Here is a 72,089-nt window from a genome sequence, read left to right on the forward strand (position 1 = left end):
TTTGGAATTCATCAATATCACTTCAGTTTAACCACTTAAGACCCTCTCTATACTTAATACAACGGACCTGAGTTGCACTGTACCATAGACTGTAAAAATGAATGGACAAAGCGATGCCATTGGTTTCTACAGAACGTAAATGAAGCCGATTGTTCAGGAATTTCAAATCCGCCATCTTTCTATATAGCGTCATATCGCGTCATAGCTAATGCAACCGGAAATGAATGCTATCGGTTGGGTAGCTTGTCAATCAAGAGTGGGGGCGGGGAATGAATGCTATTGGTTGTGTGGCTTGTCATTCAAATCATCCAGTCCCCTCCTAGAGCATACCCTACTTTATCGTCAATTTTGAAATAAATGGGACCATAATTTACCAAAACGCATATCATGATGATTGAAAGAAGACTTTAAACTAGCGCCTGGAAGCATATAGTATTTATGACAATGTTTACTAAGGTAAGAAAATCAAGTCTAAAGCTCGTCAAAAAATCTGTAAAACATCGAAACTACAGGCCATTCATATGAACTGTCACTTCCTATATATACTCAATTTCAAAGGGTAATGCTGGGCCCTTGCACTGTACTTGATGCGCTCTTTTTCAATCTACACAAAATCTCTTTGCCAAAAATAGCAGATCTACAAATTCACAACGAGTTGTGAGCTTGTTGATAAGATATTTTGTGGCAAATGTTCCCCCCAGAATAGGGATGCTGGGGGGCAACAAGTTATGTTCAATCTGTCCTGATTAAAGCTGATATTATCTCAAGCTTTCCTCATGACATAATGTATTTTAGGGGGAAAGACTTTCGTTTTTATGTACCGTAAGTGGGCATAAATGTAAGGTGCTATATAAAGTAACAATGTAGTTCAGGGGTGCCGTGGATGAAAAAGTTATTCACAGGGGTGACTTGAGCCAACAAAGTTTGAGAACCACTGAGATATTTATCGCAATAGGACTTATTGCATTGGGCGAGAACATAAAAACGAGATCAACATGCTAGTCTTTGTGTCGTGGTGTCATGGGGCATCGCAGACGCCAAATCGCCAGTCTTATGACATGTCGCCCAACAAGAGGAAAAGACACACATTCGTCGTTCCCGATGTTCACAATCAATACCGCCCCCATCTGACGGAGTCAAGTTAGTAGTTAGTAGTGTGTAGGAATGGACGCTTAAAGGTGATATTGATAAGATTTTTATGTGAACAAAACAATGATACTACTACTACTATTAAAATTTTAAAATAATATTAAATACATCAACAGCACTGCTAGCCACCCCCCCCCCCCAACAGATAAATAATAATTAAATAAATAAAACAAAATAAAAATAAAATAGGATTATGAAAAAACAAATGTATGTGCTGGGTCCAAAATGAATGTTTTGTTTACATGTGTAAGCTGACAGGAAGCTCTGTTTACCTTTACATTATGTTTACATTGGGGGAGGTAGTTTTTTTCCCCTCCCCCTTTAGAGATGCTCGGAGGCAGCCGTCGCATTTCAACGATGCAAACTGCATGAGTACTGCCTTATAAATGTGACGCAGTGAAATTAAAACCTTATGCAGCAGAGGTGTTGTTATGTGGAGTGGAGTGGAGTGCGACGCCTAGTGGCTGAATGTTAGGTGTACATAGCACCTTTAATGTTAACCAATTGCTTGTGTGGTCAAACTGCCAGAGTGCCTCAGTGTCCCGTAGAAACCTCACAACTCCAGTTGGATATACAGCTCATCAAAATATTGATGAATTAATGGATGAAAAAAAAAATATATATATATATATATGTTATGGAATAACTTTGTTTTATGCAAAAATGTGAGTGCTTAGCTTTGTTTTCATATTATCCAATTAAACATAATATCTTTAAGTGATCATTTCATGGATTAGATAAATTGCATTTACCATTGCATTAACATTGCCATCATTTTATGGTTTAAATGTATCCAGATTAATCGAAACGTATAGTCGACCCATTCATCTATAAGAGATGGTCAAATTGGAGATGTGAGTTCTTCTTTTACAGGACACTGTTGGTTAAACTCAATTTATGCTCCACGTACGATGGTGTCGCTTGCCGAAAAGAACTGATCTTGTCGCCAAGCCACGCCATGATGCGATGGCGAATAAATGAAGCATTAATGTTCAGCGTGCTACATATTGTTTACATAACAATACGTTGTTTACATAACACTACATATTGTTTATATAACAATACATGTTGTTTACATAACAATACATGTTGTTTACATAACAATTGTTGTTTACATAACGACACGCACTGTTTACATATCGTTTACATAACAATATACAATGGTTACATAACAATACATGTTGTTTACACAACAATACATGATGTTTACATAACAATACATGATGTTTACACAACAATACATGTTGTGTACATAACAATACATGTTGTTACACATGTTGTTTACATAACAATACATGTTGTTACACATGTTGTTTACATAACAATACATGTTGTTTACATAACACTACACATGTTGTTTACATAACAATACACAGTGTTTACATAACAACATGTTTACATAGCACTCCATAGAGCATTTCAGTGCATTCTGTTGCATGTTGCTGCTGGATGTTCGTTCATGCTCGAACCCGATGCAACACACACACACACACACACACACACACACACACACACACACACACACACACACACACACACACACACACACACACACACACACACAGGGAACCAGGGAAGGTCACAGCCTTCAGGCTGTGCTTTTTTATTTTTGTCTCTCTGTCAACACACCTGTCTCACTCCTCTCACCTCCTCTCACACCTGTCTCACTCCTCTCACTCGTCTCACTTCCTCTCACACCTGTCTCACTTCCTCTCACTCCTCGTTTTTCCTCATCACTCGTTCCTTCTCCTCTTTCCTGCTGCTTGCATCACTTCCTGGTTTGACCTTACATCACTTCCTGGTTTGACCTCGTTACCTCTCCGCTCTGCATCCTCTCCTCCACCTTCTCCACCTTCCTTCCTTCCTTGCCTCCTTGCCTCCTTGCCTCCTTGCTTCCTTGCTTCCTTCGCTCTACCTGTCCTTCTCCTCCTCTCCTCTCTTCTTTGACAAACAACGGACAACTGCAACACTCTCTCTCTCTCTCTCTCTCTCTCTCTCTCTCTCTCTCTCTCTCTCTCTCTCTCTCTCTCTCTCTCTCTCTCTCTCTCCATATTTGTTGCATAATGTCTCTCCTCATTCTCTCCTTTCTGCTTTTTATGTACTCTACCTTATCTCTCTTCCTTATTCTCACCATCTTTCTATTCTACTCTTCTGTTTATCTCACTCTGTTGACTCGCAAAAACCTCTCTTCCTTGTATTTCTCCTCTCTCTCTCTCTCTCTCTCACTCTCTCGCCTCTCTCTCTCTCTCTCTTTGGTCATGGCTCCGCCCCCAGGCCGGTAGCCCCGCCCCCTCAGACCTTCCTTCGTGACAGCAGCTCCGCCCCTTCCCCCCTCGCCCCTCCCCCCTCCTGTCTAACCTCTGCTCTCTTCTGCATTCTGCTCTCTCATTGGCTATAGCGTCAGGTAAGTCAAACCCCGCCCCCCCCCCTCCACGCCCCCTCACCACGCCCCCCCCCCACCCAGACTTCCCCCCTCCTCATCTTCCTCATCTTCATCACATCCACACATATATCTATCTGCACACTACACAAAATAAAGTCACTGCTATTTTATATCAGTCTCTCCCTCTCTCTTTAAATTTGTGTTATTAGTTGCAGCTTTGTGTTACAGTCACTTGCAGCTGTTTATGACATAGCCTACTCAGACAGACAGACAGACAGACAGACAGACAGACAGACAGACAGACAGACAGACAGACAGACAGACAGACAGACAGACAGACAGACAGACACGCGCGCACACACACACACACACACACACACACACACACACACACACACACACACACACACACACACACACACACACACACACACACACACACACACACACACACAGGTGCTATATTGTTTCCCAAACAAAGGATCCGGACCCATTTTTGGGTCGCAGACCCATTTTTATGGGTTGAAAGTTAAAAAAAATATGCACTTATTTAGATTGCAGACAAAAAATAATCTGCACAGAATAGAAAATCGACAAGCGCACAATTCATTCCAAGCTTGTAGATCGGCTATTGTCACTATTGAATAGGGCTTAAGTAGTTAATTCATGATGTGTTTTTGTATGTTTGGGTCCCAGGGGAGACACCAAAATGTCTCTTGTGGATCTTGAGACAGATGCTATTTCGCACCTATCTTCCACCTATCGTTGTCAAATGGTGCTTTAAATGAGCACCTATATAGGTCCTCCTATGCACCACATGCTTGCATTATTCATAATGCAAGTAGCCAGACACAACATCCCATACTATCCCATAGCTCAGACCCAACATCCCATACAATCCCATAGCTCAGACACAACATCCCATGAAATCCCATAGCTCACAAGGGGCACAAACGTCACAACCAATAAACGAGGCCTTAAAGTAATCTAATTCGCTAGACAACACATCTAACACGCAACGGCAACAAGTAAACATACTGTAAATGGTGAATATGTCAAAAGGTTTTCTTCTGCTGAACAGAAAGCAACCAGTCTGCAACATCCAGTGAAGATATGGGGCTCATTTCACAAAACCTAGGTAGCAGAGGGGGACCCCAGGGGTCTGTGAGAGGATTCCATGGTGTCCCCAGGTAAATGAGTAAATATAACCTAAATATAACTTGGTTATTTGAAAATAGCTGATGGCGTTGTGAGCTTGTAGATGGGCCATTTTCAAAAAATAATGTTTTAACAATAAACATATTGTATTGGGGTCACTGGCACAAACCATTTTCAGATTGGGGTCTGCAACGGCCAAATACATTTACATCCTTGACACAAAAAAGTTTGTGAACCACTGAATTCTAACCAGATTAACTTAGTTATCCTGGATATGTTTATCCATGACCCAGTTTCCTGAAGGCAGTTACTATGGAGATCTATTCTGTGAAGAGCCAGGTTTAATTCATCCTGGTGCCTTTAGCATCAATCTGATCACAAACCAATAAGTTTTTCCACATTTATTCCATTCTTATGTGTTGTCTCATTTGTATTAGCCTGCATTAAAATAACACAGGTACCATTAAATGACCACTTAAAGCATCACTATGTAACTTTCCTCTTCTACCCCGGATTTGAACCCGGTTTCCTGCGCAAGTGCTGACATTTTTAGCATTGAGCTAATTGCCTGCTTGCTCGGTGCAAATTTGTGTCAGATCCTTTGTCTAAGTGATACATGACCTTTGCCACAATCTAAATGTTTAGAAGAGCGGGGAGACAAAATACAACCACCCATTTGTATATGTTATATAGTATTAACAGACTGCCTACAGATTGGACAAAATTCACTTTTATTAATTAAAAACAAGTTACATCGTGAGGCTTTAAGCCCTATGCTTGTATATATATAGAGACTATGTCAGAGCATATTTTGTCTCTCATGGGCGATCTATTTTGCTAGGCTTATTTGTGGAATATGTAACTAAATGCCACAATCACTCACCTGGGAGCCCTCTAGTGGCTTTGGCCCTGTGCTGCAACCCATGTAGCCCGCTGGGGTAACCACTTCAACCCTATATTTTTTCTGAAAATAGCCGATTGACAAGCTCACAACGAGATCTGCTATTTTCTGCGAAAGTCTTCCCCAGCGGTTATGTATTTCACCTCAAACACTCTGACAATCCACAAATAAAACCAATGTTTAGGGGTGTTGGTGCCAGAAGGGCAACAGTAACAACACACACACACACACACACGCGCACACGCACACGCACGCGCACGCACGCACGCACGCACGCACGCACGCACGCACGCACGCACGCACGCACGCACGCACGTACGCACGCACGCACACACACACACACACACACACACACACACACACACACACACACGTTGTTGCATGGCTTCATGTTGCCTGTCTGTCTGTCTGTCCAGTCATGTCTGTCCACAGACGACATGCTATGATCCAGGAAACACTCCATACTGCCCCCTTTCTGTTGACAGGGGAGCTGGCCATGCAAACACAAGCGTGCGCGCACACACACACACACACACACACACACACACATGCACACATGCACGCATGCACACACGCTCAACCACAAACACACACAATGACGTTCAATCCGGAAAATGTCTGCGGCATGTCCAGGATCGTGTGTGCGCCTATATAATCTACATTGTTTAAAAAACAAAAGTTTAACCAAACAAATGCCACACACACACACACACACACACACACACACACACACACACACACACACACACACACACACACACACACACACACACACACACACACACACACATGCGCGCACACACTCTCATCCCACTTTCATAGCCCCACTCCCTCCATCACCCCCTCCCACATACAAACACCCCCTCCCGCCCCCGCCCCGCTTCTCAGAGGCTCCTCCCTGTCTGCCCTGTCTGCACACCTGGCTCACTGGCTCCGCCCTGCTGGATGGAAGAGGCAATGAACAGGCTAAGATCTGTGATCTACCACCGCTTCACCTGAACGCACCCTGTGCTTACTTCCTGTCTGTGACCCTTGTGTTTCCTGTAGTTTACTTCCTGTCTGTGACCCTGTGTTTCCTGTAGTTTACTTCCTGTCTGTGACCCTGTGTTTCCTGTAGTTTACTTCCTGTCTGTGACCACTTCAACCCGCTGCCATTAGACACAAAACATTGACTGATATTCACCCAAATTTACACATTTCAAAAATATTGAAGCTAATACTTTAATATGCTGTACTTTGCACCTGTCCTGAGTGCTTTCTATAACAGTCATGTGATCTGTGATCTTGTACTTGATGGCTTTAAGTGGTTGATTTGTGACGTCTGTTTGTTTTCGTTTTGTTGGTCCCAGTAATGGCTGCTCCGCCCTTCACTCCACTCAAATAGTGCAGTGTTCCTGTGTGTGTTCCCGTGTGTGTGTGTGTGCATGTGTCTGTGTGTGTGTGTGTGTGTGTGTGTGTGTGTGTGTGTGTGTGTGTGTGTGTGTGTGTGTGTGTGTGTGTGTGTGTGTGTGTGTGTGTGTGTGTGTGTGTGTGTGTGTGTCTTCGTGCCTGTACATATGGGGGTGAATCGTATCATAATTTCATACAGGTGTGTTCCTGCCTAATTAACATAGTACATTTTTGTTGTGCGCTGTTGTGCATGAGTGACGCGCATACGCATCCTGTGATGTGGGTGCGTCATGAATACCAGTGCAGTGGAATGCATGCGCAACACCACGTGCGCATTGTGTGACCATTTAAACTTCAAGAGGAAATTACATGAAATGTCAAACGTCGGTTTTGTGCAGGCGACAAAGCATGCGCCATTAACATTCAATGCAACGCATTCTCACTCCCAAGACGGTAACCGGGTGACGGCTTGGGATAGATTTGAACATTTGACGTCTCGGGAGTACCCAAAAAGTCACATGTTGACTAGGGGAGGGAACTGCCCTGAGTCGGCTGATGCAGACCTCGCAACGTTCTGCTCGGCGCCTCGCTTCAGACGACGCACCTCTGTCGTTCAAACTGTTTTTGGGTTTGAGAATGGAACTTCCGCAGACCGGGGCAGCGCCAAATGGCGTGAAGGCGACCCCCCGGTCACATCAACCGTTTGCCTTTTGGTCAGATCTGTCCCACTAAGTCACTACAGTACGTTTTTGGAGTGAGAGCATGTTGTTCAATGCACTGTAGTGCAGGAATTTTGAGACTTCACCCCCCATAGTGTGTGTGTATGTGTGTGTGTGTGTGTGTGTGTGTGTGTGTGTGTGTGTGTGTGTGTGTATGTGTGTGTGTGTGTGTGTGTGTGTGTGTGTGTGTGTGTGTGTGTGTGTTACGTCTGGTCCTGTGACATTGTGGTGTGGTACTGTCATTGCAGACGTGTCGCTAGCCGTTAGCACCATTGACTTTCATGTTCCGCTGTGTAGATTAGCATGGTGATGCTATCGCTAGCTCCCATTCAGATTAGCATGGTGATGCTATCGCTAGCTAGCTCCCATTTCCCTGAGCAGTAGGAGGGTTCTACTCCAGTGTGTGTGTGTGTGTGTGTGTGTGTGTGTGTGTGTGTGTGTGTGTGTGTGTGTATTAGGGGTGCAAAGGTTCAATAATGAACCGTACGGTTCACTTGTAAATTGCAGCTTTTCAGTTTTGTAATTAATTACACACATTTCTTACTGCCGAAATTGACATTACTATGCATGCCACTGTAGAAACCCCCTCCCCGCGAACAAATCCAGCAATGTCACTCGCAAAAATGGCCGATCTACAAGCATCGCGACACATTGTTAGCTTGTAGATCGTCTATTTTCGGCAAGAAGAAAATGGCAACACTGCTCATTAATGCATGAGAATGATAAGCCTACTGCTTTGACGTGATTATCGTCCGAATGAAAAAACGTTATATATTTTTTTGCTAATAAGCAAAATAAGAGAGAATTTTTCAAATATTGTATTTTGTTTCTTCTTTTTCCTTTTAAAAAAAGAAAGAAAAAGAAAAAACTGAAACGAAACTGACCTGAAAACCGAGGTACAAACCGAATCCACGGGCTAACTGAACCGTCGCAACTCTAGTGTGTGTGTGTGTGTGTGTGGGTTTGTATGTGTGTGCACATGCATGGGTGAGAGTGTGTGCTTGGTAGCGTTTGGGTTTATACAGGGTTTTTCACATGTCACTAACCAGCGTTCCCCCTCCTCTCTCTGTCACACTGTGTGTTGTCGCCCCCTAGCACTCGTAAACAGAACTACATGATGAACTTTGCGCGGCAGAGCGGCCTGCGTCTGCACTACAACAGGAAGAGGAGGAGCCTGAGGCTGCAGGGCACCGCCTGAAACCAGCCGCCAATCAAAAAACACCTGCCAATCAACACATCCACTTCCCCCCCCTACGTCCTATAACCAAGCACCTCCCCCCCGAACTGGACCCCGGCACCACCGCCCCACCTTGTCCAATCAGATTCAACAACACTTTCCAGCCAACCAGCCAATCAGTGGGGAACGAGTGATGCTGATGATGATGATGGCGGCGGCAGCCATTTTGTCAACGTTCTATTTTTTATTTTTTTTTATGAACTTTAAGGATTCTGGTTGTTGTTTTTTTCTCTAATTGTTGGCGTGGTTTCTTCTATTCTGATCGTCCGTTCCCAGTTGACCCAGTTTACCCAGTTCCTCCTCAGTCTGCCCCCCCCACCGCCCCCCCCCCCCCTCCCCTCCCTCTAACACACTGTGAAAGTTGAGAGATAATCTTTAACCCTGCTGATCAGACCAGCTGTTTGCCTCCCACACATGCAGTTCCACTGAGCCACCACCAGGGGGGGGTGGGGGTGGGGCCCTCCTCAACCACTTAAACCCCAACGTCCTTATTGTGGAGAAAGCTTTCGCAGGAAATAGCAGATCGACGATCTCTGCGCTGCGACGCGTTGTGAGCTTGTTGAGCGGCTAATTTCCAATGAATGCTTTCCCCGCAATAACAGAAAACTAGTAGAGAGCCCTGAGGGACTCTGGTCAACCGTATAGGGTTTAAGTGGATACGGTTACATGCTACCACCATCCGACGTCTAACGTCAGAACATCCGAAAAAAAAGTTCTTATTGATGAGTCAACTTTCATACTCCATAACCTGCGGTAATTTATAACCTGAGTGCTGATCAGTAATCTGATGGAATTAATCACAGCTGTGTAGCTTGGTGACCGCGCTCATCATAACTTCTTATTGATGTAATTTTGTACTTATCACCTAACCCATAAGAACAAAGTTTGGACTTTGGATGGTAGCATGTAGCCCCCTTCACCCTCCCCCCTCCCCTCTGTGACCAGGGCTAACGCTGATGATGATGATGAGGATGATGATGTTGATGATATTGATGATGATGAAGCTACAAAGTGTATGTGTAACTTGTTGTTTATTGTGCGTTTGTGGGTTCTTTGATTGTGCTGTTCCGTTCCGTTCTCTCGTTTGTTGTTTTTTTATACTACCTATCTAATGAATTAATTGATTAATTAATTAATTAATCAACCACATGGGTCGTCAGCGCCCCCAATTATGGGGTGCGAATACTCTGCAGAAATTGCAGATCAAAGCGACGTGAAGCATTGTGAGCTTGTTGATCGACTGTTTTTTGGCGATGAGATGTGAAGTGGGGGTGGGGCGGGGGGGGGGGGGGGGGGGATGGGAGTAAACACCAATACATACTCCTTCCAGCGACGGTAAAATATTCCGGTTCGGAAAGGCGCTGGGAGAGTCAGGACATCTGGAAGTGCACGGCTTCCAAGGACAAGTTCTGAGACCGTCTTTCCGAAGCTCAAAATGACGTCCGTTCGTAGTTATATCAACCCCCTTTCCGAAGTAAAGTTCGGAGGGTTGGAACGTGTATGGACCGCGCTTAATGAACACTAGGGGACACTAGGTTTGTGGTTAATTAATTAATTAATTAATAATTGATTGATTAATTAATTCATGAGGTTCTTTGAGGAGGGTGTGTGTGTGTGTGTGTGTGCGCGTGGGGGGGTACTTCCTCGTCGGTCCTGAAGGAGGTGTGGCATTTGCAGCCCCGCCCACACGGCCACGCCTGCGAGGAGGGACAGAAATACGAAGAACAACGCGAGGAGAAGTAAAGAAAATTACATGAATAGGAAAAAAAAGACAAAGAAAGAAAGACTGAACAATGACTGTTTTTGTTTGGTTTTGTTTATTATTTTTTGACATAAATCCAGATATTTATGGTAAATGGTTCTCCATGTAACCTTATTGAAGATGCACTGTGCGTGAAAATCTGTCCGTTCTTTTCTAGTGTTAAGTTATTAGGCAGTAAGACTGCGTCATCTACCTGTCTCTCTATCTATCTGTCTCTTTCTCTCTCACTCTCATTCTCTCTCTCTCTCTCTCTGTATCTGTATTCCCTCCCTCTCTCTCTCTCTCTCTCTCTCTCTCTCTCTCTCTCTCTCCCTTCTTCCTGATTCTCTTGTGCTGCCCCCCCCCTCCCCTCTCCCCCCTCTCCTCTCTCTCTCTCTCTCTCTCTCTCCCTCTCTCTCTCTGCTGGTTTGTGCGCTGTCAAATTCTGAGTGTTGATTTAACCCTTTGTCACTCGGGGAGTTGGACAAAATGTCACCATTTGGGGTTTCATTTGGTACACTCCGGGAGTGCCAAAGGGGCACTGAGGATTTTAGGGCGTGGCCACCAGAAGGGTGAGGGGCCTATCAGTGTTGTTTCTTGATGTCTGTGTAATATGGACTCCACTCTGCCCCCTTCAGTGTAACTCCAGTATAGCAACCTCCTGTATATATATGTATATCCACTTCTATGGGGAGACCCCAGCAGCCTTATAAAAAGGGAAATAAAAAACTGTCCAAACCTCGTATTGCCTGATCGTCTGCTTGTTTAGAGGAGCATTTCACCTGTTTTCAAACCTCATCCTCATAGGGTTGGGATCCGGAACCGGAGGAACCGCATCCAACATTTGAGGAACCAGAATCGGTTCCATCACAATAGGCTCTATGCACAGCAGCCATATTGGAAAGAAATTGGGCCTCTTCTTACTTCCTTCACAGGTATTACCAATGATACTAATGAAGGCTCTGATCCATTCTGGTCAGGGTGCTGATATCGTGCATGTTGGCTCACTAGAAACACTCCATTTTTGTTCCCAAATGGCCCCTTATGGTGAGTGTGTAACTCTGAGAGTGTACAAATGGAACCAAATGGACCTGTTAGGGTCCATTTGGTTCCGTTTGTACACTCTCAGAGTTATGGGGGTCCTTGAAAATAAGACCTGTGAAGGAAGTAAGGAAGGGGCCCAATTCATTGCCAATATGGCTGCTGTGCATAGAGCCTATTGAAACCGTTTCCGGAACTGGTTTTATCACACTGTCAGAGCTGGTATGTGGACTTCACATCTGCTATACATTTACATTACCAGTGGTTCTCAAATGTTTTAATTTCAAGGACCACCATAACTCTCCATTTGAAATCCCCTATAGGAATTGTTAAACAGAACTATTAAAGGGATAGTTCACCCCCAAAATGACTTTTTCCCTATCGATTAGTCACCCCATGGAGACTTCAATTCATGGATATATTTTAGTTTTCGTCGCATTCCTAAGCCAATAATCTCCGGTAGGAGACTCAAAGTGTCAACTTTGAGTCTCCTAACGGATACATTAGCATCTTTCCACCAGTCATCAAATTATTGGCTTAGGAAAGTGAAAAAAAAAGAAAAGTCTCCATGAATTCAAGGCTTCATGGGGTGACTAATCGAACAAAGAAAAAAACAAAGTCATTTTGGGGGTGAACTATACCTTTAAGGAATCGGACCATTAAGAGGGAGTCATTAAGGAACCAGAATCGTTAAAATCCTAAAGGATCCCAACCCTAACATAATTCAAATAATTGGTCATTGTAAGATGACACCAGTCTACTCACTCTGTGCGTCATTGGTGGGCTGTGGACAGATCTAGGGATGAATGCAGCACTCCTTAAATTCTCTGGATTGCATCCTTCTAACAATTGATCAAAACAACGTTTTTGCTAGGCAAAAATACACCCTTTTCCATGCACTCATTGCCAATAGGCTCACATGTACTTTTTTTACTTGACTTTTTGTCATTCATATTTATTGATGTTATTCACATTTTTAACAATGTTTCCGCAATGTTTCCGCATTACATCTGCATGTTTTTATAGTGTGTGTGCGTTTTGCGCACATGCACGAAAATGCGTGTGCACGTGACTGCGCGTGCATGTACGCTCCCCCACGTCTAAAAGTAGCACTACAACACTGAACACACAAACTCTCACATTGGATACGTTATCCAATTCATTATTTTTTCTTTTGTGTATGTTGTTGTCTCCGCCAGGAGACATTGTTTTCACTTTCCGTCCCCCCCCTCGGCCAAGCTAACATTGGTCAAGCCTCACGTGACACGTGACAATATGGTGAAATAGTGTGATCTGATTGGCTAGTGACGTATAGCGGCCTATAAATACATGTGTCACTTTGAAAGAGTCTTAGCCTCTTTCAAAGTGAGGTAAGACAGGAATAATCACGAAATGACTGAGAAATGGCGGAGCAATACATTATGTAGACACACTGGTGTCATCACAATATGTAATATAAATAGCTTAGACAGGACGGATAGGACACTTACACAGACAGGACGGATAGGACACTTACACAGACAGGACGGATAGGACACTTACACAGACAGGACGGATAGGACACTTACACAGACAGGACGGATAGGACACTTATACAGACATTGTGTCATGTTACTATGACACAGTAACATGTTCTATTTTTTGTAAGAATTAGAACATTCCCAACATTCCCAACACAAGTCTGCTGGCGGAGACTTGTGCTCCGAGGAGCACTTTTTCTAGTTTTATTTTGTTACTCGATTCAGCACATAATAAATAAATACAATTGGGACTTGACTCAATGTGACGACCCTTAATGGGAGGTCTTCTCAGACCCCCCTGCCTTTTCTTTCAGGGGCATATAGTCATCTCCCTGCTCTTGAGTGACAGACTTGGCTACCCCAAAGTGGTATGTTTGTCTGTGTGTGGAACAGATGACTGTCTGGGACTCTCTGTTGTGTAAATTAAGTATTTCCTTGGTAAGATAATAAACAATGACCACTTAAATGCTTGAATATTTATTTTATACGACAGATATAAAGTATAATAAAGAAATGAACCTGAATTCAGAGGTTCAGTGTCCGGTTGCCTCGGAAGGTTTTGGGAGACTGACAAGAAGGAGTTCTAAGAGGATACAAATCTAACCCCATGGATACATATTTAACCAAATGGACCTGATACAGTGTTTAGGCTCTCTTACATTCCTCATTGCTATGAACACTACACAGGTGTACTTTCTATCAGCCTCTCTGTGTCTCTGCTACAACACCCATTCATATTCATAACAATGTGAGATTATAATGAACAAACTCTATACAGTCATGAGAATGAAGCTGAAAGTAAATGAATAATACAATGAATAGACCAATTATAGGTCTATAGACAGGCAATTACAGACAATCATAGAATGTATTGCTGCCACAGTCTTGGTCTTCAGTGGATACGTCCCTGGCAGTACTTGAAACGGAAGCGACGATCCCTGTCAATATAAAATACAGCATAGTAAATTGATTGACCAATGTATGGGCCTTTTGTACAATTTTGAACTTTCACTTAACAGAGTATTTCTACATTGCAGTATTGATACTTTTACTTAAGTAAAAACCCTACTTTTTCCACCACTGATTGGGCTTCAGTTCAAGTACAAGTCACAAACATTGTTTTGTTATCCGTGATATCGTAGAAGCAGAGTTGTCTGGATATCTTTGCCTGCTTTTCAGATGGCTAAACACACGTAGATATTTCTCTCCTCTCTCTGCCTGTGTGTGTGTGTGTGTGTGTGTGTGTGTGTGTGTGTGTGTGTGTGTGTGTGTGTGTGTGCGTGTGCGTGTGCGTGTGCGCGTGCACGTGTGTGTGTGTGTGTGTGTCACAAACTAGACCTGTTCTATACTGAAAGTGACCTTAAATGACTTATAATGTGATTTGGTGCTATATAAAATAAGGCCAATATAATGGTAGCCTAAAGCCTCCTAGTCTCACCAACACCTGCTGCAACATCTCACCTAACCTGGCCTGGCATTGGCCGGACTGATGGCGTGGATTCACTCACATGTCCATGTGTGAGTGGATCCGTGTCGTCGGTCTGGCTAGTGCCAGGCTAACCCTAACCCTCAATTAGTACTGTCTCTAACTACCCTCAATAGACAGTAGGGGGCAGTAGCATGCCACTTGGACACAGGCCGGGGTTTGATCAGCCTCGGTCAGGTCGCCTGGAGGAGGGTGTCTGTTGCAAGACGCAAAACACCCAGTGACTCCAGGAAACAACTCTGATGATGTGTCCCAGTTTGTGCATCGGTTGATGTTTTATTAACTGTAGGGGACACTACATAATAATAATGAATGATAAAGAACAACATTGCAGTTAGAGAGACAAAGAAAAAAACAACGTGGGGCTGTGACTGTACTTACTCGTGGCCATTATGATGGTAACTGTACACGCCTGTCAAGTAGTTTCCTCCAGGAACTCTCCAGGAGAAGTACTGGTCCCAGTTGTTCACCCAGTGTGTTCCTTGGCATCCATGTGTTTGCAGTCGAGGGGACTTACAGCACTTAAACTGCCATCTGAAATTATATTGTATTTATTTATGTTATTCATCCATCCATTCCATTTTTTTTCTCCCTTTGTTTTTTTAGATGACAAATATTATACCCCTTTTTTCTCTAGTCATTATGCCAATTAGCCCCCTCCCCACACATTTCTGCTCCGGGTGGATGTAGCGCCTCGCACGCACGCACGCACGCACGCACGCACACACACACACACACACACACACACACACACACACGCACACACACACACAGAGAGTAGCTGCTGATATTGCTAATTAAATAGTCCTTTCTATAACACCTAATGCTAATGCCTTATATTTCATGCCAGCTTTTCATGACATTAGGTTTGCATGCTGTTCTTACCGTCTGTCTTCGTAGCCATTGTGATGATAACTTTTCATCCCAGTGATGACAAAGCTGTCACGACAGTTGAAGTTCACAGGCTGATCAAAATTGTTGACGTAGCCTGACCAGGAACAGTCATTGAAGGTCACAGCTGCTGCCCTGCATCGGACGCTCCAGCGACGATCTTCATGATGGTTGTGGTGTTCGCTTGGAAACAAATGAAAGTGATGGAATGATTGAATTGTTTGTTGCGTGCGTGTGTGTTGCGTCCTCATTTATTTATTTATTTCTGTACCTTGCGATGTGGGAAACAGCTTGGCCCTGTGGACATTCACGATTCAAAGCTTGGTCCCAGTTGTTGTCCCATGCTGTCACTCTTACTCCAACTGTAAACATGTTTCAGAGACGATTGATTAAAAGTCTGTCTCATTAGGCGCTCGGGTGGCGCAGTGGTAAAGTCACTGCCCACCAACATGGAGGTTGTGGGTTCGAATCCACCGTGGTGCATATGGCTTTGTCGAGCGTCTACACGAGCACAATTGGCCCGTGTTATGGGGGAGGGAAGCCGGGTGGGGAGGGTGATATCTGTCATTGCACGTACTCCTACGGGCTGAGGCGGCACTTGTCAGCGGGGAGTGTTGGGCAGCAGGAGGAGTAGGACGAAGGCTCATACGACCTCCTGGTGGGGGCTCCTCACTGGCAGGTGAGTCAGTAGGATACGACAGCAGTGACAACACAGAAATGTGTGTGGGGAGGGATCAATTGGCATAATGACTAAATAAGGGAGAAAAAGAAGTAATAAACTAGAAAATGTGCTCCTCCGCCAGATCAGGTAGGTTATTGTGGCCTCATGGTGGCGCTATAATAAGGGTGCCATTCCTTCTTAGGCCTTGTTTTGCTAAATTAGACCTGCTGGTGGCACTATAACAGGCCAATGTTAAAAGGGTGGCATTTGTATCTCAACATAGTGTGAATGTGCGTGCAAAGTTTGACCGCAATCGGACGGTGCGTTCATGATTTGTGGAATTTTGTTCAAAACACGCCACTGCTGCAAACCTTAGATGTCAATCTTAGGCAATCAGGATGGAATATGAAAAATCAAACACATCCGTCATGATCACATGACTATAGAGAGCATGTGTACCGATTGGCGTGAAATTTGGATAAAATGGGAAGGAGGAATATAAAAAAAGTGTTTTACATAAGTCGGACTCCTGGTGGCGCTATAAAAGGCAGCTATGTGAAAAGTGCAGGGCAAAGGTTTTTCCTTGACCTCTAGGGAGTTTGCATACAACTGTTTTACACAGATCGGTGCAGTTATAGGTAAAAACACAAATCGGTCTGTTATTGCACCACCATGAGGCTGATTAGACATTTTTCAAGTGGCATTTCTTCCTCGGCATAGTGGAAACATGCGTGCAAAATTTCACGGAAATTGCATGCTTAAAAAAAGACGAGGCCCAGGCATAGCCCGTCCACCAATTGGTTGTGATATTGCCCTGACAACCAACAAAAACCAATAGAACCCATGACTGTCCCTTCGGGCTATAGAATCTATTCTCCTGGAGATCCTACTGACGGTCTCGTCCGCGTTTGATAGCCAGGAGTTTACTCAAGTACTTTACTTAAGTAAAATTTTGGGGTATTTTTACTTTACAGGAGTATTTCCAATTTCCTGTACTTTTACTTCTACTCCACTACATCTCAGAGGCAAATATTATACGTTTACTCCTCTACAATTATTGGAAAACTATATAGTTACTAGTTACTTTGTAGATTTAGATTAGTATTACAAAACATATATTACCCACTTCAGCCCTATATACATTTCGGCCATTTGAAAATAGCCGATCTACAAGCCCACTATGCGTCGCGATGCGATGCATTGTGAGCTTGTAGATCTGCTATTTTCTAAATATGTTTATACATTTGAAAATGTGTGAAGCAGGACATTCTGCATAGTACTTTTACTTTTGGTACTCTTTAAGTACATTTTGATACCATTACTGTTGTACTTTTACTCAAGTAAATTTTGAATTCCTGACCTTTACTTGTAACCGAGTATTTCTGCATTGCAGTATTGGTACTTTCACTTAAGTAAAAACATGTAGTACTTTTTCCACCACTGCTCATGGGAAGTAACGGAGTACAAGTACTTCGTTACTGTAGAACTCATACATACATTCGCGCGCTCTGGTCAGAGTGACACACACCTACTTCCTGTAAATAGACTAAAAGATAAAACTAGTGTTCACTAATCATATATTAGGCCTACAAGATGCTCTTATTTTGAAATAGATTTTCCTAGTTTTTAGAGGAAGTGCGTTGTGTTGATTCCGCTGTGCTCTGTACACTGACCTAACGTCACCAGCACCACGGACGGAGGAAATGTAAACAAGAATACATGGATTATAAACGTAAGACTTTGGCCAAAGTTCATATTTACGATATATGAAACCATGCTCCTTAACTTAAACCAGTGGTTCTCTAACTTGTTCGTGTCAAGGACCCCCAAAATGGAATTGTATTTGGCTGCGGACCCCCATCTCAAAACATTTTGTGCCAGGGATTTTTACAAACATAGCAGATCTACAAGCTCATAGCACGGCACAAAGTGACGCGCTATGAGCTTGTAGATCTGCTATTTTTTTAATAGCCAAGGTATAACATATATGGTTAAAGTGGTTAAAAGGATTGTGACGCTATATTAACTAATTTTGCTGGGTACCCCCTGATACACCCCCAAGGAAGGTAGTGTGTGTGTGTGTGTGTGTGTGTGTGTGTGTGTGTGTGTGTGTGTGTGTGTGTGTGTGTGTGTGTGTGTGTGTGTGTGTGTGTGTGTGTGTGTGTGTGTGTGTGTGTGTGTGTGTGTGCGTGCGTGCGTGCGTGTGTGTGTGTGTGTGTGTATTTGAAGTAGTATAGTATCTCACTTGCTGTTTGATTGAAGTTAATGTTCTCTTGGTGTGTTAATGTTATCTCTTGGTGTGTTATCTCTTGAAACCGTGCTGAATTATGTTAAAACTGCAATAATTTCATAAACCCGACTACTTTACAATAGGGTCAACTATGTTTTGTTCTTTTCTGTTTTGTTTTTACAGCTGTATTTTACCAGCATTTTACCTGGTGCCCCCCCCCCCCCCCCCCCACACACACCCATAGCCTATTATTTGATCATAAATAAGGCTATTTCACAAATACAAATAACTAGGACACCGTGAAAATTACAAAAGCCAATTTTGGCATTTAGCAGACGTGATTTACAGTAAGCAAGATAAACTCGAGGTAATACATCAAATGCATAGTGTAGTGCGTCAGTAATCTAGGATCATAGATAAACCAATAACCTATCCATCAGGCTAAACATTATAGTAATATCAAAAAATAAAGAAATGATGTACATTGAAACTATACACACACTTAGGATGCCACGTCAACAATGACCTGGCATCAGTCTAAATAAAATGCTATCCAATATTTGTTTTTAGGCATGAACATTTAAAACAAAACTATTATATATTAATAGTAATGAATTTGTGATGGCCGTTATCTGAGTAGATAGAAAGGTGTTTTATTATCTCCTGGCATGGAGAGAGAGAGAGAGAGAGAGAGAGAGAGAGAGAGAGAGAGAGAGAGAGAGAGAGAGAGATAAAAGACCTCTGAAAGTCTTATCAAAGAAATGTAACTTAACGTGCTGTACGGCACGTCGTTGCCATTCACGTGGCACGTGGCCGTTGCATGTGCATTATGCAAGCATGTTCGTGTCATGTTCTACTTTGCTCTACCATGAAACTAATAAACCGGTTTCTACACATACCTAGCGATTAATGCATCCTTCTAACAATACAGGTAGAGTTATTTGCATATTGAAACAGATTTGAAATGTCAAACATATCAAGCCTCTGACGTTTTTACATAGTTAATCATGCAACGCGTGTGTGTTCCGCCCTCAGATTCATCTTATGGAGGCCATCACCCCTGCCCGCACACACACGTTAAAGTCTATTTAAGTTCATGTAAATATATATTAATTTGTAAATAAAAACAGGTTTCACTCCCACTTTATGTTGCATCTCTTTTTCTCCTAGACGGGGACGTAACAATATCCATTCCAAGTTTTATTAGCCTTTGTTCGTGAGGTTAAACTGTAAACAAACTTCTTATTCTCTTCATTAAACGTGAGAGTCGGCTGTTTACTTTATAAACGTTTAATCGCGTGAGGGACTCACTTGCGCTGATCTACAATTTGTCATGCGGTGCGTCGCACCGCTTTGTCAGCTTGTAGATCTGTCCCTTTTGAAGAGTGGTGATGTATTCCGTCAGTTTCCAGTTGCCTTTTATGGTCTTAAATGGGACATGGAGCAATGCAAATGATTCTCCACGTGAACGCGCCTCTGACTGTCAGACAAAAATGAGGAAGACCGGTGACACAGACATATCAGAGATTTACACAGCGGTTGGCACGCACATCCATTTGTGCTTATCGAAAATACGAACCCCTTTAGTCACTTTATTTAGGCACTATTTACGAACAACTCAGTGAATCAGGCCCAAATATGTATATTTTTCTATTATAAAAAAAAATAAAAAGATCTTGGCTTGGTGGGCGCCCCCCCCCCCCCCCAGCCTAATGGGGGGCCCGATAAGTCTTATTCCTTATGACTAATGTTTATGTAGATGTACGGGGTTGTAATGGAGAAAACCAGGTTGAAAATGGCCACTGATCAGATTTAAATGCTTTTTATTGAAAAATACGGAAGATACGGGTACTTCTGAGGGCCTGTACATAATTGTAACATACGTGGCCATGAGGTAAGCACTTTATATTTGACATTTTAACGTTTATGTAGATGTACGGGTTGTAATGAACCCGTACATGTTATGTGCGCAGTTATGTGCGCAGTAGGCCTACCTTTTTTTCCTTATTTTTTTTTCTCCCGCCGTGGTGACATTACATTAAGATATTATAATGCTATAATTTTATTTGTTGTTGTTGGTGCAGAATTGTAACCTACTAGACGTTCGGGCCGCTACGCGGCCCTCCCGTCTAGAGGTGGGGACTTGGACTCGAGACTCGAGACTCGACTTGACTTGAAGTCCCGATTTTGATGACTTTAGACTTGCTTGACCAAATCAAAAATAGACTTGGACTTGCTTGGGACTTGAATGCCAAAGACTTGAGACTTGACTTGACTTGAACGCTAAAGACTTGAGACTTGACTTGACTTGAGCCCTCTTGACTTGAAAATTCAGTCACAATTCAAGTCACTTTCAAGTCACTTAAGCAAGCCAAAACTGTTTAAAAAGTGTGCATCAACTATAATGTTATTAGTCAGAAATCACGGCCGTCAGTGACACCTAGCGTAGTGTTGCCAAAGCTGCTTATTTACCCTAACTTTTGGACAAAGTTTTGCTTGTTTTTGGCTTGTTTTTGGAAGTCGGTTCGCTTGTTTCTCTCCCGATACTTGGCAACACTGGCCCACATGCTGCACGTTACCAAACAAACAACACACCGGCTTCACTCCTGCCGTCGCTGCTGGAACTGAAGCCAGGTGGAATAAAATGTCAACTCCAGCAGTTATAGCTTTCGGTTTTAAAGATTACGAGAAAAGACGAGAAAAAACCTAGCGCTAAGGTAAAAGTGCAATATATCAGCTACCTACTTCTACTCAACTATGAGAGGCAGATATTAGCCTACTTTTACTCCACTACAATTATTTGAAAACTTTAGGTACCTTGTAGATTTTGGTTATTAATACAAAACATACATTGACCACTTCAGCGCTATATACATTTCCTCATCTACCTCGGATTTGAACGCGGTTTCCAGTGCAAGTGCTGAAATTTCACCATAGTGATAATAGAGCCTGCCTGCTTGATCAGAGGATACACTGAATTTGTGTCAGATCCTGTGTCTAGGTGAGATATGGCCTTTGACATTATCTAATTGTCTCAATAGAAGAGCAGGGAGACACCCTGATTGTATAAGTTATATTGTAACTACTCTCTCTACCATACAGATTGTACAAAATTACATTATATTCATTAAAAAGGGCCCTTTTAAACCCTGTCCTCAAGGAGGAAATTAAAAGTACAGTATCTGCGTTCTGTTGGCCTGGAAGAACCCTTGTTTTAAAACAAATTCAAATTGTGAAAAATGCTCATGATTTATGTAAATCTTTACATATCTTGAATTAACATTTTGACTTGTTTGGGACTCGAAACAAAAGGTTAGGACTTGTTTGGGACTCGAAACAAAAGGTTAGGACTTGTTTGGGACTCGAAACAAAAGGTTAGGACTTGTGTGGGACTCGAACCAAAATGCTGAGGACTTGTGTGGGACTCGAAACAAAAAGCTGAGGACTTGGACTTGACTTGGGACTTGGCTGTGTTGACTTGGACTTGACTCGGGACTTGAGAGCAAAGACTTGAGACTCGACTTGGACTTGCAACATAGGGACTTTGTCCCACCTCTCCTGGCCCGCACATCGGAGTCAGAGACAGTAGAGCGTGTAGACGTTCATTACAATACCGGTGTTGTTTCAAGCACATGATTTGGCAACACCAGAGCCCATGATGGTCCGCTTGTTTTTCATTTATGTGGCAACACCCGGAGGCAAAAACGAAAGTGAAACTTAACTTGTGCTAAAGGGTTTCCCCTTCCGGTGTGGTGGCAAAATATTGTTGGACGCTAATAATTATGCTACATAGAGGCAAATGTATAGAGAGCAATGGAAAATGGACAAAACAATGCGTAAATGTAGTGCACACGTTGTGGCTAGTGTTGTAGTGACATGTGATATGTTGTTGTTGTGTTGATACTGAAACAATGAAATGGCTTCAGGGGGTGGCTTCAGCGGGGGACAGGAAGTGCTGACTTTTCTCAATTGTAATATAGGACACTTGTAGCCTTTTTCAAAGCACTTTCACTGTGTTTCACTTGCTATATACAGTGGTGTTGAAAAGAACATTTACTCCACTACAATTATTATTGTTGTTATTATTATCATTATTATTATTATTATTATTATTATTATTATTATTACTACAATTATTTGCAAACTTCCGTTGCTAGTTACTTAGATTAGATTTTGATTATTATTACAAGACTTACATTAACCACTTCACCCCTATATGCTTTTTCCACTGACTGTATGTCCATGTCCAACCACAAGGTTAGTGCCAGGGACCACCATGTAACACCATATAGTAACAATGTTTACAAAAACATTCCACGTTTTTCACATTTTGTCAAAATAGACAACATTGAAAATAGCAGATCTACAAGCCCACAACGCATCACACACTCTCACATTGGATAATTTGTTATCCAATTAATTCTTGTTTTCCCTTTTCCTCCTGCCATGGAGATGGCAAAATGATATGATTATAATGCTCAACATAATTTATTATATTTGTTGCTGTTGGTGAGATCTGTTTCCACAGTACAGTATGTGTTGCTTTTTTCTGTATAGTTATTGTTTTGAGAAGGTGTCCACTGAACTACTACAGTACTAGGCTAATGTTAACCTTGCTAGTTATAGTGTTATGTGCACACTACAGTTGGTCTATGTACATATGTGAAGGCCTGTTATGTGTAGGGTTGGGTACCGAAAGTCGGTTCCAAGCAGGAACCGAATAAGAAATGGTGGGTACCGGGTACCCATACAAATAATTCAATTTCGGTTCTGCATATCGGTTCCTAGACGCGCTATGTTTTTTCTTTTTTTGAGCGGTGTAGCCGCTCCTATAAGTGGGGTTGGGACACCTCATTAGTACACCCTTCGCTGTACTGTGATTGGCTCATAATAGCACACCCCTCTATACTGTGATTGGCAGACTCTATTGGCTGACTCTATTCAGCACTGTGATTGGCTAGCGAGACACATGATGAAATTAATAATATATAAATAGGACTACGCACTTTTTTTAAGTGAGCTTCCATCACTGTGATGACCACACCGCTCACTTCACACTGGGTGTGATTTTTCTCCTTTTTTTTTCTTCTTAGACACGCTAATAACCATTCAAACAAAGGCTATCTGTCAGGACCTGTCTAACTTGTGACACGTGACTACATGACGTATTTACACTGCACGCACGCACGCACGCACGCACGCACGCACGCACACACGCACGCACGCAGACAGACAGACAGACAGACAGACAGACACACACACACACCGGAGCGAGCAACAATATGGACAAATGCTTCTAACCCAGCTGGCACGCGACGTCCGTTGACGTTGATTTTTGGTTGGATTTAGGTCGTGACGTCAGCTAACCAAAATCCAACGTTGGACCAACGTCAACTTCCAACGTTGTATCAACGTATTCATTTGACGTCAATTGACGTTGATATTTGGTTGGTTTTAGGTTGTGTTGGTAACTGACCAATAACCAACGTCTATTCAACGTAATATCCCAACGTCATGTTGACGTCGAATACTGACATGCTGTTGTCGGATTCTTGACCAAACCTCAATGTCTGCCCAACGTTATTATGACAACGTCCACACAACGTTGCAGTCTAACATCATCAGACGTTGATATTTGGTTGGTTTTAGGTTGTGTTGGTAACTGACCAATAACCAACGTCTATTCAACGTAATATCCCAACGTCATGTTGACGTCGAATACTGACATGCTGTTGTCGGATTCTTGACCAAACCTCAATGTCTGCCCAACGTTATTATGACAACGTCCACACAACGTTGCAGTCTAACATCATCAGACGTTGATATTTGGTTGGTTTTAGGTTGTGTTGGTAACTGACCAATAACCAACGTCTATTCAACGTAATATCCCAACGTCATGTTGACGTCGAATACTGACATGCTGTTGTCGGATTCTTGACCAAACCTCAATGTCTGCCCAACGTTATTATGACAACGTCCACACAACGTTGCAGTCTAACATCATCAGACGTTGATATTTGGTTGGTTTTAGGTTGTGTTGGTAACTGACCAATAACCAACGTCTTTTCAACGTAATATCCCAACGTCATGTTGACGTCGAATACTGACATGCTGTTGTCGGATTCTTGACCAAACCTCAATGTCTGCCCAACGTTATTATGACAACGTCCACACAACGTTGCAGTCTAACATCATCAGACGTTGATATTTGGTTGGTTTTAGGTTGTGTTGGTAACTGACCAATAACCAACGTCTTTTCAACGTAATATCCCAACGTCATGTTGACGTCGAATACTGACATGCTGTTGTCGGATTCTTGACCAAACCTCAATGTCCGCCCAACGTTATTATGACAACGTCCACACAACGTTGCAGTCTAACATCATTAGACGTTGATATTTGGTTGGTTTTAGGCTGTGTTGGTAACTGACCAATAACCAACGTCTTTTCAACGTAATATCCCAACGTCATGTTGACGTCGAATACTGACATGCTGTTGTCGGATTCCTGACCAAACCTCAATGTCTGCCCAACGTTATTATGACAACGTCCACACAACGTTGCAGTCTAACATCATCAGACGTTGATATTTGGTTGGTTTTAGGTTGTGTTGGTAACTGACCAATAACCAACGTCTGTTCAACGTATTTTCCCAACGTCAGGTTGACGTCGAATACTGACATGCTGTTTTCAGATTTCTGACCAAACCTCAGTGTCTGCCCAACGTTATTATGACAACGTCCACACAACGTTGCAATCTAACATCATCAGACGTTGATATTTGGTTGGTTTTAGGTTGTGTTGGTAACTAACCAATAACCAACGTCTGTTCAACGTATTATCCCAACGTCAGGTTGACGTCGAATACTGACATGCTGTTTTCGGAATCTTGACCAAACCTCAATGTCTGCCCAACGTTACTATGACAACGTCCACACAACGTTGCAGTCTAACATCATTAGACGTAGATATTTGGTTGGTTTTAGGTTGTGTTGGTAACTAACCATTAACTAACGTCTGTTCAACGTATTATCCCAACCCAGGTTGACGTTGAATACTGACATGCTGTTGTCGGATTTCTGACTAAACCTCAGTGTCTGCCCAACGTTATTTTACTAACGTCCACATAACGTTGAAGTCTAACATCATCAGACGTTGATATTTGGTTGGTTTTAGGTTGTGTTGGTAACTGACCAATAACCAACGTCTGTTCAACGTAATATCCCAACGTCATGTTGACGTCGAATGTTGACGTCGAATACTACATGCTGTTGTCGGATTTTGGACCAAACCTCAATGTCTGCCCAACGTCATTATGACAACGTCCACACAACGTTGAAGTCTAACATCATCAGATGTTGATATTTGGTTGGTTTTAGGTTGTGTTGGTAACCAACCAATAACCAACGTCTGTTCAACGCATTATCCCAACGTCAGGTTGACGTCGAATACTGACATGCTGTTTTCGGATTTCTGACCAAACCTCAGTGTCTGCCCAACGTTATTATGACAACGTCCACACAACGTTGCAGTCTAACATCATTAGACGCTTCTAACATTACATGTACGTGTTTAGATTTTGTTGGGTTTATATTGCCGTGTAGAAAATCCAAAAAAATCTGAATGTGGAATACTAGAAGGACCACCCTGTAATGCAAACCCCAGTGTCATAAGACCTTTTTTACCCGGCCAAGCGTGTAGTCGGTGACCGGGCCTACTCGGGAACAGTGTAAGTATGGAATGAACGCCCCACCCTGTAGTGCAAGACCTTTTTTAACCATGTTATGGCTGAGTCACATGACCATACGCTATATAACGTGATCGTGCTCATATATGGATGCAGACAATATATGTAGATGACTGTATTGGGAACTCCTAATTATGGTTATGGATGAGTCACGGTGACATGAGCAGACACACGAAACTGCCCTTTATAGAGACTCCTAATGTTATGGCTGAGTCACATGACCATCTATCTATATATACAATTTGAATCCTGCGCCATGTCGGTTGTCAGTATGTACGTTGTAACGTTGTATGTAGCCAGTGTGACGTCATATGACATCACGGTCGTGACATCACGATGAGACACGCCAGTGTGGCGTAATCTCACGACAGCATGACATCACATCCTACCTATAAATAGGTAGGATGCACCAGTTCGACGGCTTCCATCCTCAACACAACCCACGCCGACGACCCTTTACACAAATAAACTGCTAACTTCATCTCCTGCGATTTCAACTATCTTTTCACATTGTACACCACTGCACACTCCCCACAGGTCTGCCATACCAGGTCTGAGTAATCACAAAGTGGGTTTTGGTCATTGGAGAGGTGATGCACGTCACCTCTTTCTGAAGTGGGTACTTTCAAAGCCTGCCGTGGATTTAGGAGAGCACAAAACTCTCTCTCACACTGTGAGGTGCCTGTAAGGTGGCAATGCAAAGTGAACGACGCGTCACGCTAGACGTTCGGGCCGCGTAGCGGCCCGAACTTCTAGTATATATACAATTTGAATCCTGTGCCATGTCGGTTGTCAGTATGTACGTTGTAACGTTGTATGTAGCCAGTGTGACGTCATATGACATCACGGTCGTGACATCACGATGAGACACGCCAGTGTGACGTAATCTCACGACAGCATGACATCACATCCTACCTATAAATAGGTAGGATGCACCAGTTCGACGGCTTCCATCCTCAACACAACCCACGCCGACGACCCTTTACACAAATAAACCGCTAACTTCATCTCCTGCGATTTCAACTATCTTTTCACATTGTACACCACTGCACACTCCCCACAGGTCTGCCATACCAGGTCTGAGTAATCACAAAGTGGGTTTTGGTCATTGGAGAGGTGATGCACGTCACCTCTTTCTGAAGTGGGTACTTTCAAAGCCTGCCGTGGATTTAGGAGAGCACAAAACTCTCTCTCACACTGTGAGGTGCCTGTAAGGTGGCACTGCAAAGTGAACGACGCGTCACGCTAGACGTTCGGGCCGCATAGCGGCCCGAACGTACTGTACATACCGAACTAGTACTGTACATACATACTAGTTGACTGTTTCATGATCATCAATGGTACAGCTCTAGCAGAGCTACGCGACCACCTCATGGCCCTGAATAGTAGTGTGGTTGTACAACCCTCTGCCTTTTCCAGAGAAATGAATTTTACTTGAGACACAATTTTCTTCGCCCAAGCCACGAGCAACCTTTCGGCTCTCGGAACACACATATTGTCAGTGCATTTTATACACCAAGAGCACACATGACATTGCAATACATCAATGGCAGAGACAAATTCCTTTGAAGGTGGAACACTTCTGTCATCCTTTGATCAAATGTATAGGTGTTTGTAGTCAGAATAAGACAGGAGCTATGCAAATTATAATGATTGATTAACACCTTAGGACAGACTAAAGGTCCACCTGGAGATCAATAGCCACACCACTGTGAGAGGTGCCACGATGACCCACTGAGAGTCATGCATAAGTGAACACAGTATCAGAATAGAATAATACTGGTATATGAATTATGGAAAGTAGACTACACAGGCTTGAACAAATGCCATAGGAAAACACTGAGGCCTTAAAGTTGAGGCCGAAGTTGATCAGTAAATTGTTTGTATTGCCTGTGGCACACGCACGCACGCACGAGGAGCAGAAAGCTTCAAGATAGGATTTCAGGCTAGGGTTCATATGCCACAACCAGGTGGCTGGGACACCAAACCCACAAGGCTTTTCTCTAAACAACACCCATCATAGCTACATCAGCAACAAGGCCCAGAAAGGGAATTCTCTGGACAACAAAGCCAATCCTCAAACGATATATTCTATTGCACCACCGTCTACCATGGATTGAGTATCATGGGCCCTGATTTAAACAAGTTGCATAACTTATTCAAGTGTTGTGTTACCATTTAGTGATCAATTGTAAGGAACTTGTACTGTGCCGTGTAAACTGTGCTTGTGCTGTATCATATAATGTGTTTTTTTCCTGTCAATCTACTAATAAAAGTTCCAATCAATCAATCAATCAATCAATCAATCAATCAATCAAAGAAGTTATGTCAGGATAAGACACTTTTTGCCCCTTTAGTGCCCTGCAACATATTGTTAAGCTTGTAGACCAGCTCTTTTCGGCATAGAGTTCTGCTGTAAGGGAAAAAAGAGCAGACCAAGAGCCAAAGGTCAACACAGTACTACACAGTACTAGAGATTTAGGGTTTAAGTGGTTAAATATGTGAAAATAGGCCACACAAATATGGAATTATGAAGGTAACCGAGCATTTCTATAACATAAGGTTTGTCTCTCTGAAGGGGTCCTTGGCCTGAGACCCCTGCTGTAGGCTGTTTGTTAATCTTTTAAATCAGGAGTTCTCAAAGTGGATGCAGGGACTCTCTGGGTTCCTTTAAGGGGGTCTAAATTGACCCGTACAAGTCCTTAACTCTGAGTCTCTGACTGTGTACAAATGGAACCAAATGGACCCGTGTCCATTTAGAATTAAGGCCTGAGACCTGTTTGTTAATCTTCTAAATCAGTGGTTCTCAACCTTTTCAGGCCGTGACCCCCCAAAATAATCATATTTGAACTGGGGACCCCCCAGATAAATATTGTGAAAAATAGCAGATCTACAAGCTCACAACGCCAACGCGAGGAGTTGTGAGCTTGTAGATCGGCTATTTTAAAATGTTTTGCCTCTTTCTTATATTATTTGACAATTTGGCTAATGTTTAACCAGTTTTTATAGTATAGTTTGTTGATTACTTTTGATGCTGTAATGGTAATTTTAGGTATAAAAAGGTCTTAAAAGTCCTTAAATTGTCACTTCACTGTCATCTGGGGACCCTACCAAAATCATGTGGCGACCCCCCTGGGGGTCCCGACCCACAGGTTGAGAACCATCCTGCTTCTATTCTGTGTGACATCATTTCCTGTCCTCATTTCTCACTTATTTCTTACTAAAAAAAACACAAACCTCAAATATATTATGGTGTTTTAATTTAATATTAATTTATTTGATTTTAATTAATATTAAACTTCGTAATGTGTGAGCTTGGGATAGAATGGATGTGTTTTTATTCACATTGTAACGGCGGAACCATTTGGCGGAACCATACATTAGCGCTACATTTCCTGACGGACGTCATTCTACATCCTGGACGAGGCAAGCGTATGGTTGCGGCGAGCAAACACCAACTCGAGGGACACGAGACGAGAGATATTCTATGATACGGTACGGATAAAAGTTTATTTAGGCTACGATTACATGTTTTTGGGTTGTCTTGTTTTGACTGTTGCAATACAACCATTCTTTAGCGCGAGGTAACCTCGCGTCTGGCTTTCAACGTGGCTGCGGTCCTACTGTGGCTAATGATTAGCCTAGCTAACTGCAACGCAAAAATGTTAACGTAAACACCTCCGTTTATTTCATTCCATTCATCTAACTGCATTCATTCCATTCAGCTAACTACTAGTGCGAACGGCCGTCAGTTGTGGTAGGTAGGTGGGTTGGTGATTATTTAGTTACATGCAGAGTTTAAGATAACATTTGTTTGTGGATTTATATTCCGACATACGACGGCACCGCACGCCGAAATAATGCATAATTTGGCACAGCTTGTGCATTTTGAACAGGTGATGCCAATGTCACTAATGAAGGTTGCGTGCTGCATTGTTCATGATGACTCACTGGAACCATTGATTAATTGAATACTTTGATAACAGTTTACAAAAAGATAAGGTGTAGTTGTACAATAGTTTATTAATGTTTCACATCAATGCCCATTATTGTATATTTGAGCCACGGATCCACCATTTGATGACATTTAGCGTCAGAGCCAAAAAAAAACTAATATTTTCATCTTTAGATGACGTTTTGTCCACAATTCCATGCTGTGTTGATGACTGTACCTGCTGTGCTTCTCAACCTTTCAGGCCGTGATCCCCAAAATCATATTTTAACTGGGAACTCCCAAGTTGTCCCACAGATAAATATTGTGAAAATGGCAAATCTACAAGCTCACATTTTGAGCCTGTATATAGGCTATTTTTGCTCCCCCCGGTTTTATTATAATATTTGACAATTTGGCCATGTTTTTTTTAGCATAGTTTGACTTGCATTTGCAGTAATATTAAAACTTCACTGTCATTTGGGGACCCCCCATGATCACACGTGGACAGGTTGAGAACCACTGCCACAGGAGAGATGACTTCTTGTTAATTAAGTAATGTAGATGTTTAAAAATAATTCCTCTCTTGGGAGTGTATGGTTGTCTATTATGGCAATTGGCATGATGTGTGCTCTATTGAGTGTAAAAAAAAAGTGGTTTCATTGTACACAAGTTAGAGATTTATAAGGGTCCATTTGGTTACCAACTTTTCTCATTTATCTGGGGACTACCTGGAATCCCTTCAAGGACCACGGGTTGACCATGTAACTGTAGCCACTGTGTTTAAGGACCAAAATGGAAACAAGACCTGTGTTTTGTGTGTTATCCTTTCAGCACAGTGGTTTTCAACATTTATTCATTCACTGTTTACATGGACAGATATATTCCACTTACAGTATAGGGTTCGGGTTACACCAGTGGTTTTCAACAGGTGGTCCGGGGACCATCAGTGGTCCCTGAGGGGGTTCCAGGTGGTCCCCAGCTAAATTATTGTGGTCACCAAAACTCTTGAAGGTGTAAATGAAACCAAATGGAACCTTAAGGGTCCATTTAGTTTCATTTTACACCTTCAAGGGTTACCTATTTATTGTTAAACCTCTGCATTACTTAATTTACAAGAAGTCCACCTCAATACAACAATGGAACTGGGGACAAAATCTTACCCAAAGACAACAAAATATACTGAGTTTTGGGTCTGAGAGGCTAAATCTCATCAAGTGGTGGTCTGTGGCTCAAATGCCGAGTAAATAGTGGTCCTTGACATGAAAAAGGTTGAAAACTTTGACCCACTGATATTCATATTTTGGGGAAACTTTCATTTAAATTGTATTTCGGTTATATATTTGTATTCTCAGAGTTAAATACAGTAGGCCTACTGTATCTGTTTTTTAAGATTCATTTTTCTCATGTCTAGGACTTGCCTACGTCTTGCAATTGACTACAGCAGCGGATAGGTCCTGGGAGCAGATCAAGACAGGTATGGACAAATTGTAGCCCTACTATGTTAAAATGTTATTCTGGTTATGTTTATATGCATGCACTGAGTTAAACACAGTAGGCCTACATGTTTTTTTTCCCCCCCACCCCTCTTTGTATTTTAGGGACAGGCTACGTTTCTCAACGTTTGACAGTAGGAAGTGAACAGACTCTTTGTACATCATGGCTAGTAATAATTATTTGAGGCAATGGCGAAGACATCGTAAAAAAGCTGCAGCAATGGCAGCGGCAGCGGACTCTAGCAGTGAAGATAGTGGCCCTGGAATTGCTGTGGACTCTAGCAGTGAAAATAGAGGCCCTGAGAGAGACAGTGTCTCTGAAATTGTGAATCCCAGTCAGTGTGAGGTAGATTCAACAGAGGAGCCCAATCAGACAGATGTAGATTCAACAGTGGAGGGAAACGGCAGTTCAGGAGAAGAATCGGATGAACTTGATTCTGATTTTGGATACAGACAATTAGCGTCAAGTTCTAGTGATTGTGAACAAGGTTCGGAGTCTAAAAAAGAAGAAGAAAAAACATTTCAAGAGAAGCTTCAATCCTGGGCTGTAAAAAGTAAATGTGCAAGACCTCAATTAAACGAATTGCTTGGTATTTTGAGGGAGGAAGGTTTAGAAGTGCCAAAAGATGCCAGGACATTACGTAAAACACCCCGTCAAATACAGATACAGGAAAAGTGTGGTGGCCAGTACTTGTACTTTGGAATCGCATCCTCTGTAAAGACAATTCTCAACCAGTACCACAACTTTTTGGAAAGTACGAACTCTGTCCGACTGATAGTTAACGTTGATGGAATTAATCCTTTTAAGTCATCTACTGACCAGTTTTGGCCAATCATGTGTTCCTTCAGTGACTTCGACCCCTTTATAGTTGCACTTTTTTATGGTAAATCAAAACCAGACTCTGTTGAGAATTTTCTTGAGGACTTTTTAGATGAATTTACAAAACTGCAGACAAATTACATCAGTGTAAATGGTAAAGAAATCCATGTGAGTATCAAAGCCTTCGTTTGTGACGCTCCAGCTCGAGCATTTTTGAAAAAAATTAAAGGACACACTGGATATCACAGTTGTGAAAGATGCATTGTCAAGGGAGAATACAAGGACAAAAGAGTTGTGTACATGGGAGACCACCCGTTAAGGACTGATGAGGACTTTGCGAATGGAGTTTATGTTGATCATCAGTTTGCGGTATCCCCTTTGCTCAAGATAGGGTTTGGATGTGTCACAGGCTTTCCTCTAGATTACATGCACCTGGTATGTCTCGGTGTTGTGAAAAGACTGCTGAGCTTCTTGAGAAAAGGACCGGCTGCATGTAGACTGTCACATGGACAAGTGAAGGCGATTTCAACTCAGCTTGTGTCTTTATCTGGCAAGATGCCAAGCGAATTTGCTCGCCAACCAAGATCTCTAACCGAGTTAGATCGGTGGAAAGCGACAGAGCTTCGACAGTTCCTTCTCTACACTGGACCTGTAGTCTTCAAAAAGGTGTTGCGCAAAGAAGTATATGAACACTTTCTCTGTTTGACAGTTGCTGTGTCAATACTCCTGGACTCGTCTGAGAAGAAACGTGCTGCTTACATGAAATATGCATCAGAGCTTTTAAGCAGTTTTGTAGACAGATGTGATAGTATATACACTTCAGCTTTTGTGGTGTATAATGTCCATAGCTTGAGACATTTGTCTGATGACTGCATATATTACCAGTGTTCTCTCAATGAAATATCAGCTTTTCCTTTTGAGAATCACCTACAAATTGTGAAAAAAATGGTCAGAAACGCCAAGAATCCAATCGTTCAGGTTGCCAAGAGACTTGTCGAACAAGAGCGTGCAGAGAGCCACAGAAAGAAGACAGACAAGAGTTGGCATTTTGTCTCGGAAAATGAAAGAAATGGGTGTTTCCTCTTGCACAATGAGGACTTTGCATTTGTACAAGAAAAACGGGAGGACGGTTTCATGTGCCATGTCATAGCTCAAGATGATCTGGAAGACTTCTTTACTGTGCCTTGTCAGTCAAAGCTCATCAATGTGGCATTCGTTAGGAACTTGGAGAGAGTCCGGAAAGGGCGCAGGCTTGTTGAAGTTGGAGAAATGGATCGCAAAGTAGCTTGTCTACCTTATCAAACAGGATATGTGCTTATGCCTTTACTGCACAGCCTGGAGCGAAACCTCTAACAAAGGGTAATTACTATTTTCTTTTTGTAGTGTAATAGTCTAAACAGCTTTTTGTGATTGAAGACCGCAAGGTTGAAACATACAGTAACCTATATAACACCTTTTAAATGGTCCTAGTGTGTGGCCACTGGTATAGACTCGCTACAAAGCCGGATACACTATGGTGCAGTTGAACCCAAAGATTCTGTGGTAGTGGGCAGGAACATAGACCCTATAGCACGGTCACCTGGCAGGGGAAAGTACAAATGGAAATTTAAATGGTTTTATGTAGAATTTGCCTTGACTCTATTGCATCATAGGGTTGTCAATTTTAGACACCCTTTACTAATGTATTTGTTATGTTTGTATTTTCGTGTTTTTTTTCTCCCTTTTTTAGAATGGCGTGGGTAAAGGCGGTGTGGCGAGAAAGGAACGGTGAGGTGGAAGGGACGGTGCCAAACACCTGGGTGAATATGGCAGAAGAAATGGTGTATTGGCCGGCTGTCAGCAATGCCAAACAACACCTCGCTGAACGGCGTCAACCTAAATTTGGTTGGCGCACATTTCCTTTGATCAAAGTGAAGTTTCATTCAGGTTGGTAGTTGCATCTATTTTGTGCACTCGGGTGCTACCTATACGTTGTTTTACCCTTGATGCCGGCGCGCCCTCTGCGTCTCATCAGCTATTGCTATACATGCAGCAACATATATTTTTGGAAGGCGTTCCCAGAATCGGCCTCAAGCATCAATGGGTTAACGTGCCATTTGTTATGTATTGACAAACCTTGACGCTGTTTGTTTGATTAATAGATGACTTTGAAGAATGTGAGGCATATGCTGAGACCAGTACTGCAGAACTTGTAGATGATGAGGAGGATACAGTACCAGCAAAACGACAGAAGAAAAAAAGGGCTTATCCAGACTGCGATACAGGTATTTTCTTTTTAACTTTGCAGTTGTCGATATTCAGATTTTTAACACTTGATGATTGATTGTCACTTGAATAACTGAACGATTTCACTGTTTTCTGTTGAACAACATATAAAGCAACATTTCTGTTTGGCTTTTTATGCTTTGTAAAAACATGGCACAGACATGACAATAATTTAAATATAAAACAAAACAAATTTCATGTTAAAAGGTGAAAATACCCGGTATACAAGCTCTTGATATGACTCACTGTGGGCTTGTAGATCTGTTATTGAGAGTATGACGATTGAACAGGCAATTAATAATTGTGGCGGGGCTACTGTCAGGTCTGTACGCCAACTCTGGGCAAAAAGGAAATCAAATTTTCAGCTTTTTTCTTTGCCAACCTTTGTGTCTCAATTAGATGGAGGTAGCAGTGATATGGATGTGGAACCCGATGAACCGGATGAAGATAATCCAGGTTTGTTACTCCATCAATGGACATTGTCAGTTCCTCCTTCCCACTTGATTGATTGACTGTGTAAGATACAAATGCCAGTGACGGGAGCAATATTGACGACTCGAGGAATATAGTAAATTCTAAGTTACAGCTGAAGTGATGTGTATATACAGTTAAAAAGTTGGGTGTTAATCACTGTTTTCTCTAGGTAGTCCAGAGTTGTTCGCGAGCAGTCCAGAGCCTGTGCCAGAGCCTCCAAAGAAGCTGGTGCCAGAGCCTCCAAAGAAGCTGTTACCAGTTTCCGCACGAGCATCAAGTGCAATTGTTCGACCAAAAGGTTAGTATGAAGTCAAAAGTTGTATTGGTCATAGTGGTATATGCTTGTCCATACATATAACATTGTAATGGATCTGATTGTGTGGGTGGGGAGTTCAAGTCATCATTGTTTGTATTTCTCATTTTGGAATAACACTAGCTGCCACTAGGTCATATTTGATAAATGCAAATGTAATTAATATTGAAGAAAAGTAGAGTAGATCTTCTCATGGATGCCTGTCTCAAACAGAAAAAGGCACATTGCAGTTAAAGACGGCCAGCTCCACGCCATCCCCTCACCCACAGGCCAGCTCCACGCCATCCCTTCACCCAGAGGCCAGCTCCAGGTCATCCTCTCACCCAATGACAGAAAGTAAGCGACACATGCACACTTAAGTTGTGTTGTTGGTATTGATGTGCTCTCAAATTGTCATGATAATTTCTTTCAACATATTAGAATTTCAGGTGATAATCACAGTTTTCTTTAGGCCACTTAAGTTCAGAGACTCCCGATGCTCCAGGGGGCTCGGAGCCAGCTTCTCCCGATGTTCCAGGCTCACATACTACCCCCCAGAAAAGTTCGTAGTTTGCTTTATGTGATTTACAGTTTGCTTTATTTAATTTGGAAGAACTAGCTGGCACTAAGTCACATTTGTAGAATATATTAAACCTGTACTTAATGTTAGTTCATACTGAAGAAAAGTAGAGCAAATGACCTCATGGATGCCTGTCTCATCAAACAGAAAGAAGCAAGACGCGCAGACCCAACTCCACCCCCAACAGACGGGTCCTCTCCACCCCCACTAGACGCCCATACCCTATGCAAGAAGGAAGTAAGCCCCCCACACACACACACACACACATGTTCTGCTGTTGGTATGGTTGTGCTCTTTGTAATTGTGATGATCATTTGTTTCTATGCTTTAGAGTTCCAACGGAGAGTACTGGAGTTGCTTGTGGCCATCAGAGACGGCTTGGCGGACTTAAAGCTGGAAAAGGAGAGGGAGACCAGTGGCAGCAACCCTCTACCTGAACAGGTCACAACCTTAGAGGAACTGAACAGCCTCGATCAAACCCTCACAGATGCCAGTGTGAGGCAGCAACTGGTAGGTTTTGCAACTGTAACACAACAGTTTCAAGACTGTAGCATTTCAAACCGTTATATCACATGCTCTAGTCCATTGGTTCTCAAAGTGGGGTCCGGGGACCCCTAGGGGTCATTGAGGGAGTTCCAGGGGGTCCTCAGCTAAATTATAGATTAGGCACCAAATGGACCCTTATGGGTCTGTAACTCTGAGAGTGTACAAATGGAACCAAATGGAACCTAACGGGTCCATTTGGTTCCATTTGGACACTCAGAGTTAAATTAACATAGATTTTACTATATAAATTCAGTTCCAAGAGAGAGAAATGCCATTAAATGGGGGTCCGTAGCCCTAATGCATGTCAAACTGGGGGTCCTTGAAATATAAATGGTTGAAAATCACTGCTAGAGCCGTAAAAAAAATCTTCTCTTATGGGGGTCCCTGGCATATCTTTTCAAATGGGGGTCTGCGGGCTAATAAGTCTCAATTTGGGGGTCCTTGACATGAAAAAGTTTGAGAACCACTGCTCTAGTCTACAGTGTATAAAAGCTTATTGTCACTTTTGGACAATGGCAGCATTTGTCCTCAAATTGATTTTGCCTCGGATTTAAAATGCATTAAGGTAGCAGCTCTGTTTGCAGTAGGTCAAGAACTCTACTCTTGTAAAAACAGTGCGGGACACTCAATGGTTAGTTAGACTTTAATTTGGTTGTATTCCATTGGCTAACCTTCTTTTATCACAACAGGTCACACATCTTGCTGCTGTGGTACGGGAGTTTTGTCGGTCATGTTTTCAAATTCACATTGGGTGTATGTAATCTGTGGGAAGCTTATGTCTATCTCGGTTTAGTGGGCAGGCACGGTTTCCACCACATTTTTGTGTGCAGTGGGTGCATAGTTTTACTCTGTACCTAGTCAAGACTGTTTTGGGTTGATCACCATGCTCAGGCATTCGGACATGGATATGCTTGGTTTTGATTTGGTTTTGGGTTGTGTGTGTCCAGTATGTCCTATCTAGCAACATCTAAATTCAATGTATGATTTAGAATGGTGGAGAAATCCTCAACTAACAAAATTACACTTTCTGCTTTGACAACCATTCCTAATACCATTCAAATATGAAAGACTGTCTTGCAGACTCTTTGCATTGGTTTTATAGTGCAGTTTGTTTTCCAATCAAATGTTTCCACCCAGTTGTAGCGCTTACATTGAATTTAGATGTCACCAAATGCACTGGTAGGTACAAGGTAGAGATCTGAGACACTTCTGGCTATGCAAGACTACCAGTAGTTGTAGTAAATAGATGTTGAGATTTAAGGTTTAATATTTGATGCTCTGTTGATGAATTGAATACACAGAATCACAATGGGAAGTCCTAAGGATGTTATTGTTGTATACCTTTTAGCATTGGCGTACTGTCCCACGGTGCTATTTGTTTCTGTACAAGTTAGAGATGTTCCGATCGATCAGCAACCGATCACAATCGGCCGATAATGCCTATATCAGCTGTGATCGGTAAATAGATCAAAGTGGGGCAGATGTTTCATTGTAGAACAGTGCATTCTCCGGCCCATTGCCTCGGCCTGCAATAAACGGTTGTCAATTCCCGATACTGTCTCATCTTCTAATATACAATGTCAATGTTGTGTAAGAATAATCATTAATTAAATATCTAAATGTTGCACAATAAATAGAAGGATTTATGGATTTGACGGTGATCGGCAATATCGGTAGATACCGACTGCTAGTGATTGGTAATCAGTGAGCTGCCTGAAAAATCATGATCGGAGCATCTCTAGTCAAAGTAGCCTATAATATCAACAAAGTGATGCCAACATATTACAGTGTTCTCTAATGTAGACTGTTCTCTAATGTAGAGTGTTTCGTTCACTGTAACTTCAAGCAGTCATGGTGATTAATTATCTGTTTTGTTTTTTCTCAACCACCTTAATTTCAGGTTAATTCATTGGCGCTGGTAGGTGGGACTACGCTGAAGGACAATGTCCGTCGAGTGATGGAGAAGTAAGTTATTTTATAGCTATTAAGCAAGTATTCATATTATGGATTTAAGTAGATTTTTGCTTTTGACGTGACATTGTATTTTCCAAATGACTTAAAGGTCAGAGTTGATGACCTAGTAAGTGCCAACAGAGAAGAGGTTACATATTTTGGCTGTATTCTGGGCAGATTTTTATCTTGTCCAGAAGGGCTGTCAGGACTGTATGGCTGTACCCCTCTGACTGTACAAGCACCTCTTTGTTTTCAACATCTCAATGTCACTAGATAAGCCCCAAACCTTCCAAAACAAGCTAAGTAAAGGTACAATCCCACTATTTGTCACATACATTGCTGTATGCCAAATTTGTTCTCTGCATTTGACCCATCTCTTGAAGCGGTGAGCAGCAGCATGCGCCGCGCTCGGATCATTTTGTGGGGATCTAACCCCCCAATCCAACCCTTGATGCTGAGTGCCAAAGCAGGGAGGCATTGGATCCCATTTTTTCAGATCTTTGGTATGGCCTGGCTGCGAATCAAACCCCGACCTCCCAGTCTCAGTGTGGATACTCTAACCACAAGGCCACTGAACTAAACTACTACTTGGCCTGGGGCCATGGGCTACCTTTCTTGAACTATTTTGATAGCTGAGGGTGGCTCCAGGTAGAGAATGTAAACATGGGATTGACATTAAAAAGTGTGAATGCAACCGTGCCCTCAATACCCACATATCTGACTAACCTAAAAAAAAAGCACTACTCACTACCACAATACTAGAGGAAACTAGAGTGATCAGTTACTACCCACCTTTAAAACAAACTTGGGTAAATTCTCCTTCTACAGCACTGTCACCCAAGTGTACAATGCCCTGACCCCTTCAGGACTTTTCCGGTGCTATTCATTTTTATGCTGCTTTCACAGGGGGCAGCTGGAGGCCAGCAACATGACGTCACAAAGATGCATGTAGCTGGTTTCCATTGACATGACCTCGCAAAGGGAACACCAGACCAAACTGAAACAATAGTGTTTTTTTCATTCATTTTCATTTTGGAAATTGAGTGATGTCATTTGTGTTGGCAGTCCTGGTGTTAACTTCTACTGCATGTACTCACCTGGTTCTCTACTAGTCTTAAGTTAATGTAATTACATCACTTTTAAATTGCCTTTTGTATCCACAGGGTAATGTCAAACAATGTCATGGCTCAATTCAACATGAAAGGAGCGGCAAAGGGAACAAAGATGGCCTTCGTCAAGCTCCGCCTCTATAATGTCATCATAGGTAAACAGCATATTTCCAGTTAGTGTAGTTTTGTGAAAACCAGTAACCATGTCTTGACATAGTGGCCACTTGTGAATAACCAGGCAGCTGCCCACAATGTTTTCAAGTGTAAAGATGCTGGATGGTTGTCTTTGAAACTGATATATCTGCTGGCTTTCAATTTGTAATGCCAAAATGTAGCCAGCATCCAAAGTTGAAATCCCTTTAACTTTGATGTTTAGCCCCTTAAAATGTCTGCAGTTTAATGTTTTTACTGTTTACTGTAGCCCATCTTCTCTGTCTTACAGAGAGTGTAATGAAGAGCACCAGCGACGAAACTGAGGCCAATATCGCTAAACAAATGGCAAACGTGCTCAAATATGCTCCAGACAAGGTGGGGGGAGGCGGCCGCAAGAAAGAATAGGGCCTTTTTTGCACAGTTTGTTTATTTCACTGGCTCCTTTTTTTGTTTACAACAAAGTGTTTTGTACAAAAAACGTGAACTTGAAAGGGCAACGCCACTTTGGTAGAGGTTTGGGTTGTGTAACCAAGTCAGTCACCTTGCCGACTACACAATCCAAACCTCTACCAAAGGGGCGTTGCCCTTGAAGTGACTTTTTTGTGTGCCTTGTTTTGCACAGTTGCTCCTTGTATTTTTTTTTGTGTTTTTACTGAGAAAAAAAAAGATTTGTTCAAACTTCAAAGTGTGCCCTTTTTGTGGGCCTTGTATCAGAAAATAAATTACTGTTTTGTACAAGTGTGTTGGGACAACGTTGTACTGACGTTGTGTGCGAACTGGGTCTATTCCTCAGAGGCAAATAGGCCTATTATACATTTTACTCCACTACAATCATTTGAAAACGTTAGTCAACAAGTTACGTTGTAGATTTAGAATCTCATTATTACAAGCCATGTGTGAACCAATTAAAGCCCTATTTTTTTTCTTTTTCTATTTTGCGAACGATTTGTGACACATTTTGAACACTTTTACTTTAAGAGTATACTACTTTCCACCAACTGCAATAGTGTCCCTCTTATTTCCTCATCGCTCTGTAGATCTCACACTGATACTCCTGTCTCCACCACACACTGGACAGGGTTGTCCGCTTATTATTATAAGCAACTTTTGGACTTGTAAAGTCGCTTTGTTGTGTGCCCTTTTTGTGGGCCTTGTTGTGTGCCCTTTTTGTGGGCCTTGTTTTGTTGATGTGCCCAGTTTGTGATCATTAAATCACTCTTGATTTATTTTGTGAATTGTGTTAACTATTTTCTCATGTCTGTCTAATGTTGGAAGTTGATGTGAGGTTAGCGTTGGTTTTGATGGCCATTTGATGTTTTGCATGTCCAACTTTTGTCATTGATGTCAACAAAAAAATGTTGGGTTTTAACATTGGAGGATGACGTCTTGCCAACGTTGGGTTATGTTCATTTAACCAAATTATAACTTGTATCCAAATTTGGAGTTGAACCAGTAATCGTCTACATAACATCTGAGATTAACATCAAGCTGACGTTGGAGAATGTCAGTCCAATTTTATTCAACTAAAATACAATCTCAAGATAACATCAGATGCTTACATCAAACCAATGTCTGCCTTCTGACGTCAATCCGATTTACTTTTCAACAAAAATGTAGGCAGTCTAACCTTTAATCAATGTCTACATGACATCAGAGATTGACATCAAACCAATGTTAGGTTATGACGTCAATCAAACTTCGATTTTCAACAAAAATACAACTGGTATCCAACATTGGGAGTCCAACCTTTAATCAACGTCAACATAACATCAGAGATTGACATTAAAGCAACGTTAGTTTAAGATGTCAAACCAACGTCGGTTTATGACGTCAGACAAACGTTAGGTTATGACGTCAGACAAACTTTCATTTACAACCAAAATACAACTTGTATCCAACGTTGGGAGTCTAACCTTTAATCAACGTCTACATAACATCAGAGATTGACGTTAAATCAACGTTAGTTTAAGATGTCAAACCAACGTCAGTTTATGACGTCAGACAAACTTTCATTTACAACTAAAATACAACTTGTATCCAACGTTGGGAGTCTAACCTTTAATCAACGTCTACATAACATCAGAGATTGACGTTAAACCAACGTCAGGTTATGACGTCAGACAAACTTTCATTTACAACAAAAATACAACTGGTATCCAACGTTGGGAGTCCAACCTTTAATCAACGTCTACATAACATCAGAGATTGACGTTACATCAATGTTAGTTCAGGATGTCAAACCAACGTCAGGTTATGACGTCTAAACAACGTTGGGTTATGACGTCTAACCAACGTTGGGTTATGACGTCAGACAAACTTTCATTTACAACCAAAATCCAACGGTCATCCAACGTTGGAGTACAACGTTGGGACAACGTTGTACTGACGTCGCGTGTCAGCTGGGAAGTGTGGCTTCACTGCAAATCAGAACCCAATGAAATTGGAAGTGCAATACTTGTGGAAAGTTGATAAGCGCCAAGACAGGTTGCATGTCTGGTATGTCAAAACATTTACTGCAGCATGGCATTAAACTGAACCGCCGGAACAGAGACCTCGCAAAGTTCTTAAGAATTAATTTATATTTGTGTGGTGGTGGACTGGTGGAAATGCGCGCTGCGTCGCGACGTGTCTGGAGTGTGTGTGTGACTGTTTGTGTGTGTGTGTGTGTGTGTGTGTGTGTGTGTGTGTGTGTGTGTGTGTGTGTGTGTGTGTGCGTGTGCGTGTGTGCGTGTGTGTCACTAGCGCCCTAGAGCACATCTGATCAGGGAAAGAGAGAGAGAGAGGGGGGGGGGGGATTGCCAGGTATTTGATTAACAGGAAAATCGATGAAAGAAAACATGCAGCTGAATGAGCAATTACTTGCCATCCGGCCTGAAATATGCACAAATGACATGGAATTCTTAGATATCCCAATAGATGAACTCGTGTAGATGCTTGTAGATGTGTTATTTTTGACTGTCGCTGCTATATTTTTCTCAGAGGAGTGTAATTAGTCACCCAGGGGCACAGGCGAATTTCAGCCACACTGTAGTGCATGCAGGCAATGAGAGCGTGAGTCACATGGGGGCAGCCAATGAGAGCGTGAGTGACATGGGGGCGCGGCTGCACACATACTGAACACAGACAGACAGACACACAAGCCGAGCAGAGTTTCATAGTATGCTCCACTTGGGCGGAGGCGCGGCTTCGCCTCCTTCCGCGTTCGCAATAATAATGTAACTCTTGTTTTTTACCATTTTGGAACCGAAATAGGGAATCGGAATCGATAAGCAGAACCGGAATCGGAATTGGACTCCTAAAATCCTAACGATACCCATCCCTAGTTATGTGCGTAGCACCTTTTTTTTTTGGTGACATTATGATGCAATCATTGTATTTTTTGTTGTTGGTGCAGTATTGTAGCCAATACTGCATTTGCTTGCTATATAGGGGTGTTGAAAAATAAAGTGCCCCCCCCTGGACAAATTAATGGCCCCCTGCTGATTATAGCCTGGAGCCGGCACTGTAACTTAAGTACAAATCTGGGGTATTTTCAGTATTTTTACTTCTACTCCACCACATCTCAAAGGCAATTATTATACTTTTACTCCACTGCAATTATTTCAAAACTGTAGTTACTAGTTACTTTGTAGATTTAGATTATTATTACAAAACTCACATTAATACACAGGGGTGCACATAACTTTTTTGGTCTAGTACTCAGAAGAGCACCTGGACATGTGCTCACCAAATTAACGGTGTGGCCGCCCACCCCGTTTTGTCAACGGGCGGGGGGGGGGTGCTGTTCAGCGCGGACTTCGTTCCGGGCCCCCGGGACCGTGTTGTCAACGGGTGGGGGGTTAATGTTGTAGCGCCCTGCTTCTAATTTCTGCATTTTTTTGCCGTTTTTTTTTTTTTACGCCATTTGGTGCCCCCCAAATGTTGGTGTCCTGTGCTGTGCTGGTTTTATCCGCCAGATTGGGACGTTCACGGCATATTTTGCACCATCACGTTGCGTTCATCATCGGTGACGAGTGCCTGTTACACAGCCAGCAGCGAGTCGTCAGTCGCAGCCACCAGCGAGCCACACAGCCAACAGCCAGCAGCGAGCCACAGCAAGCCACAGTCAGTCGTGCGACTGTGTCAGGATTCGAGGCGAGACTCACACAATCACGTGCAGCATGCGTCCCCTACCCCTCCGCCTAATGGCTCTGTATGGGGCCGACTACTGCTTTAGCGTGATTGTGTGAGTGTGGCTTCAGGAAGTAAATTCCTGTCCAAACGGTCCCAGCTGTTGGTGCGCAAAAGCGCTTCTCTTCGTCTGATGTGCCGCGCAGCATGCATGCGTAGGTGCGCATGCGGGTGCAGTACGTTAGTCCGACAGCGCATTCCTCCGACAGCGCAGCGCTCCGACGTTTCCAATACTAAACCCGAACCAAACCCGCACCCTAACCCTAACCGCACGCGGATGCCACATAGTCGGAGAAAAGGTCTGTCGGATTAACGCATGCCTCCCGCGCATGCGCACCTGCGCACCAGTTATGTGCACCCCTGTTAATACATTAATGTATGACATTATTGTCATACATTTGAAAAATTGTGAAATGGGACATTTTGCATAATGACTAGCCTTCTTTCTAGTTTTGGTACTTTAAGTACATTTAGATGCCAATATTTGTGTACTTTTACTTAAGTACATTTTTGATCCGGAGCGCAACTTTGCAAAACCGAATTATTCGCTTGAAAAAATTGCCTCCGGTGTGTAAGGACCTGTACCGTTCGTCAGTAGTAGAGTTGCAGCTTAATTCCATACATTGCATTTATTAGATACATACACAGCCACAGAAAACACAATGGCTGGGTTTCCCAAAGCGATTTCAGGTCGTGCGTAGCCTAGAAGCTGCGTAAGAGCATCCACGCAGCTGCGCAGTAGCAACCCCGCTACGCACTATCTTCGTTAGTAGCAGCTGGTTGTGCCTTAAGTGCTATCTAAACTGGCTTCGGGAAACACCATCGTCCTAGGTTCCCAAGTGCACAGCATTACGTGTCTGCCTAACAGGCTTCGGGAAACAGCAAGCACGTAAGACCTCCTGGACGAAGCCTACGTAACCTACGTAGTGCTGTCCTACGCTACACAGCACTTTAAACACCCTTTGTGCATATATATACAGTGAAATGGATCGATACAAATACCACACACACACACACACACACACACACACACACACACACACACAGACACAGACACAGACACACACCCGCACACGCACACGCACACGCACACGCACACGCACACGTATATGCATGAACCCGGCGTTTACAAATTGTAGCCTACTCTCACATGGATGATCCGATCATCTGATAAAAATACTGTAGGTGACATAGCCTACTGTCAGATGTCCTGAAGCAGTCCACTCCAAATACAACGTTTGATTATGAATTAAATCACAGCGGTGAGGTGACATCTGCAAGGTAAATGTATATGAAAACACTAAGTGTCCCCATTATGCAAGTAAATTAAATATACTTAAAATACCAAAAGTAAAAGTACTCATTATGCAGAATGTCCCATTTTCCAAGTTTAATATGTATTAAAATCTTTTGAAAATTAGCAGATCTACAAGCTTGTGACACGTGAGCTTTTCAAAGATTTTTAAACATTCATAAACATGGCAAGCGCAACAGCTGTCACTTTGTGAGAGGAACTGGGGACTTACGCAAGCTGCGTAGGCTACGCACCACCTGAAATCGCTTTAGGAAAACCCGGCTCTTACGTGCCTGCTAAGGTACTGCGCAGCCCGTGTGGATGCACGTAGACCCTTCGTAAGGACCTACGCAGCATCTGCAATTGCAATTAGATCAATTATTTCATTTCCTGTTTTCAAAATGTCCTTACTTGATTCACTTAAAACGAACTGTTCTTGCTTCTGATTTTTGTTTTTGATTGTATTTAGATCACTTTTTACTTTTATTTTCTCATTATTTACTTTCAGTTTTTAGATGACATGTGTTGTTGATGTAGTACGGTCTGGGATGGTGTGAGAGCCCTTATGTGTATGTCTCATGTGTATGTTTTGTCGTTAGTGAATGTTTTGTGATTGTTTTTTTGTCATTGTTTGTATGTTGTGCCTGAGGACACCCTGGAAGACGAGATGATACATCTCAAGGGATTTATCCTCCAATAAATTTTCAAATCAAATCAAAACCTACGCAGCATCTCTTTGGGAAATGTGGCCAATGAGTGTTCATATGGCTGTGTATGGAAGACATGCAATAATATCCTGCTATATTGTAACCTTATCAATCACTAGAAAAACAATCCGACGTTCATCTACAGTACTGCTGATGATTGTAGAGTGGGCAATTAGACTGGAACAAGCGTTTTTAAAAACATTTTCGATATTTTTTCACAAATGTTCAAAAATAGCAGATGTACAAGTTCACAGTGCGGCCTGAAGTGATGCCCTGTGAGCTTGTAGATCTGCTATTTTTAAATAGCCAACATATGAATGGATAAAGTGGTTAAAATGAAATGAAAATGAACTACTTTTGCTGGGGACCCCCTGGAACCCCCTCAAGGACCCCACTTTGAAAACCACTGATATATAGGACTATGCCCATATATACTGTAGGTCCACTATTTGTGGAGTTTGGTTTTTACTCTTAATGTTAGAAATAAACATTATTTCATTAATGGGCATATATGGAGAACCGGTTGTCCAGAACCACCGATAGGACCGATATGACCAAATATATGGCAGACAGACAGATGGGTACAACAGGTATTACCTAACCAGGTGGGACATACATTTACGACTTTTATATTTGATGAACATACGTACTGAACAGTTCCTGGACTTCGTCCTCATTAGCGGACAGCTGAGCACCATGAGCTGAAATCAATACAACATGAATATTAAATGAATACAACATTAATATTAAATCAATACAACATGAATATTAAATCAATACAACATGAATATTAAATCGATACAACATGAATATTAAATATTAAATCGATAAAAGCGATAAACAGGCCATGGCATGATAGGCAAAAAGCGGTATGGAACATAGCACAATAAGACGTAGAAACAGAATAGATTGAACTTGAGACAAAGCAGCCCATGCAACTAACAAATGAGAATTCTCAATAGCTGAGGGATGGTGGCTAAGGGTTAAGGACCTTACTCGTGGACACCTCAACCCATGGCCATAGACAGGAATCAAACTCTCAACCTTCGGACTCACAGGCTGTCATAATAGTGATTGAGCTAAGGCTTCATCCAGCCTGATGGTGTCTGTTGAAGATTATAGACTCTTTCCTTCTGCCATGAACCGAGCCCCTGTTTCACTAACAATAAGATCAGTTGTTCACAAACCATTTACCAATAGAGAAATGTGATGTCTCCTCTGTACCAACACTAGTGAAAGTAGCCGATCTACAAGCTCACAAAGAGTTGCTGTCCAAAAACTTGTGAAATTGTAGATCGGCTATTTTCACAATGAAGTACGTCATACATTGAAAATAATTACTCTCACATAAGCATTTCATGTTATCTTTAACAATTGCACATGTATTCATTCATACAGTCATGTTGTGTGGAAGCAATCAGCCATTGGACCAACAGACCTGAACCGGTGAAAAAGGAGATCAAACAGATAACACAGTTTCATGCAAATTGCTCAAAAATCCTGGGTTTAAGTGTTTTTCAAACTGCTCAAAATTGCGGACAATCTAAGGGCGGAGCTTACTGGTCAAAGTGATAGATGTGCATGACCTTTGCCTGTTTAAAGTTTGCATTTTCAAAACATTGCTATAGCGCCCCCGTTTGACCAATTGGAGTAAGATTGGTTACAGTGATATTTGGAATGACCTTCTACATTACTGCAAAGTTTCAAACAAATGTGAGTCTGCATGTATGTGTTAGGGGCAGACGAATAATTTACATAAAACTGCAATATTTAGGCTCATAAAAGCTTAACGTTTTCACTTAGAAAAAAATCCAACCACATAAATCCGTCGGTATAGGTCCAAAGTTCATGTGTAAAGCATTTCGTGCAGAAACAAATCCCAGGAGGAGTTTGATTTTAACTGCTTTTCATATAATTCAAAATGGTGGGAGATCTAAAGGTCAGAGGTCAAAAGTCAGACCGTGAAAGTTGTTAGGCATGAGGAGACGCATGTGTGTATCAAAGTTTCATGGCTGTAGGTCAAACAGGGCATGAGTTGTACCTGTTCAAAGTTGGCATTTTCAATTGATTGCTATAGCGCCAGCCTTTGGCCAATGGTTTTGATGGTTTCGGACCTTGGCCGTTTGGCATAGCCCTCTACCATATCGCCGAGTTTTGTAAAAAACGTATGCACGGTTAGGCCAGAACTGCAAAAAACGGTGGAAGAATAATAATAATAGTGAAAGTGTAAAGATGCAATAAGGGTCCGAGGCCCTTTGGCCTTGGCCCCTTAATAACATCTTTTTTCAACACTGTCCTCTCATACATGCAATGACTGAAAATCATTCTGGTCTATTTACCTTCACTTTCTGTCTTCAAGTTCTCCACCTGGTCTTCACATTTACTGAGTCTGGTCCGGATGCTCTGGACCTGGTCTTCACTGTTACTGAGTCTGGTCTGGATGCTCTGGACCTGGCCTTCAGTGGTACTGAGTCTGGTCTGGATGCTCTGGACCTGGTCTTCACTGGTACTGAGTCTGGTCCGGGTGCTCTGGACCTGGTCTTCACTGGTACTGAGTCTGGTCTGGATGCTCTGGACCTGGCCTTCAGTGGTACTGAGTCTGGTCTGGATGCTCTGGACCTGGTCTTCACTGGTAATGAGTCTGGTCTGGATGCTCTGGACCTGGTCTTCAGTGGTATTGAGTCTGGTCTGGATGCTCTGGACCTGGGCTTCAGTGGTACTGAGTCTGGTCTGGATGCTCTGGACCTGGTCTTCACTGGTACTGAGTCTGGTTTGCATGCTCTGAACCTGGTCTTCAGTGGTATTGACTCTGGTCTGGATGCTCTGGACCTGGTCTTCACTGGTACTGAGTCTGGTCTGGATGCTCTGGACCTGGTCTTCACTGGTACTGAGTCTGGTCTGGATGCTCTGGACCTGGGCTTCAGTGGTACTGAGTCTGGTCTGGATGCTCTGGACCTGGTCTTCACTGGTACTGAGTCTGGTCTGCATGCTCTGGACCTGGTCTTCAGTGGTATTGAGTCTGGTCTGGATGCTCTGGACCTGGTCTTCAGTGGTACTGAGTCTGGTCTGGATGCTCTGGACCTGGGCTTCACTGGTACTGAGTCTGGTCTGGATTATCTGGACCTGGTCTTCACTGGTACTGAATCTGGTCTGGATGCTCTGGACCTGGGCTTCAGTGGTACTGAGTCTGGTATGGATGCTCTGGACCTGGTCTTCACTGGTACTGAGTCTGGTCTGGATGCTCTGGACCTGGTCTTCACTGGTATTGAGTCTGGTCTGGATGCTCTGGACCTGGTCTTCACTGGTATTGAGTCTGGTCTGGATGCTCTGGACCTGGTCTTCAGTGGTACTGAGTCTGGTATGGATGCTCTGGACCTGGTCTTCACTGGTACTGAGTCTGGTCTGGATGCTCTGGACCTGGTCTTCACTGGTATTGAGTCTGGTCTGGATGCTCTGGACCTGGTCTTCAGTGTTACTGAGTCTGGTCTGGATGCTCTGGACCTGGTCTTCAGTGGTACTGAGTCTGGTCTGGATAGTCTGGATCTGGGCTTCACTGGTACTGAATTTGGTCTGGAGGAGTTCAACATGGTTCTGACTGGCAGTCAATTCGGCAGCCATTTCTGGAAAAAATAACACAGAGGAAGATTTTAAACACATTTCAGGGACTTTTTACTCGGAGGTCCTGTCCCGGGTAGGGGGCCCAGTCCATTCGTCACATTCAGGTCATTGTTTACACATGTTCCATATGGCTGCCTATAATATAAAATATACAGACTTTTAGATATAATTTCACTTGTCAATAATCATTTGGAAGGGAAATAGTGGAGTGTATCGCTTACCGCCTGAGCACCTGTCCGTTCACCAAGGAGAGCCAGTGAGGACTGAGACAGAGAGGCGCGTGTTTGTAGCCAACGCCCGGCCGGTCAGGCAGGTGCGCTGAGTTGGGATTGATTCATCAGGTAGATTGGTAGGTAGCGCCACTCAATGATGCGGCCTAGGCTGCAGCGCTGTCTCCTGGTCTTCTCTCTGTCTCTCATCCACTCTCTCTCCATGGTGCGGTGCTTACCTGGCAGGCGGTCTCCTAGCGAGACTCCACACCCTCCTTAAAGACCTCACCGTGGATTTGTTGGGCTTCTTCCTCACGGAAGACACAGGCTGGGGCGCTAACCCATAGTGCTCCCGGATGCCGTCTACATTCCGGCTGTCAACCGTCTCTCCAGTTGTCACCAAACTATTCCTGGTTGTCACATAGTCTATTCCTATGAGCCACTATAAATAGAATAACTATAAAGAAAAACATCACATGGATGCAACTGGTACGTAATCATCAGTGTTATAGCCTGGGGTCAACGGGTGTTTCGGGTCTCGCAACATCAAGCCCCAACTTACGTCCCAGTAGCTACCCACGGTCAGTCCTCTTAGGGAAAGACAGGGCCACTCAATCCGCTTGTCCGGAACTACTCTGCCGGGACTGGGGAGAGGAGAGGCTCTGGCATGTGGACGGACTAAGCTCTGTGGATGGCTTCCTGGCCGGGCTCCTCCTTCGTCTCACCAGGTCCAGGACCTGAGCGTTGCACCAGACTCCCCCCATTCCAAACATTTCATTCTGCCTGATGGTTTCTTTGGCCGTGGTGGTGGTTATATAGCATATTGTCAGTTTTGTTTGCATTACTTTATGTGTTAAAAGAGTGAATTTGAGAGCTCTTTAATCATACAATGGAAGTTAAGGAGAAAATTCAAGGGGGACATTTTTTGGATTATTAATTCTTAATCAACCGCACACCTGAATGATATCACCAGTTGGACTAATTACATCATGACATCATAAGTACACAAGCCAAACCTATACCAAAGTGTCCAGCTGATACCTCACCTAAATTTGTAGCCATATACATTATAGATCGTTTTTAGACTATATATAAATTCTAACAGCATCAGTTCTAAGAACAGTGATTCCCAACCAGGGGTACAGCTTGCAGGGAATACAGGGAATGATTGTGGATTTATACAACATTATTTCAAAAAATATATGAAAATATTCCACGTAATTTCATCCATTGCTAAACTGTTATGCCTAACTAGCTTTCGCCGCATCAGCACTTTTAACCTATTACCCTAAATTACCCTATTACCCTATTACCCTATTATTGTGGCAGCGGTGGCCTAGTGGTTAGAGGGGCGGCCTTGATACCGGAAGGTCCCTAGTTCGATTCCCCAATTCATCACATCAATCATGAATCACCGCTGAATAGCCCTTGAGCAAGGCTTCCATGCAGGGTCCGGCTGGAAACAAGTTTCGTACTTAGTCCGACACCCTGGGTAAACAACAAACTTTGCTTTGCTTTACCCCATGGTCAAATCTTCACCCAAAACAATTAGTGCAACAAACAGATAAATGCCTCAAACATCCAGTTGCTGTCACTCTCATTCTCCCTGCAGCCACAGGTTTAGATGAAACTATGACAGTTCCACAAACAACACAGTGTCTTGTCAGATCCATGTCCGTTAATATAGTTGGATAATAGAAAACATTTAAGAGACTTAAACCGAGTGCAAAACAGCTCAAGGGATAGGCCTACATGAGACAAAATAAGGTTGGGAACCACTGTCTTAGAACATTACAATACTAAGCATGAAGTTATAATACCTGCATTGTGTCTCTCCGTTTGACGTTCAGCCTCATTTCCATGGCAGACAGCTGAGCAAGAAGGGCTGAAATCGTCACAATATTAACATTAAGCCAATCATAAATACTTGTGCGGTTTTTACATTTAAAAATAACATCAATTTAACAAGTTAGTTTTGTTTGACAAAATCTTTAAGCATAATAATAATATAATATAATATAATATAATATAATATAATATAATATAATATAATATAATATATCAATCATATCATATCATATCATATCATATCATAGAATAGTATATATTGTAATAAAATATGATATTATATTGTATCATAGAATAGAATATTATATAATGTAATATAATCTATATTTGAAAAAGTATTTTCAAAATAATATCTATTCTGAAATTATCTTTTTCAAATTACCTTCCATCTTGGGTCCACTGGCGCTCAGTTTTGCAGAGACTGCAGAGAATAAATGAAATTAAACTATTAAATAGGTTTTAAAGGCTATTTTACCTTAAATTAGGAAACATGTTTGTATAGGAAATGTTTTTTGGTTTAGTTTTAATCTTAACCTGAGGTCCCTACCTATGTTGAATACACTTATTGTAAGTCGCTTTGGATAAAAGCGTCTGCTAAATGACTGTAATTTAAAATGTAATGTTATTTTGGACATTTTTTTTAAACGTTTTTACTTTTCATTTTCCTTAATAAAACATATTTAAAAAGTGTTTACCCACTTATGTTTGGTCTTCTTTTTTTTATTAACATGGAATGGTGAAATAGAAGTAAAAATATAGCTGCAAGCAGCGATAATACGGGGCCAGTGAGAGAGAGACAGACAGACATGGAAACTGGAGAGAGAGAGAGAGAGAGAGAGAGAGAGAGAGAGAGAGATGGAAACTGGAGAGAGAGAGAGAGAGAGAGAGAGAGAGAGCCATGGAAACGGAATAGATTGAAGAGAGACATGGAAACGGAATAGATTGATGAGAGAGAGAGAGATGGAAACAGAATGGATAGATTGGACATCTCAACCTATTGCCATTAACAGGAATCGAACTCTCAACCTTCGGACTAGGATAAGGATAATTCCTTTTAACAGGTCGTTCATGAAAGTCCTTGTGGTCTTGTTTCCAATGAGAACCTGTGAGCAATTAGGGGTTAAGAGTCTTGCTCAGGGACAAATTTCATTTCATCGACGCATATGCTGGGATGGCCTGGAATCGAACCTGGGGCAACCAGGGCCTCTGGTTCCCTAGGCGTGCTCACTAACCACCCAGGGGCCTGTTCCTCAAAAGGGAATTAGAGCTTAAGCCTGGCTTTAACACCTATCCTGGCTTAATTTAGCCAGAATTAGGGCTGAATCGGTTCCTCAAAAGCTGAATTAGCTTGAAGATTAGTTTAGCCAGTTCACCCTGGCTAAGTTTAGCCATGACCCGATTCCTCAAAAGAGAATTGAAGCAAGCCTACCTTAGTTACCATGGCAATTTAGCTGTGAAGTTAGCCTGGTCAGGAGCAGGCTAACAGCCAAGCTTACTTAATCCAGTGCCTTGTTCTTCAAGTTTTTCCACAGTTAATTCAACACATGTGTTTGAATATGGACTCATTTTAATGACCTTGCATTCAAATAAAATGAAATAAATACAATCAGATATAATCCAATTAATTATATTACTGAAATAGTGTGTGACCATGAATGTTTCACAATGACTCATGTGATGTCATTGTCACTCTGTTAACACTATAGTTCATATTGTTGTTAGACGTTTGATAATATATAACAGATTTTTTTTTATATTATAAAAAATGTCTATATATATAACCCATATATATATATATATATATATATATATATATATATATATATATATATATATATATATATATATATATATATAACCCATATATATATATATATATATATATATATATATATATATATATATATATATATATATATATATATATATAGACATTTTTAAAATATTAGTTACGGGTTTAAAAGAGCCTCTTCACTGAATGTAAGTCAATGAGGAGCATATTTTAAATTATCAATTTCTAGTCAATGGAGAAATTAATTTTTATTTCTTGTCCACCTTTGGAGTTACATCATGATGGCAAGGTAACTACACAACCCAAACCTCTACCAAAGTGGTCTTGCAAATGTGGGGTTATTGCGTGTCCCGCCCCGTCCCCCGTCCCCCGTCCCCCGCTCATCCCGTCCCCCGCTCATCCCGTCGCGGCCCCCAGTCGCGGTCAACCCCCCCCCCTCCCGTCCCGTGCGTCCCGTTGCCGTCCCGTCGCGTCGCGCGCGCGCACACACACACACACACACACACACACACACACACACACACTCTGTGTGTGCTTGTATTTTGCCACGCTTTCTCCCTGGATCTATTTATTGCGGTCGCGTTTCTCGCTTATAATACATTTTACTTCCTTGTATGATTTCATGAGCTGCTTCATGAGCTGCTGCAATGCTGCTGTTCAGCCACAGAGAGCAACGCCGCTCTGGTTTTGGACTCCATGATTGGTCAAGTTCAAGGATTCTGCTATCGACTTTCATGGTCTATTATAGAAATACGTGAAGCCTGGCTTCATTATCCTGGCTGGACATAGCCTGGCTTGACAAGGCCTAGCTCGACAAAGTCGCTCCTTTTCAGCCTGGCTTTGCTTCGAGGAACGGAATGAACGAGGCTTATATGGACCCGACTTTGTCAAGTCTGGATTTGGCTTAAGTCCAGGCTTAGTTTATTCACCTTTTGAGGAACAGGCCTCAGCTATGGCCGCCCCATGATAGGCTAATAGGCTGCAACACTACCTATAGTGCTATAGCTTTGTCCAGGCTGATGTTGTCTGTTGAAGATCATAAACTCTTGCCTTCTGTCATGAACCAAGCCAACACTAAGATCACTCGTTCACAAACCATTTACCAATAGAGAAATTGTATGTCTCCTCGCTACCGAAAACAGTGAAAGCAGCCGATCTACAAGCTCAGAAACACATTGCTATCTGAAAAGTTTTGAGATTGTAGATCGGCTATTTTCAGAATGAAGTATGTCATACATTGAGAAATCGTACTCTCAAATAAGCATTTCAGGTTATCTTTACCATTTGCACATGTATTCATTGATACAGTCATGTTGTTTGCAATTCAACTTAAATTAAGTCTGCATCAAGTGAGGCTTGAACTGGCGACCTTGAGATTGTGAGGCACTCATTTAAGGGAGACGCCATTGGACCAACAGACAAGGAACTATGAAAAAGGAGATTACACAGATGATACAGTTTCACGCAAATAGCTGAAAAATCCTGGGTTTAAGGGTTTTTCAAACTGCTCAAAATTGCGGACAATCTACGGGCGGAGCTTACTGGTCAAAGCGATAGATGTGTTCCTCATGAGTCAAGGCATGGAAAGGGAATAGATTGAAATTGAGACAAAGCAAATGATTCCAACAGGCGAATATTCTTTTCAGCCCAACCCAGCTGAGGTGGTCATATATAGGACGCAGGGGGGCAATCCCAGGTGAAAAAACACACCCATTGACATCTCAACCTATTGCCATTGACAGGAATCAAACTCTCGACCTTAGGATTCACAGGCTGAGACACTACCTATAGGGCTATAGCTTTGTCCAGGCTGAGGTCATCTGTTGAAGATAAAAGTGAACCAGTGAAAGCAGCCGATCTACAAGCTCAGAAACATGTTGCTATCTGAAAAGTTTTGAGATTGTAGATCGGTTATTTTCACAATGAAGTTTGTCATACATTGCAAAAACATACTCTCTCCAAGAAGCATTTCATCATTACCTTTACCAGTTGTACATGTATTCAATGATACAGTCATGTTGTTTGCAATTCAACTTAAATTAAGTCTGCATCAAGTGAGGCTTGAACTGGCGACCCTGAGATTGTGAGGCATTCATTTAAGGGAGACGCCATTGGCCCAACAGATAAGTAACTTTGAAAAAGGAGATCACACAGATGATACAGTTTCACGCAAATAGCCGAAAAATCCTGGGTTTAAGTGTTTTTCAAACTGCTCAAAATTGCGGACAATCTAAGGGCGGAGCTTACTGGTCAAAGAGATAGATGTGTTCCTCATGAGTCAAGGCACATGTGTAAGCAAGTTTCACGACTTTCGGCCAAACGAGGCATGACGTATGCCTGTTTAAAGTCTGCCTTTTCAAAAAATTGCTATAGCGCCCCCTTTTGGCCAATTGGAGTGAGATTGGTTTCAGTGATATTTGGAATGACCCTGTACATTTCTGCCAAGTTTCAAAGAAATGTGAGTCTGCATGTATGTTTTAGGCACAGATGAATAATTTTCATAAAACTGTAATAGTTAAAATCTATCTCCTCCTGGGATTTTTGAGCAATCTGCACGAAACATTTTACACATGAACTTTGGACCACTGCCTACAAAAATTTCCAACGGATTTTCCATAAGTGAAAAAATGCAGAAGTTAGGAGCCAATGACTGTTTTTCATATAATTCAAAATGGTGGGCGATCTAAAGGTCAGAGGTCAAAAGTCAGACCACGAAAGTTGTCGGGCATGAAGAGACGCATGTGTGTATCGAAGTTTCATGGTTGTAGGTCAAACAGGGCATGAGTTGTACCTGTTCAAAGTTGGCACTTTCAATTGAGTGCTATAGCGCCACCCTTTGACGAATGAGTGTGAGAATTATTTCTTGGTAGTTTTTCATGAGCATCTACCATATGGCCGAGTTTCGTAAAAAGCGTATGCACGGTTAAGCCAGAACTGCCAAAAACAAGTATTTCTCAAACTGCTCAAAATTGCGGACAATCTAAGGGCGGAGCTTACTGGTCAAAGCGATACGTGTGTTCCTCATGAGTCAAGGCACAAGTGTAAGCAAATTTCACGACTTTCGGCCAAACGAGGCATGACTTATGCCTGTTTAAAGTTTGCATTTTAAAAAAAATGCTATAGCGCCCCCCTTTGGCCAATTGGAGTAAGATTGGTTTCAGTGATATTTGTAATGACCCTGTACATTTCTGCAAAGTTTCAAAGAAATGTGAGTCTGCATGTATGTTTTAGGCATAGATGAATCATTTTCATAAAACTGAAATAGTTAAAATCTATGGAATCCTGGGATTTTTTAGCAATTTGCACGAAACCTTTTACACATGAACGTTGGACCTCTGCCGACAAAACGATAGGAGTGGATTTTTTCTAAGTGAAAAAATGCAGAAGTTAGGAGCCAATGACTGTTTTTCATATAATTCAAAATGGTGGGAGATCTAAAGGTCAGAGGTCAAAAGTCAGAGTGTGAAAGTTGTTAAGCATGAGGAGACGCATATGTGTATCCAAGTTTCATGGCTGTAGGTCAAACAGGGCATGAATTGTACCTGGTCAAAGTTGGCATTTTCAATTGAGTGCTATAGCGCCACCTTTGGACGAAAGATTGTGAGAATTATTTTTTGATCGTTTTTCATGACCATCTACCATATGGCCGAGTTTCGTAAAAACCGACAGCGCGGTTCAGCCAGAACTGCGAAAAGTGGCAGAAGTGACAGAATAATGCGAATAACAATACGTGTCCAGAGCAGAGCTCTGGCCCCGTAATAAAGCAATATATATTCATAATAATATTATGTGTAGTCCATGTTGGGCGTTTTTCAAAGATTTTCATTCTGTCTTTATATCCCACACTAGAAAGTGTTTACCATAGCAATGTTTGGTCTCTTTTATTTCAGCACAACCTCACCTATATGGCCCAACAATTATTTATTTCACTTTGACCAACTATATCAATGCATTTTACCAGAAACACACAAAATTCACAAAATCAGATTTGAAAAAGTCAGTGTGTTGTAAAAAGCACAAACATGTTCAAAAACTTATTTTGAAGCTAAGAAATGTTGAAGATAGCTTGCACAATGCACGCAGCATGGTCGAGTTGAAATAAATTCAAGCTATGGACACATTTATCCCAAAAATGCAGGAGAAACCACCAGGCGTTTTTGTTCAAAAATATAATAAAATAAAAAACAAATTCATAATAATACTAACAATAATAATAATAATAATAAATATAGCTGCAAGCAGCGATAATACGGGGCCAGTGAATAGAGAGAGAGAGAGACATGGAAACGGAATAGATTGAAGAGAGAGAGAGTGACATGGAAACAATAGATTGATGAGAGAGAGAGATGGAAACATAATGGTTTGATTGGACATCTCAACCTACTGCCATTAACAGGATTCGAACTCTCAACCTTCAGACTAATAGGCTGCAACACTACCTATAGTGCTATAGCTTTGTCCAGGCTGATATTGTCTGTTGAAGATCATAAACTCTTGCCTTCTTTCATGAACCAAGCCCCTGTTTCACTAACACCAAGATCACTCGTTCACAAACCATTTACCAATGAAGAAATTGTACATCTCCTCAGAACCAAAACTAGTGAAAGTAGCCGATCTACAAGCTCACAAACCATGAAAAGTTGTGAGATTGTAGATCAGCTATTTTCAGAATGAAGTATGTCATACGTTGAAAAAACGTACTCTCAAATAAGCATTTCAGGTTATCTTTACCATTTGCACATGTATTCATTGATACAGTCATGTTGTTTGCAATTCAACTTAAATTAAGTCTGCATCAAGTGAGGCTTGAACTGGCGACCTTGAGATTGTGAGGCATTCATTTAAGGGAGACGCCATTGGCCCAACAGACAAGTAACTGTGAAAAAGGAGATCACACAGATGATACAGTTTCACGCAAATAGCTGAAAATCCTGGGTTTAAGTGTTTTTCAAACTGCTCAAAATTGCGGAAAATCTAAGGGCGGAGCTTAATGGTCAAACTGATACGTGTGTTCCTCATGAGTCAAGGCACATGTGTAAGCAAGTTTCACGACTTTCGGCCAAACGAGGCATGACTTATGCCTGTTTAAAGTCTGCCTTTTCAAAAAATTGCTATAGCGCCCCCTTTTGGCCAATTGGAGTAAGATTGGTTTCAGTGATATTTGGAATGACCCTGTACATTTCTGCAAAGTTTCAAAGAAATGTGAGTCTGCATGTATGTTTTAGGCACAGATGAATAATTTTCATAAAACTGTAATAGTTAAAATCTATCTCCTCCTGGGATTTTTGAGCAATCTGCACAAAACGTTTACCACTTGAACTTTGGACCTCTGCCTACAAAAATTTCCAACGGATTTTCCATAAGTGAAAAAATGCAGAAGTTAGGAGCCAATAACTGTTTTTCATATAATTCAAAATGGTGGGCGATCTAAAGGTCAGAGGTCAAAAGTCAGACCACGAAAGTTGTCGGGCATGAAGAGACGCATGTGTGTATCGAAGTTTCATGGTTGTAGGTCAAACAGGGCATGAGTTGTACCTGTTCAAAGTTGGCACTTTCAATTGAGTGCTATAGCGCCACCCTTTGACGAATGAGTGTGAGAATTATTTCCTGGTAGTTTTTCATGAGCATCTACCATATGGCCGAGTTTCGTAAAAAGCGTATGCACGGTTAAGCCAGAACTGGCAAAAACAAGTATTTTTCAAACTGCTCAAAATTGCGGAAAATCTAAGGGCGGAGCTTAATGGTCAAATCGATACGTGTGTTCCTCATGAGTCAAGGCACATGTGTAAGCAAGTTTCACGACTTTCGGCCAAACGAGGCATGACTTATGCCTGTTTAAAGTCTGCCTTTTCAAAAAATTGCTATAGCGCCCCCTTTTGGCCAATTGGAGTAAGATTGGTTTCAGTGATATTTGGAATGACCCTGTACATTTCTGCAAAGTTTCAAAGAAATGTGAGTCTGCATGTATGTTTTAGGCACAGATGAATAATTTTCATAAAACTGTAATAGTTAAAATCTATCTCCTCCTGGGATTTTTGAGCAATCTGCACGAAACGTTTAGCACTTGAACTTTGGACCACTGCCTACAAAAATTTCCAACGGATTTTCCATAAGTGAAAAAATGCAGAAGTTAGGAGCCAATGACTGTTTTTCATATAATTCAAAATGGTGGGAGATCTAAAGGTCAGAGGTCAAAAGTCAGAGTGTGAAAGTTGTTCAGCATGAGGAGACGCATATGTGTATCCAAGTTTCATGGCTGTAGGTCTAACAGGGCATGAGTTGTACCTGTTCAAAGTTGGCATTTTCAATTGAGTGCTATAGCGCCACCTTTGGACGAAAGATTGTGAGAATTATTTTTTGATCGTTTGTCATGACCATCTACCATATGGCCGAGTTTCGTAAAAAGCGACAGCGCGGTTCAGCCAGAACTGCGAAAAGTGGCAGAAGAAGAAGAAGAAGAAGAAGAAGAAGAAGAAGAAGAAGTGACAGAATACTGCCAATAACAATACGTGTACAGAGCAGAGCTCTGTCCCCGTAATAATAATAATAATAATAGAATAGTATATATTGTAATAAAATATGATATTATATTGTATCATAGAATAGAATATTATATAATGTAATATAATCTATATTTGAAAAAGTATTTTCAAAATAATATCTATTCTGAAATTATCTTCATCTTCATCTATTCTGAAATTATCTTTTTCAAATTACCTTCCATCTTGGGTCCACTGGCGCTCAGTTTTGCAGAGACTGCAGAGAATAAATGAAATTAAACTATTAACTCATACACTGCCACTGACGTAATAAACGTAATTATTCCCGTTTACCAATCCTGCCACTGACGTAAAAAACGTAATTATTAATTTTTCAATTTTTTTTTTTTTTTTTTTTTGACCCAAAGACCAAGGAGATATGATTTTTCGAAGGAAAACACTCCCATCCACTTCCTTGTTAACTTAAAGCTTAAAAATTCTATATCTCAGCTCCTGAGTACTTTTTTTTTTTCAATGAAAAATCTCTGGCAGTGGGCAAACGCGGCCAGCAATAACTCTGGCAGTGAATGAGTTAAATAGGTTTTAAAGGCTATTTTACCTTAAATTAGGAAACATGTTTGTATAGGAAATGTTTTTTGGTTTAGTTTTAATCTTAACCTGAGGTCCCTACCTATGTTGAATACACTTATTGTAAGTCGCTTTGGATAAAAGCGTCTGCTAAATGACTGTAATTTAAAATGTAATGTTATTTTGGACATTTTTTTTAAACGTTTTTACTTTTCATTTTCCTTAATAAAACATATTTAAAAAGTGTTTACCCACTTATGTTTGGTCTTCTTTTTTTATGAACATGGAATGGTGAAATAGAAGTAAAATAAAGCAATATATATTCATAATAATATTATGTGTAGTCCATGTTGGGCGTTTTTCAAAGATTTTCATTCTGTCTTTATATCCCACACTAGAAAGTGTTTACCATAGCAATGTTTGGTCTCTTTTATTTCAGCACAACCTCACCTATATGGCCCAACAATTATTTATTTCACTTTGACCAACTATATCAATGCATTTTACCAGAAACACACAAAATTCACAAAATCAGATTTGAAAAAGTCAGTCTGTTGTAAAAAGCACAAACATGTTCAAAAACTTATTTTGAAGCTAAGAAATGTTGAAGATAGCTTGCACAATGCACGCAGCATGGTCAAGTTGAAATAAATTCAAGCTATGGACACATTTATCCCAAAAATGCAGGAGAAACCACCAGGCGTTTTTGTTCAAAAATATAATAAAATAAAAAACAAATTCATAATAATACTAACAATAATAATAATAATAATAATAATAATAGTACATTTTACACCACAGTAAAAAGCTGTTACAAAATTAAAACGATAAAGACAAAGCAAAGATTAATAGAAAAGGATTCCATTTTACTTGTTAATAAAACAGTTTTCTGGATTGCTTGAGCACATTACTCCGCACAGAAGTGTCTTTACAACAGGGGTTCTCAAAGTGGGGTCCGGGGACCCCCAGGGGTCCTTGAGGGGGTCGCAGGGGGTCCACAGCAAAACGGTAGTTGTGAACCAAATGGACCCTTACAGGTCTGTAACTCTGAGAGTGTACAAATAGAACCAAATGGACCCTTACAGGTCTGTAACTCTGAGAGTGTACACATGGAACCAAATGGACCCTTACAGGTCTGTAACTCTGAGTGTACAAATGAAACCAAATGGACCCTTACAGGTCTGTAACTCTGAGAGTGTACACATGGAACCAAATGGACCCTTACAGGTCCATTTGGTTCCATTTGTACACTCTCAGAGTTATGGGGGTCCGGTGGCCTAATGGTCGTGGTTGCAAAGTTGTAAAAAGTTTGAGAACCACAGTTTTACAAAACAGTTCAAACACTTTCCTAAAACTAAATGACATTTACAAAATGCACTGAGGTGTTCAAAACAATATGCATAAAAATATCATTTGTTTAACTTCAATTCAAATGTCATTATGATCCAACATTCTGATTCATTAAGAAAGAAACGTTGAATACAGTGAAAACTGCAGATTTACAACGTGTCACATCACAACATGTTGTGAGCTTGTAGATCTTTTGCCCCTCCCCCCTCTTCTTCTTTTAAATACTACTAATAATAATATCAATCATTACATCAATAAACACTGAGGAGCCTCTCTCTGTGTGTGTGTGTGTGTGTGTGTGTGTGTGTGTGTGTGTGTGTGTGTGTGTGTGTGTGTGTGTGTGTGTGTGTGTGTGTGTGTGTGTGTGTGTGTGTGTGAATTACCTGGTAGACACACACACACACACACACACACACACACACACACACACACACACACACACACACACACACACACACACACACACACACACACACACACACACACACACACACACACACGCCACAACCCCATTATACTACTACATGCTGCTACAGTATACTTCCTGCTCCTCCTCTCAGTACATCCTCCTCTATCTGACACACAGAGACACTGAGGAGCCCCCCCAGCAGAGGAACCCAGCATAGAGCGGTTCAGTGATTGTGGACTGGAAGGTGTACAGGTGTGTCAGTGTGTCAGAGGACATTGTGTAGAAGGACACAGTGCCAGCAGACCAGTCTACATACACTGATACTCTACCGGAGGAGGAGGGACGGACAGGGAGATCAGTGTCCTTCTTATTGTGACTCACAGTGTAAATGTTATGATAACCATTACATAACAGACTCCAGGACTTATCATTGTGTCCAAACACACTGTCATCACCCTCTCTGTTGATTCCTCTGTATGTCACTGCTATAGAAACCCCTCCCCTCCACTCTACCTCCCAGTAACAGCGTCCAGTCAGTCTCTCTCTACACATCACCTGATAGATCTTAAATCTGTCTGGATGATCAGGATACTGATGATCCTCATACACACGTGTCACCTTCATGTTGTTCTCAGACAGAGAGAGTTTTCTGCATGCTGTGTTTGGATCCAGTGTGAGTTCACACACATCTGATGAGAAGAACAACATACAATACAACACCAGTTTACTATCACACATTATAATAATTATTATTATTATAATGTGTGTGTGTGTGTGTGTGTGTGTGTGTGTGTGTGTGTGTGTGTGTGTGTGTGTGTTTTCTCTCTCTCTCTCACTTCCTCCTCCTTCTTCTTCTTCTTTTCTCTCTCTCTCTCTCTCTCTCTCTCTCTCTCTCTCTCTCTCTCTCTCTCTCTCTCTCTCTCTCTCTCTCTCTCTCTCTCTCTCTCTCTCTCTCTCTCTCTCTCTCTCTCTGTCTTTTTCTTCCTCTCTCTCTCTCTCTCTCTCTCTCTCTCTCTTCCACGGACCCCCATATGTGCCCCCATATATCCTCTGGGGGTCCCTGTACCTCACTTTGAGAACCACTGGTGTACTTGGTATCTAAACAATGTCAGTGTATGGAGGTTTTGTGTAAAAGCAGTGAACTGATCACCATGGACTCACATGGTAAAAAGTCCTTTCTGTCTGTGCTCCCTGCAGGCACTGGTGGACGTGAGACATGGACTGGAGGCTCTGGTGGACGTGAGACATGGACTGGAAGCTCTGTAAATACATGAAGTCATTAAACATCATGGAGGACATTAAACATCATGATGGACATTAAACATCATGATGGACATTAAACATCATGAAGTAGACATTTTGAGCAGCCATAGAGTTATGAGCATGCCCACTAGTGTCCTTTTTGCGTCCTACGGCAGCCCGTGTGTCGCGAGATATTTATTAAATACACTCGAGATGCATATTTTATTTGTTTTGCTTGTGCATGTATTTCTCCCTGCCTGCAGTTCCAGCTTTGGCCACTGGGGTTCCTATGTATGTTCTATGTGGGCGGTACCAGATCATGGTGGCTCCCTCTAGTGGTGTGGCTGTGTGTGACACTCACTCTGGAGAAGTAGTCAGTCAGGTATGAGGGTGCTGAGGGCTCTGATCCTTTGACTATCTTAAATACCAATCCCATGTTTAATTACTTAACCCTGTCTTCTACTCTGAGCCATCCCTGTCTAACAAAGTGTGTTGGAATTATGTGTCTTTTTAGGTTGAGAAGCAGATCAGTTTGTTTGGGGAAGTCTGAAGCTTAGTTTTTAATTGAGTCTGAACACTGATGAAAAGTAGCTCAATATAATCTGACATGTGCATTCTCTGACACGCGCGCGCGCGCGCACACACACACACACACACACACACACACACACACACACACACACACACACACACACACACACACACACACACACACACACACACACACACACACACACACACACACACAGTCCTACTAAGAGGTAAACTTGTAGTTTTATCAAACAGAACTACATACAAAGTACCACCTACAAAAAGCTCATATTAAGGCTACAGATTGTCCATTACAGATTCAGAGACATAGGCATAAGGATAAGAGAATAAAGCCAAGTTATGTGATCCTGCCACACATTTAAATCAAAGGTTATATTATTAATTATTGTCTCTTTACCTTCCAGAGGCTTCAGTTCTTTGAGGATTTCACAGACGGCTGCATCGATTCTCTTCTCATGTCTTGAAAAAACACGACGTGTCTCGTCAATGCATTCTGAAATGAAAAGCACCGTGAAATGATCAAAGACAAATCAGGACAAAGATATTTGACCTGGGATCTTTCTCGCTCTATGCTTTACACTTTTCCAAAATAAACTTCCGTAATAAAAGGTCTCATGCAAAAAAGACGCACGCGCCTGGTCGCTCACCTGAATGCGGATGAGCTCCAGTTGAACCCCACGGGCACGCCCATGCACCTTATGCACTCGTTTATGTCACGGTTTCAACCGGAAGTGTGTGTGAATGTAAATGAGAATGTACATTTACCTGTAAATGAAGGCCTATTTTCAGGCTCAGGGTCCCAGCATCTCTCCATGAACTCCACCAGATCTCCTAATCCAGCTGCTTGCTGGACATCTATTTTGTCCAGAAGAGGTCTGTCTCCCCTTTGAATCCTTAATTTCGCGTAGGAAAAATCCCCTCCTACACCTAGGCCTAGGACCACAATGGAAACAAGACCGCAAGGACTTTTTAGAGAAAGTGTTTGACTGTACTACTGTCTTTACATTTCTGTCTAAAAAAATATTCAATCAATCAAAAACACACACGTGTGTGTGTGTGTGTGTGTGTGTGTGTGTGTGTGTGTGTGTGTGTGTGTGTGTGTGTGTGTGTGTGTGTGTGTGTGTGTGTGTGTGCGTGTGTGTGTGTTTCCATGATTGAATATGATAATTTCACACAAACACAGACAGGCAGGCAGATAGACAGACAGACAGACAGACAGACAGACAGACAGACAGACAGACAGACAGACAGACAGACAGGCATGCAGCTGTCCTGATAGTGAGAGCAAAGTTACATTAAGTAATTTACAAAGTAACAAATACAATCATAATCAGTGTTGGGTAGTAACAAATTAATAATAATATATTACTGTAATATTATTACTCTTCCCAGTAACGAGTAAAGTAAGGTATTATGCTGCCAAAACAGTAATATAATACCATATTACTCCGACAAAAAAGGCCTCGTTACTCGTTACTGATGACGAGCGTCATTTATTTTAGCTCATTCATTCATTTAATATGTACTCTCTCCGTCTCTCGTAGAGGCAAGTTGTCGCATCATGCAAAAATAGAGTAGATCTACAAGCTATCAACGTACGTCAACAGAGATGCTTTTTATCTTGTAGATCAGTTCTTTTTAGCATGCAGCCTGCGCACAGTTATGACGTATAGCGCATGACCCGTATGCGACCGCCGCTTCGTGTATTTTTCCTCCGTTATTTAACTTCAAAAAGCTCTCAAACTTCTATTCTGAGGCATGGAATTTACTTATAAGATATCGTTCGGATATAATTTAGTTGTTTAACTTCATATATCAATATGTCAATTAATAGTTAAAGGGTCTACACCATGAATTTTAACTTTTTCTTAATTTTTGTGTGTTTTTGGTCTCCCCCACCTCTCTTCTGTTCCAACAAATACCCGACTTCGAGCATGCAGGCTTTCATAGGCTATCTGTGGTTTTCATGTAAATTGGTCTGAAAACAGTCCGTCAGATTTGTTCCCCCACCCTACGTCACGTCTGGGAACAATTCCTCCCGTTTTTCAGTTCTAACCCAAAAAAAAAAATCCAAAAAAAAATATATTTTTTTTTTTCCATTTTTTTTTTTTTTTTAATTTTTTCTTATTTTTTTTTTTTACTTTTTCCACACAGAACCAGGACATGACATGCATACAAACTGGCTCAATAGCGCCCCGTGCCAAACAGGACAATGTGGTATTGCAGGTGAAAGTGCTTTATAAGCCAGAGAGAAGTTAGTTGGAATGAGTATATCTGAGGCTTGATTTAGGCTCAAACCTTTTGAAAAACGTTTGAGGGACATAAACAATATGATATCAAATATTATTATTATTTTTTAAATTCATGGTGTAGCTCCTTTAATAATCAATAGGTCAATTAATCATGACTGAGCCTATTTAGAAATAAAAATTCAGAGAACCGTCAGGGGCAAGCAGTGACACGCATTGTATCCGAATAAAGCAACCTTCGGCTTGGCCCTTTCAGAAGTCCCCCTGCGTCACTTGTCTGGTGGTCGGGGAAAAAAACTGCTGACGAGGAGAGGAAACAGTGTTCCTCTCCTCTCCTCTCCTCTTCTCTCCTCTATATCATTGGTTCTCAAAGTGGGGTCCGGGGACCCTCAGGGGTCCTTGAGGGAGTTCCAGGGGGTCCCCAGCTAAATGATAGATTAGGCACCAAATGGACCCTTATGGGTCTGTAACTCTGAGAGTGTACAAATGTACTTGTATTTGTACACTCTGAGTTAAATTGACATAGATTTTACAATATAAATTGCGGTCCAAGTGATAGAAATGCCATTAAATGGGGGTCTGTAGCCTAATGCATGTCAAACTGGGGGTCCTTGAAATTAAAATGGTTGAGAATCACTGCTAGAGCCGTAAAAAATAAAAGTATACTGGGAATAAAAGTAATATAAAGTAATACGTAATATATTACTCTTGATTCCAAGTAATAAGTAATTTAGTAATTAAAAAAGTAATTTAAAAGTTATAATATTGTATAATTGTATTTGTTAGTTTGTAAAACATTTTGTAACATTGAAAAGTGCTTTACATGTGATGTTTATTTAATGTGTTAAAGTCCATCCCAGCAAACTGAAGATGATGGGAAATGCTGATTATAAACTTAATATAATAATAATATTGTCAGAAACCTTAAGGATCTGGAGGCAGTGGTGTATAGTAAGGCTGTCATGATACTCTACAGGGTTAGGGCTAGGGTTAGGGTTAGAGTCTACACACTACTGGCCTCATCATAATGCTATATAAACCAGTGGTGTATAGGGCTGTCATGATACTACACACTACTGGCCTCATCATAATGCTATATAAACCAGTGGTGTATAGTAGGGCTGTCATGATACTACACACTACTGGCCTCATCATAATGCTACATAAACCAGTGGTGTAGGGCTGTCATGATACTCTACTGGCCTCACCATAATGCTACATAAACCAGTGGTGTATAGTAGGGCTGTCATGATACTCTACTGGCCTCACCATAATGCTACATAAACCAGTGGTGTATAGTAGGGCTGTCATGATACTCTACACACTACTGGCCTCACCATAATGCTACATAAACCAGTGGTGTATAATAGGGCTGTCATGATACTACACACTACTGGCCTCATCATAATGCTACATAAACCAGTGGTGTATAATAGGGCTGTCATGATACTACACACTACTGGCCTCACCATAATGCTACATAAACCAGTGGTGTATTATAGGGCTGTCATGATACTACACACTACTGGCCTCACCATAATGCTACATAAACCAGTGGTGTATAATAGGGCTGTCATGATACTCTACACACTACTGGCCTCATCATAATGCTATATAAACCAGTGGAGTAGGGCTGTCATGATACTACACACTACTGGCCTCATCATAATGCTATATAAACCAGTGGTGTATAGTAGGGCTGTCATGATACTACACACTACTGGCCTCACCATATTGCTACATAAACCAGTGGTGTATAGTAGGGCTGTCATGATACTCTACACACTACTGGCCTCATCATAATGCTATATAAACCAGTGGTGTATAATAGGGCTGTCATGATACTACACACTACTGGCCTCACCATAATGCTACATAAACCAGTGGTGTATAATAGGGCTGTCATGATACTACACACTACTGGCCTCACCATAATGCTACATAAACCAGTGGTGTATAGTAGGGCTGTCATGATACTACACACTAATGGCCTCACCATAATGCTACATAAACCAGTGGTGTATAGTAAGGCTGTCATGATACTACACACTTCTGGCCTCACCATAATGCTACATAAACCAGTGGTGTATAGTAGGGCTGTCATGATACTACACACTACTGGCCTCACCATAATGTTACATAAACCAGTGGTGTATAGTAGGGCTGTCATGATACTCTACACACTACTGGCCTCACCATAATGCTACATAAACCAGTGGTGTATAATAGAGCTGTCATGATACTACACACTGCTGGCCTCACCATAATAGGGCATCGCAGTTGCGGCCACTTCCTGGTGCCACTGCAAAATACTCAATGCTTTTTTTCCCATTGACTTTTCCAAAAATATTTATATCAATTAATTTAAGCCTAGAACCAAGACATCCAGGATCCTGGTGAATCATGACCATAAAACCTTTTTTTCTGTGATTTTTTTTATTTTTTATTTAATGATATGATATACTATATTCAATAAATACCCTTTGTTATGCCGTTTTAATTTTTTTTTCACAGAATCAAACGTTTTATGGTCATGATTCACCAGGAGCCTGGATAGCTTGATTCTAGACTTAAATGAATTGATATAAATATTTCTGGAAAAGTCAATGGGAAAAATGCATTGAGTATTTTGCAGTGGCACCAGGAAGTGGGCGGGAACTGCGATGCCCTATGCTACATGCCCTATGCTACGAGTGGCAGCGGTGGCCTAGTGGTTAGAGGGGCGGCCTTGATACCGGAAGGTCCCTAGTTCGATTCCCCAATTCATCACATCGATCATGAATCACCGCTGAATAGCCCTTGAGCAAGGCTTCCATGCAGGGTCCGGCTGGAAACAAGCTTCGTGCTTAGTCCGACACCCTGGGTAAACAACAAACTTTGCTTTGCTTTACATAAACCAGTGGTTAAAGGGATAGTTCACCCAAAACATTACTTTTTTTCCTATGGATTAGTCACCCCATGGAGACTTGAATTCATGGATATTTTTTTGTTTTTGTCTCATTCCTAAGACAATAATTTGATGACCAGCGGTAGGCAGCGGTTCCGGTAGGAGACACAAAGGAAACTCTTTGTGTCTCCAACCGGAACCGCTACCGGTCATCACATTAATGGCTTAGGAATGAGAAAAACTCAAAAATTCTCCATGAATTCAAGGCTTCATGGGTGTGTTGTAATTGATAGAAAATAAGCAATGTTTTGGGTGAACTCCTCCTTTAAGATGTGTGTACAACCGTGTCCAACAGCAGCCGCACGTTGACCACCCTGGTGTTGGTTGTTACCACCAGTGGTGGAAAAAGTACTCAAATATTTTACTTAAGTAAAAGTATCAATACTGCTGTGACAAATGCACATTATATTTATCTGCTTGATCGATGGGTGTTATGTCTGATTGATATGTAACATCTGATCTAAGTTTATGCATGTTATTATATACGAGTGATATGTGACATGTTGGACACTGAGATATATGGACATTTCCTATTCACTTGAGGGGTAATGGGGCTGTGTGCTGTGGGTGATTGGAACATTGCAGCCACCCGACTTTACAAATAGAGGTGTGGCACGGGGGGAGGGGAGATAAAACAAACCGTGTACCAGTGGGAACGGGGGAGAAAACAGTTTTAACGCAATAGTTACCTGCAGCCAACTAAAAGGAACTATCGAGTCCAGCAGACTTGTGGAGGAGTTGACCTACCGCTGTTGCCGTGGAGTTTGTGGTGTTTGCGTTGAAGTCGGGAGGAGCCGAGGCCGGTGAGACAAGACCAATCGTCCAGTTTCCTTGTGGATTACAAATATAAGGGGTACCCTGAACTTATTATTATTTTGACCGTCGTCGCGGATGACGTTTGCTTTTCATTGGGGTTAAGGAACTTTACAGCCATGGAAGCGCGGTAAAGGAGAGGACCGTCGCGGGGACTGTTTATTATTTAACTAAATAGCCGGTGTGCCGTAGCTGACTTCTAAACACTGTGCGTGTGCGTGTCTGTTTACTGTTTATATTTGAATTGTGAGCCGCGGGGTTACAAAGGACAGTGGCTTTGTTTGGGTTGGGGGGGAGCATGTGAAATAATTTTTGGGCATTGATTTGTTTGTTTATTTCTTTTATTTGTTAGGGAAAGTGACAGGGACAGTAGTTAAAAACCCAAGAGGTGTGTTATTATTTACCATTTTGCGAGGTTGATTATTATTTTTGTGGTTTGAAATAAATTCACTGAAGCTAAAATCCTGCCAATCCCGTTGTTTTCTTTTTTAGTTAATAGTTAACCTTTCGGAGCAAAAGGCTGATTGTTACACTGCAATGTAGAAGTACTCTGTTACAAGTAAAAGTCCGGAATAAAAAATATCATCATTTGAAGATTTGCTGCTCCATTCACTTCTTGTTTAACTTATTACTGAAAAAGGCTGTATCTCGGCTCCTGAGCACTTTTTTTTACTATGTATTTTTGGCTGGCACAGTATGCAATTATTTTTCATTTCATTGGCACTGAATGAGTTAAGTACAACACTTGAGTAGATGTACTTAGTTACTTTACACCACTGGTTACGGCACTATATATTAAGTACTGTATGGTACACAGTATACTTCTGAATACACTGACATTCACATGCAATTATGGATCATATAAATGCACCTGGATATGGCGTGTTGTCTCCAGTCAGGATGGTCCACAGAAGTATAGCGTAGCTAATAAAAAGGAGAGGGAAACAAGTTGGAAAAAACATTTCACAAAATAACACGTATTAGATGACTTTGTATTAACAGCATTCCTTCAATAGTTCACCTGTAAACATCATAGGAGCGAACACGATGGTAGTCATCTTCAAAAGCCTCAGGGGGGATGAAGGCCAGAGTGCCTCCTTTGACACCTCTGCCCGCAGTCATCGAAACACTGTTGGACACCATAGACAAGCCGAAATCTGCTATCTATTGAAATGAAGAGGATAGAATAGTAATTTTAAGTATTTACTGTATGCTGTCCTTCAGCAGGACAGTGAAGAGACTCAGTCAGGGCAAAGGTGTGGCGATATGCAACACGGCCTGCTAATACTTGACTACATTAAAGGTAGGGTAAGTGATATTTCTTGGTATTTTATTATTCTTTTTGTTAAAAAGGTTAAAGTGATGATAATAATCATTGTTACAGAGCGTTTGTTCGGTCACAGGGGTCTCTCCAGCTCTTTAGTAAAAAGAATATAGTACATTTTCAGGTAGGTGACAACATTTAAGCCAATCAGGAGAGAGCAATGAAAATGCATTTTCTGTTTAATAAAGAGCTGGAGAGACATGGGAGTCTTGGGTCTTTACATGGGAGACATGGGTCTTTTTACTGAACAAACACTCTATAGCAATGAGTACAGAATATAGAGCTATTTAACACTTATTTTAACCAAAGTAAATCACTTACCCTACATTTAAGTGTGACAGTACTGTAATAGTGTTCATTTTCAATGAAAACAAAAATGATGTCAAAAGGTTCATTTGTTTTTGTAGAATGGAACATCACCTTGGGATGCCATCTTGGATTTGAATCAGTGGTTAATTCAACTGATTCAGTCCCATTCTTTGAGCCCTAGAACACAGGGTTATTTAACCATAAAACCCAGGGTTAGACACCAAACCACATATAGGTTGAATAGTAATTGATATCTAGCCATTTTAAGCTCCCGGCAGCCATCTTGGACTTGAAAATGTTCACATTTTGGTGGCAGT

At 41.7% G+C, this 72,089-nt stretch overlaps 3 protein-coding genes across 5 annotated transcripts in view; 1 reads left to right on the plus strand and 2 right to left on the minus strand.

Moving 5' to 3' along the window:
• Positions 1-9,452, plus strand: part of reln (reelin) — a gene marked incomplete at its 5' end in the record, with an annotated part of 178,783 nt that extends 169,331 nt beyond the window's left edge. The window contains one exon of the mRNA XM_084060861.1: positions 8,795-9,452. Within this exon, the coding sequence (XP_083916987.1) occupies positions 8,795-8,897 (103 nt within the window). The 3' untranslated portion in view covers positions 8,898-9,452. The remainder of the gene's footprint in view (positions 1-8,794) is intronic.
• Positions 9,453-13,726: 4,274 nt separating this feature from the next.
• On the minus strand, positions 13,727-48,821 carry LOC311047917 (uncharacterized protein; the record flags this gene model as incomplete). The annotated part of the gene is made up of 6 exons (XM_084060869.1): positions 13,727-14,176; positions 15,106-15,258; positions 15,610-15,798; positions 15,887-15,977; positions 46,694-46,744; positions 48,383-48,821. 6 exons carry the CDS (start codon positions 48,819-48,821, stop codon positions 14,131-14,133), a joined length of 969 nt encoding a protein of 322 aa, XP_083916995.1. The 3' UTR covers positions 13,727-14,130.
• A 13,672-nt stretch (positions 48,822-62,493) lies between these two features.
• Positions 62,494-72,089, minus strand: part of LOC311046521 (receptor-interacting serine/threonine-protein kinase 3-like) — a 12,356-nt gene continuing 2,760 nt past the window's right edge. For 2 of the 3 annotated variants that reach the window (XM_084058871.1, XM_084058872.1), the window contains exons 4-9: positions 71,161-71,303; positions 71,011-71,063; positions 64,896-65,063; positions 64,528-64,623; positions 63,498-63,596; positions 62,494-63,025 (exon numbers count right to left, since the gene is read on the minus strand). In XM_084058871.1, the coding sequence (XP_083914997.1) occupies positions 62,499-63,025; positions 63,498-63,596; positions 64,528-64,623; positions 64,896-65,063; positions 71,011-71,063; positions 71,161-71,303 (1,086 nt within the window). In that variant the 3' untranslated portion in view covers positions 62,494-62,498. The remainder of the gene's footprint in view (positions 63,026-63,497; positions 63,597-64,527; positions 64,624-64,895; positions 65,064-71,010; positions 71,064-71,160; positions 71,304-72,089) is intronic. The other variant, XM_084058873.1, reaches the window with a different exon arrangement.

Source organism: Gymnoscopelus microlampas (genome assembly GCF_963454915.1).
Source record: "Gymnoscopelus microlampas genome assembly, chromosome: 6".
NCBI classification, from domain to species: Eukaryota; Metazoa; Chordata; class Actinopteri; order Myctophiformes; family Myctophidae; genus Gymnoscopelus; species Gymnoscopelus microlampas.